Consider the following 71,465-nt stretch of genomic DNA (forward strand, 5'->3'; position numbering starts at 1 on the left):
AACTTCCTGCCAGTACATCACTGGGGCCAGGACCTCTATACCAGGCGGTGTCAAAGGAAGGCCCTAAAAATTGCCAAAGTCTCCAGCAACCCTAGTCATAGACTATTCCCTCTGCTACCGCATGACAAGCGGTACCGGAGCGCCAAATTTATGTCCAAAAGTCTTCTTAACAGCTGCTACCCCCAAGTCATAAGACTCCTGCACATTTTGGGGAATATTCAGAGGTGGAAACTTTCCATGGGAATTAACAAAAATATATGAAAATTAATACCATTTAATTTAAATGTTTTCTTTTGCATTGGCTATGTTTACCATATCAAATGGAGACAGAAACATAAACCTTTTACCTTATCATATGTAGACATAATTACAAATGATTAAATCCTTCAAATAGAAATAAAAAAATACAATTTAGTTATGAATTGAACTTTAATTAAATGAGTTGACTCTTCACATGGGATGATTTCACTGAACAACAAAAGAAAGGAAATATTGAATGATCCCCAATGATCCATCGCATCTCCCAAAAACATTTTCAACATACAGCTGTAAAATGATAGACTAGAAACTAAAGCTTTGGTTGTCTTCCTCTCAGGCTTCCATGTCTTCTCCCTGGACTTCCTCAATGTTCACCTCTTGAACATCAGACTGAGGCCTCATCTTCACTGTCACTTTTCAACCTTGTTGAGGATGGCTCGTTGTCAGGCTCAAAAAGCCAAAAATTTGCCCAGATGGCCAACAATTTTTCAACCCTTGTATTGGACAACCTGTTGCGTGCTTTGGTGTGTGTGTTCCCAAACAAGGACCAGTTGGGCTCTGAGGTGGCTGATGTTGATGGGATTTGGAGGATGATGGAGGTAACAGGGGAAAGAGCGTCAGATCCACAAAATTCCTTCCACCAGATGGCTGATGAGATATGTTGGCAGGACTGCCAAATTGCATCTCCATCCCAAAGCTCTTACTTGGAAGTGTACTTCGCCAGACTGCCAAGAACCTTGCCCTCATCTGGGCCATGGTGGTATCTGCACCAGACAGGATGTTCTTGCCAGCATACTTGGGGTCCAACATGTACGCTACAGCGTGTATGGGCTTCAGGCAGAAGTCTTCACGCTTTTTGATGTATTTCAGAACTGCAGTTTCCTCTGCTTGGAGCAACAGTGAAGTGGGCAGGGCAGTACGGATTTCTTCTCTTACATCTGCAAGCAGAGTCTGAACATCAGACAGGATGGCATTGTCTCCCTCAATCAGTGCAATGGCTACTGCTATAGGTTTCAGGAGTTTCAGGCTGCTTACCACTCTCTCCCAAAATACATCATCCAGGAGGATCCTCTTGATGGGGCTGTCCATATCGGCAGACTGTGATATGGCCATTTCTTGGAGAGACTCCTTCCCCTCCAGGAGACTGTAAACATGATGACAACACCACCCCAACAGGTGTTGCTGGGAAGCTTCAATGTGGTGCCCTTATTCTTCTCACTTTGTTTGGTGAGGTAGATTGCTGCTACCTAACCATTTCCTTGGCTCTCTTGTAGAGTGTATCCATTGTTTTCAATGCCATGATGTCCTTGAGAAGCAGATTCAATGCATGAGCAGCACAGCCAATGGGTATGATGTGAGGGTAGGACTCCTCCACTTTACACCAAGCAGCCTTCATGTTCGCAGCATTGTCTGTCACCAGTGCAAATACCTTCTGTGGTCCAAGGTCATTGATGACTGCCTTCAGCTCATCCGCAATGTAGACCGGTGTGTCTGTTGTCGCTTGTGTCTGTGCTCTTATAGAATACTGGTTGAGGGGTGGAGATGATGTAGTTGATTATTCCTTGCCCACGAACATTCGACCACCCATCAGAGATGATTGCAATACAGTCTGCTTTCTCTATGATTTGCTTGACCTTCACTTGAACTCTGTTGAACTCTGCATCCAGAAAACGAGTAGATAAAGCATTTCTGGTTGGAGGGGTGTATGCTGGGCAACGAACATTCAGAAATCTCTTCCAATACACATTGCCTGTGAGCATCAGAGGTGAACCAGTTGCATACACAGCTCGAGTGAGACATTCATCAGCATCTCTCCGACTACGTTTCTCCATTGAATCAAAAAAACTTCTGATTCCAGGAGGACCATGAGCTGTTGCTATCGATAAGGTGTCTGATTCATAATTTTCACCTTGAATAGAAGTAGAGGGACTTTTGTCAGAGGTTGCTTGTTGTGAGTGCTGAGGGAACTTTATGCACTTGGCCAGATGATTCTGCATCTTTGTTACATTCTTCACATATGATTTGGCACAGTATTTGCAAATGTACACAGCTTTTCCTTCTACATTAGTTGCAGTGAAATGTCTCTACACATCAGATAGTGCCCAAGGCATTTTCCTGGAAAGATTTAAAAAATATATATTTAAAAAAAATCCATGTGGAGATAAATAGTTAAGCAGTTAGATTAAACAACTCCTTTGTAAGATAAATGTTTTGAAATGAAAGATGTATAGAAAGAGGCGAATTAACACTCCTCAGTTAGCAGGCTCAAGCAACCCACATGGTAGCAAAAACTAACTAGCAGAAATTGTTAACAAGTTAGAAATGATTTAAACACACTTTGCTGTAGGCTACTATTTACTAGTTAACAAAAAATAATGTATGTCATATAAAATATATTCATCCCACCCAGTATTGTAATCAAAACGTACCAGAAAGCATGTAGTCCTTGGCTCAGACAGTGTAGTAGTGTGGCCTCAATAGCGTCTCATTAGTGTGCAAGATCTTGAGAATCAGCTGTACATGTGATGGAAGAGTGCACTGCACATGTGATTGAAGAATGCACTGGGCATGCAGAGGGTTGCAATTCCATTGAATTGGTGAAAGTTTAACCAAAATATGCCACAAGACCTAGAATTGCCTTATGTGTATCCCACAAAAAAAGGTTCACTGTTATAAGCTAACTCTTTTGATGAATTTAAGCAAAATTCCCCAAATTCCATGGAAAAATTCTGGAAAAGTTCTAGATATTTACCGACCCTTTGCAACCCTAGCCCCCACACATTGACTCTGTACCGGTCTCCCCTGTATATAGCCTCGCTATTATTCTTTTATTGTTGCTCTTCGGCATGGCCGATTAATTAGGGCCGATTTCAAGTTTTTATAACAAACCGGTAATCGGCATTTTTGGACGCCGATTACGGCCGATTACATTGCATTCCACGAGGAAACTGCGTGGCAGGCTGACCACCTGTTACGCGAGTGCAGCAAGGAGCCAAGGTAAGTTGCTAGCTAGCATTAAACGTATCTTCGAAAAAAACAATCAATCTTCACATAATCACTAGTTAATGACACATGGTTGATGATATTACTAGGTTAACTAGCTTGCCCTGCGTTGCATATAATCAATGTGGTGCCTGTTCATTTATCATCGAATCACAGCCTACTTCGCCAAACGGGGGATGATTTAACAAAAGCACAATCTTTGCACAAATGTACCCAACCATAAACATCAATGCCTTTCTTAAAATCATTACACAGAAGTATATTTTTTTAAACCTGCATATTTAGTTTAAAAAAATTCATGTTAGCAGGAAATATCAACTAGGGAAATTGTGTCACTTCTCTTGCGTTCATTGCACGCAGAGTCAGGGTATATGCAACAGTTTGGGCCGCCTGGCTCGTTGCGAACTAATTTGCCAGAATTTTACATAATTATGACATTAACATTGAAGGTTGTGCAATGTAACAGCAATATTTAGACTTAGGGTTGCCACCCGTTCGATAAAATACAGAACGGTTCCGTATTTCACTGAAAGAATAAACATTTTGTTTTCGAAATGATAGTTTCCGGATTTGACCATATTAATGACCAAAGGCTCGTATTTCTGTGTTTATTATATTATAATTAAGTCGATGATTTGATAGAGCAGTCTGACTGAGCGGTGGTAGGCAGCAGCAGGCTCATAAGCATTCATTCAAACTTTACTGCGTTTGCCAGCAGCTCTTAGCAATGCTTGATCACAGCGCTGTTTATGACTTCAAGCCTATCAACTCCTGAGATTAGGCTGGCAATACTAAAGTGCCTATTAGAACATCCAATAGTCAAAAGTATATGAAATACAAATGATATAGAGAGAAATAGTCGACACGTAATAATTCCTATAATAACTACAACCTAAAACTTCTTAACTGGGAATATTGAAGAACTGGGAATATTGAACCACAAGCTTTCATATGTTCTGAGGACTGAAGGTACCACGTTCATCTGTACAATCAATGGTACGCAAGTATAAACACCATGGGACCACACAGCCGTCATACCGCTCAGGAAGGAGACGCGTACTGTCTCCTAGAGATGAACGTACCTTGGTGCGAAAAGTGCAAATCAATCCCAGAACAATAGCAAAGGACCTTGTGAAGATGATGGAGGACACCGGTACAAAAGTATCTATATCCACAGTAAAACGAGTCCTATATCGACATAACCTAAAAGGCCGCTCAACAAGGAAGAAGCCACTGCTCCAAAACCGCCATAAAAAAGCCAGACTACGGTTTGCAACTGCACATGGGGACAAAGATCGTACTTTTTGGAGAAATGTACTCTGGTCTGATGAAACAAAAATAGAACTGTTTGGCCATAATACCCATCGTTATGTTTGGAGGAAAAGGGGGGAGGCTTGCAAGCCGAAGAACACCATCCCAACCGTGAAGCACGGGGGTGGCAGCATCATGTTTTGGGGGAGCTTTGCTGCAGGAGGGACTGGTGCACCTTGCAATATAGATGGCATCATGAGGCAAGAAAATTATGTGGATATATTGAAGCAACAGCTCAAGACATCAGTCCGGAAGTTAAAGCTTGGTCGCAAATGGGTCTTCCAAATGGACAATGACCCCAAGCATACTTCCAAAGTTGTGGCAAAATGGCTTAAGGACAAACAAAGTCAAGATATTGGAGAGGCCATCACAAAGCACCGACCTCAAGCCTATATAAAATTTGTGAGCATACCTCCTTGTGAGCAAGGAGGCCTACAAACCAGACTCAGTTACAACAGCTCTGTCAGGAGGAATAGGCCAAAATTCACCCAACTTATTGTGGGAAGCTTGTGGAAGGCTACACGAAACGTTTGACCCAAGTTAAACAAATACTAATTGAGTGTATGTAAACTTCTGACCCACTGGGAATGTGATGAAAGAAATAAAAGCTTAAATAAATTATTCTCTCTACTATTATTCTGACATTTCACATTCTTAAAATAAAGTGGTGATCCTAACTGACCTAAGACAAGGAATTTTTACTTGGATTAAATGTCAGGAATTGTGAAATACTGAGTTTAAATGTATTTGGCTAAGGTGTATGTAAACTTCCGACTTCAACTGTATATATTAAGTTAAAATAAAATTGTTCATTGTTCATTCAGTATTGTTGTAATTGTCATTATTACTAATAAATAAAAAATATTTATAAATGTTTTTTTTTTTTTTTTTGGGCAGATTAATCGGTATCGGCTTTTTTTGGTCCTCCAATAATCTGTATCGGCGTTGAAAAATCATAACCGGTCTACCTCTAATCAGTACCCGACCTCACTAATGCTCGTGGCTGAATGGAAGCAAGTCCCCGCAGGAATGTTTCAACATCTAGTAGAAAGCCTTCCCAGAAGAGTTGAGGCTGTTATTTATTTAACCCTTATTTTACCAGATAAGTTTACATTCTCATTTACAGCAACAACCTGGGGAATAATTACAGGGGAGAGGAGAGGGGATGAATGAGCCAATTGTAAGCTGAGGATGATTAGGTGGCCATGATGGTATGAAGGCCAGATTGGGAATTTAGCCAGGACACCGGGGTTAACACCCCTACTCTTACAATAAGTGCCATGGTATCTTTAGTGACCACAGAGTCAGGAAACCCGTTTAACGTCCCATCCGAAAGACGGCACCCAACAGAGGGCAATGTCTAAGGCATTGGAAAGGGTGCCTCCTACTAGAGGTCGACCAATTATGATTTTTCAACACCGATACCGATTATTGGAGGACCAAAAAGTCGGTGCCGATTAATCGGCCGATTTTTTACAAATATTTTTATTTGTAATAATGACAATTACAACAATACTGAATGAACACTTATTTTAACTTAATATAATACATCAATAAAATCAATTTAGCCTCAAATAAATAATGAAACATGTTCAATTTGGTTTAAATAATGCAAAAACAAAGTGTTGGAGAAGAAAGTAAAAGTGCAATATGTGCCATGTAAAAAAGCTAATGTTTAAGTTCCTTGCTCAGGACATGGGAACATATGAAAGCTGGTGGTTCCTTTTAACATGAGTCTTCAATATTCCCAGGTAAGATGTTTTAGGTTGTAGTTATTATTGGAATTATAGGACTATTTCTCTCTATACGATTTGTATTTCATATACCTTTGACTATTGGGTGTTCTTATAGGCACTTTAGTATTGCCAGTGTAACAGTATAGCTTCCGTCCCTCTCCTCGCTCCTACCTGGGCTCGAACCAGGAACACATCGACAACAGCCACCCTTGAAGCGGCGTTACCCATGTAGAGCAAGGGGAAACAACTACTCCAAGTCTCAGAGCGAGTGACGTTTGAAACACTATTAGCGCACACCCGCTAACTAGCTAGCCATTTCACATCAGTTACACCAGCCTCATCTTGGGAGTTGATAGGCTTGAAGTCATAAACAGCGCAATGCATTGCGAAGGGCTGCTGGCAAAACGCACGAAAGTGCTATTTTGAATGAATGCTTACGAGCCTGCTGCTGCCTATCATCGCTGTCAAGACTGCTCTATCAAATCATAGACTTAATTATAACATAATAACACACAGAAATACGAGCCTTTGGTCATTAATATGGTTGAATCCGGAAACTATCATCTCGAAAACAAAACGTTATTCCTGTTACATTGCACAACATTCAATGTTATGTCACAATTACGTAAAATTCTGGCAAATTAGTTCGCAACGAGCCAGGCGGCCCAAACTGTTGCATATACCCTGACTGCGTGCAATGAACGCAAAATGACACAATTTCACCTGGTTAATATTGCCTGCTAACCTGGATTTCTTTTAGCTAAATATGCAGGTTTAAAAATATATACTTCTGTGTATTGATTTTAAGAAAGGCATTGATGTTTATGGTTAGGTACAGTCGTGCAACGATTAGGCATTTTTCGCAAATGCGCTTTTGTTAAATCATATATCATCCCCCGTTTGGCGAAGTCGGTTGTCTTTGTTAGGAAGAAATAGTCTTCACAGTTCGCAACGAGCCAGGCGGCCCAAACTGCTGCATATACCCTGACTCTGTTTGCAGGAGAAGTGACACATTTTCCCTAGTTAAAAGAAATTCATGTTAGCAGGCAATACTAACTAAATATGCAGGTTTAAAAATATATACTTGTGTATTATTTTAAGAAAGGCATTGATGTTTATGGTTGGAGCAATGTGTACCTAAGCGATTATATGCAACGCAGGACAGGCTAGATAAACTAGTAATATCATCAACCATGTGTAGTTAACTAGTGATTATGATTGATTGATTGTTTTTTATAAGATAAGTTTAATGCTAGCTAGCAACTTACCTTGGCTTCTTACTGCATTCGCGTAACAGGCAGGCTCCTCGTGGAGTGCAACATAAAGCAGGTGGTTAGAGCGTTGGATACAAATTAAAGCTGACAGCCTGCACTTTAACCTCCAGCCTTCATTGAAGGGAAGATAGGTTATTATGCTTGGTTTTTAATCAATTTAAACCAAATGATAAAGAAACATGTTTATTTATACAAGAGTTACTGGCATAAAAAGCACGTATCTTCTCTTGTTCCATGAGTATAAACGCAATCTGCGTCACGGCTGGATAAATTGCACTTCCGCTCACAAAATCCATGCCAATACCAAGCGAGTTACAACTAAGACCTGCTTTTCATTGGTCTTAAATGTCTCGATATGCGCTGCATGAAAGTGTCACTTTTGCACATGTTTTCAAGGACACACCTTAAATATTGCCACTCCTCTCACCTCAGAGCTGAGATTAGTCAGGTCAATTGCTGAACCATGCGCATGTGGTGGAAAATGCCAGTGTCAGTTTTTACATACTGAAATTGCAAACTAACCTGTGCTTGCCCTGCCATAACGCCAGCCAGAAATAGAGCCCCACATCTCCTATGATCAGTATCTTTCAAGCTGAGAGCAGACTTGTTTAGAAAGAAAAGTGTGTTAGCAACATTAGAGTAGAAAATAATAGAATTACTTTATTCCATCTACATCACCTCAGTAAGGTAAATATTCAACTGTCCTTGTTCTAGCCTAGGTACTGTCTCTCTAAAAACAGGTATTTACACAATCCTATTTCAAATGACAAGTTAACAAAAGGTTAATGAGTGGTTAATTGTCCTCTTACCCAGTGGTGAAGTGGTGCCAAAAAATTCCCAAACAGGAAGAAAAGGTGGCCTGTGTAATTGTTTTATTGTGAAACAGTGACATACACTCTAAATGACCTAAAATAATAGAATCCATATTGGTCTTTCACAGTCAGGCCAAAACGTAGAGATGGAAAGAGGCCTCATCACTGTATCCGTGCCATTATGGGCAGCGCCACTGAGCCTATCTCCATTTTGAAGTAGCCAATTTTATTCCTCACGATTGGCTGATCCCTCCTGATGACCCGGTTGCACTAAGTGTTTCCCCACAAATCACATTTTGGATCATTTGCGCATAGGCCTACCACTGTGTGCACATTGCGAAAATGTGAAGCAATAATAGTTTATCAACATTTTAAGATAAACATTCTGATCTGTTCCATCAGCCTTATTGATGCAGCGTATACCCCCACTACACTACTTTGATATGCATCGTGGGGATTAAGAAGTGTGTATACTCATTGCCCACTGGCGTTATGCCCACCTCCAGAACTCCACTGCTCTTACTACAGGTCACTTCACATGATAGCTAAAGTATGGTCCCCTGTGTACATCTTCAAAAAATATATATTTAACTAGGCATGTCAGTTAAGAACAAATTCTTATTTACAATGACGGCCTACCCCGGCCAAATCCTAACCCGGACGACGCTGGGCCAATTGTGCGCCGCCGTATGGGCCTCCCAATCACGGCCGGTTGTGATACAGCCTGGAATCGAACCAGGGTCTGTAGTGATGCCTCTAGCACTGAGATGCAGTGCTTTAGACCGCTGCGCCACTCGGGAGCCTTCTCTAGCCACACTGTTCCGATTTCTCCACATTGTGGACACTCCTATGTCTGATAAGGCTACTCCGGAAGGAGAAGCTCTTGTAACATAGTTTGCACTTGAAGGGCCTCTCCTTGGTGTGAACGGTCTGGTGCTCCTTCACATAGTTTGCCTCAGCGAAGCGCTTCCCACATGTGGAGCAGGAGTAAAGCTTGTCAGCGTCCGTCCTAACGCTCAGCCTCTCACGTTGTGACCCAATGACACCAGAGGAGGTAGAAGCAGGTGCCACCACCCTCAGATGGTTAGTCTTTGAGCTCCCTCCTTGACCTCTAGTCATTGTTTGGGTGTTGTTGGGATTGTGTGCTGTGTTATAGGCTAGGTACCTCTTGTGGTGAACACCCATCCTGACCCTGTCTGTATTAGTGGGGTAACCATGAGGTAACTGAGGAAGGCTAGACCCAGGTCCAGGCTTTCTATGAACCCAGTCACCAGGCATTAGAGGAGACTCTGAAGGAGAAGACAGACTTCCTGTTAGACTACCCCCAAGGGGTTCACCCACCACCGTATGTGAAGGCTGAAGCCCAGGGTGACCTTCTCTGTTCATCATGGATACTGCGGTGTTTGTATCATAGGAACAGGAGGGTCTATCTCTATCAGCCCCAGGCCCTGCTTCATCCCTGCACTGAGACTGTGAAGAGAAAGGTCTGGGCTGCAGACTGGATCCCTGACTGGAGCCTCTGTCTCTCTGATGACCACCAGGACTGTTGTTCAGTCCACCTGTCCACTGGTTGTGTTCTATGTGGTGGAGTCTCTGTTCCTCGTGGTTCGGTCCTTGTTCCGACTCTGGAAGGAAGAGTGATGGCCCCTGATCTACAGTTCTGATCCGGGGCCATCGTTTGTGACCAGCCACCTCAGAGGTCCAGTATTTCCAGCCAGCAACACCGGATATCAGCAGGTCCTCATGGACTGCAGACTTTAAACACAAATTGAACAGAAAAGTATAAAGTTTTACATAAGAAACTTTGCTGTACACAAAATATGACATTATAAAATGTTTACCACAGTCAAGCCCATATTAAACACTGTGATTCAAGTACCTAACAATATGGAGCCATTGGAGTTTATTATAAATACATAAATATAAATAATGTCCATATGTGTTGATAAAAAACAATTGTAATGTTTTGTTCCACTGCGATAAGGGAAACCCAGTCGCTGCAATTATTTAAAAAATTGTCTGTCAATTTTGTAATTCAGTTCAACAAAATGGTCATACAGTTAAATCTGGAACCTTCACTTTCATAGAATATATTTTTTAATATTTTGAAGGAAAAATGTAATAAGACACTTGGTATTTCACTATAAACCACAGCATCAAAGAGGACAAGGTTCTCACTTTTCATCAGTGAATCATTTTTACAGACACCATCACACCAACCATCCCCATATCATCTACTCTGCCTCATCATACACAATATTTCCTCACTTCCCTACTACATCCAAAACCAACAGAATTAATTACAAACTAACTAATACTATATTACATGGGCCGTGTGCATTTCATGTTGGTGTATCCTGAGGTAGCTCCTCTCTGAGAACCTCTTCTCGCAGTGTGTACAGGCGAACAGCTTCTCTCCAGTGTGGACCTTCAGATGCATCGTCAGATGGTGCTGGTGGGAGAACCTCTTCTCGCACTGGGGGCAGCTGTAGGGTTTCTCCCCTGTGTGGACCCTCTGGTGCCTCTTCAGGTTGGATGTGTCTGGTAAACTGTCCCGGCACAGGTGGCACCCGAATGGTTTCTCCCCCTTGTCCATCCTCTGGTGGATCTCCACCTGCTTGGGGACAGTGAAGGCTTTCCCACAGAACGAACACAGGAAGCGCTTCTCCTTGCCACTATATCTGCTGATAGCACTACTACTGTAATTTGTCAATGGGCTTGTCTGAGGTCTGGTTTAACAGTAGGAGAGTGTGAGGAGGATGAAGGTCAGGGTCACAGGGTCCATGTTCCAGTTGATAGATCCTATAGAAGGCAGGCTGAAGGCAGCACCTGATAGGGGGTTAACCTGAGACGCCATCAGTCTCTCTGAATCACAACTATAGGAGCAGGACGGAGCATCGCTAGCCGAGTCTGTGTCTGTTCTCTTCCCCTGCATACGGACACCTCCCTGTCTCTGCAGACCAAATCTACACCTCGCCCTGGTCTCAGCTAGTCTGTTGTCATGGAGACTAAGTTTGGTTGTGGGTTTGTGTTCGTCAGTCTGTTTCTGGTTGTGGTTAACAGTGTTGTTCCCCAGCCCAGAGTTGAGGACGCTGTCCCATCCACTGACCTCCACTATGTCGCCTCTGGTCCTGGCCTGCTCAGTGATGTCGTCCCCTGGGCCCTTGGCTGCACCCGAATGGTAATCCAATATGGCCGCCCAGTCGCCTCTGTTATCCTCCAGCCAACCACCTTCAGGAAGAGTTTAGAAAATAGACTTTACAAACATGGCAGAGAAAACTCTACATATGGATTTTTTTGTCGTCAATAATAGCCAGGTGCATCACTATTCCCATTGAAGATCTATTACTGTATGTAGGCTATATGTATTTCTCCCTTACCTTGCTCCCCCATCTTTAGTCCACTCAGCAGGTCAATGCTCTCTGGTCTGTCTTCTATTGTCTCCTCTTTGACCAGCAGCAGATCAGGTTTCCCATCCTCCATGTCTACTGACTGTAAGAGATACAGAGTGAGAGGATGTTGGATCAAGACATCTGATATGAGCAACCTGCTATGGAGCATCTTCTGATTGGACAATGAGTTATTGATCAAGACCTGGCCCTTATCCATACCTCAGTGAGACTGTGTGTGGTCCTGTGCTGCTCAGCTGGTTCCTCTGTGGGTTCAGGAGGAGGTGTAGTCTGGTTGTCCTCCATGACCATGGTCCCCTCAGGGTTCCTCAGACCCTCCTCATACCCCTCCTCCTTCACCAGCATCACCTCTGGACCCTCCTCCTGGAAGAGACAGATGATACAGATTACACAGACATACACTCCCTCAGGTACGTACACACAGATAATAAACACACTTTCAACATGGAGTGTTTACCCATCCCCACTAAGTTTGAGTCCTATACTGTAGTTACAGAATGACTTCATTGTTGTTAAACCCATCATGATGGATATAAATATGATGTTGTGGGTAAATAGTCAGCTATGATAAGTCAAAGGTCATCAGACACACCTGACTAAACTATTTTGACGTGTACAGTAGGTGTTTGTTAGTGTGTGGGTATATTTAGTAAGTGTATATTGGTTATAAGCCGCTGTCTGGTGTATGCAGAATAGGATGACATCAGATGTGATGTATACTAAAGAGAGTCTCAATGAAAGTCTTACAATGAAAAGTCCCATTTTGTGTTTATTAAACAAACAAGTTTTAACTTACGCCATATGAAAACCACACATACGTCTCAAAAAGAATTCTGCATTAATTTTGTCATTAAACGTGTCTTGGGAAAAAAAGAGTAATTGAATGGAAACAGTGAAATAGGCATTTATGAACATCATATATCCTAGTACAAACACAATATGTAACAGACTTTTTAGGCTTAAATATGCCTTATATATATATATATATCACGCATTGTCTAGATGCAATATTCTACCCAGGAATATTCAACACTGAAATCTGTTACCCTTGTTATTCCAAATGAATCTGTGGATGAGAATCAACCTTTGTCTTTAAAGGAATACTCAGCGTTATGAGGTTTCTACGAGCAGCACTGCAGATATTGCGATGAGTGAGATGCAAGACTTTGTTCTCACCTAGTCACAAAGAGTATCTGCGCATGTGCACAGCTGTGGGACCAAAACCGCAGAGAAGTATAGCCTCTCGCTTCAACGCTCTTAGTTGTTGCGCAAATTGACCCACTACTGCTGTTTTTACTTTGTACTTCTACATCATTTGAGTCTAGAGATTTGCTGAGTCTACCTGCAGCCAGCTCCAGGAAGAGTCTTGGTGGTTCCAAACTTCTTCATTTAAGAATGATGGAGGCCACTGTGTTCTTGGAGACCTTCAATGCTACAGAAATGTTTTAGTACCCTTCCCCAGATCTGTGCCTCGACATAATCCTGTCTTGGAGCTCTACGGACAAATCCTTCGACCTCATGGCTTGGTTTTTGCTCTGACATGATCTGTCAACTGTGTGACCTTATACAGACAGGTGTGTGCCTTGCCAAATCATGTCCAATAAATGTACTTTACCATAGGTGGACTCCAATCAAATTGTAGAACTTTCCTCAGGGATGATCAATTGAAACAGGATGCACCTGAGCTCAATTTCTCATAGCAAAGGGTCTGAATACTTATGTAAATAAGGTATTCCTGTTTTTCGCATTATGGGGTATTGTGTGTAGATTGCTGATGATTTTTTATTTATTTAATCCATTATAGAATAAGCCTGTAATGAAACAAAATGTGGAAAATGTCAAGGGGTCTGAATACTTTCCAAAGGCATTGTATATGCCTTAAATATCACACCATTTCTGGATGTAATATTCTACTCAGGAATATTCAACACTGAAATCTGTAACTCTCGTTATTCCAAATGCATCTCTGGGTCTTTTCTGCTGACAACAATAAATTCATCTTTGTCTTTAATGCAGGGTTTAATCTAAACATCAGAAGCTATCGAGTGGAACGGTTACTTTCCATGTTATAGAGTGGAATGTTTTTTCTGCTGGTGTATCCTGAGGTAGCTCCTCTCGGAGAACCTCTTCCCGCAGTGCGTACAGGCAAACGGCCTTTCTCCCGTGTGGACCTTCAGGTGCGTCTTCAGCTGGTGCTGGCGAGAGAACCTCTTCTCACACTGGGGGCAGCTGTAGGGTTTCTCCCCTGTGTGGACCCTCTGGTGCCTCTTCAGGCTGCAGGCCTGGGCGAAGCACATGTGACACTGGGGACAGCTGAATGGTTTCTCCCCTGTGTGGACCCTCCGGTGGATCTCCACCTTCTGGGGGCAGCTGAAGCCTTTGTTACAGAACATGCAGAGGAACCGTTTCTCTTTAATATTGCCTGATGTGGCTCCCCCTCCCTGAGCCTGGGCTCTAGCCCTGTCGTTTGAGTTCAATACCTGATCGAAAAGGACGAGGCTGTGTGAATCTGAAGGCCCCATCGAAGTGGACTCTGGGTCGCGATCCTTGAACGTGTGTAAAAGGGAGTGGGTGGCAACATTTAGATTTGTCTCTAAGCTTCCACTGTAATCAAAGAAATCTCTGCCCTGTGAGTTTCCGTCCCCTAGGTGACTATCTGCATTCCATGTGGGAGGAACGTCACCCTCCACTTTCACAGTCACTTCATCTACAATCAGACCCTCCCCTTTCTTATCTAGGCACCCTTCAGAGTATACACTACTACTGTACCGGTTCCAGTCCCCTCTAGACAGATCAGTCTGTGTCTCTAAACCCAAGGATATGTTGCCAGGGTCCATCTCTGTAGTGTAAGAACAAGATGGATCATCACCGCCAGTGTCGAACGCATCACCATCAACATCTCCACAGGAATTAACTGTCCCCTGGTGAAATAGCGGTAAATACTCTGAGCCGGGAGCAGGAGGACAGCCCAGTCTCCCCGGGTTTGATCTGTGATCAGCTCCTGTGTGTACAGTTAAAGTCTTGGTGTCTGTCTCTGACTTGAGGATGGCGTTCGGCGTTCCACTGACCTCCGTGATGAGGCATCGTGTCCTGGACTGCACTGGGGTGGTGGTGGGGTCCTCCGTGGCTACAGGGGGCACTCCAGACTGGATGTCTCTGTTGTGCCGTGGGTCCTCCACTCCTTCAAACCTCTCCAGCTTGACCCCAGGACCTGCAGCCTCTGCATCTGCAGACTGACACAATAAGAAAGGTTATTACCAGTACTTCGTAGGGAAGTCTCACAAGTTCCCCTATGGCAGGTAAATTAGGATGTACTGTACAAGTGAATAACTAAGGGGAGCCCTACTGAAATAAACAGGCACATTTGATTTACAAAGTAACTCTCATTCTTTATGCACCACTAACCTCGATCACAATAAAGTGCTGGGTTGAGGTTCCACTCCCCTCATCAACAGTGATTGGTTGGTCATCTCTCCATGTATTGTGTCCCGCTGGCTTCACAAAGCTCCTGTGGCCTCCAGTGAGATGTCCTTCACCTGAGAGTGGGGGAAAAGTGGTGGTTAGGTTAGATACTGTAAATGCTCAAGGCTATATTGTACAGTCGTGGCCAAAAGTTGAGAATGACACAAATATTAATTTTTACAAAGTTTGCTGCTTCAGTGTCTTCAGATATTTCTGTCAGATGTTACTATGGAATACTGAAGTATATTTACAAGCATTTCATAAGTGTCAAAGGCTTTTATTGACAATTACATGAAGTTGATGCAAATAGTCGATATTTGCAGTGTTGACCCTTCTTTTTCAAGACCTCTGCAATTCGCCCTGGCATGCTGTCAATTAACTTCTGGGCCACATCCTGACTGATGGCAGCCCATTCTTGCATAATCAATGCTTGCAGTTTGTCAGAATTTGTGGGGTTTTGTTTGTCCACCTGCCTCTTGAGGATTGACCACAAATTCTCAATGGGATTAAGGTCTGGGGAGTTTCCTGGCCATGGACCCAAAATATCGATGTTTCGTTTCCTGAGCCACTTAGTTATCACTTTTGCCTTATGGCAAGGTGCTCCATCATGCTGGAAAAGGCATTGTTCATCACCAAACTGTTCCTGGATAGTTGGGAGAAGTTGCTCTCGGAGGATGTGTTGGTACCATTCTTTATTCATGGCTGTGTTCTTAGGCAAAATTGTGAGTGAGCCCACTCCCTTAACTGAGAAGCAACCCCACACATGAATGGTCTCAGGATGCTTTACTGTTGGCATGACACAGGACTGATGGTAGCACTCACCTTGTCTTCTCCGGACAAGATTTTTTCCGGACGCCCCAAACAATCGGAAACGGGATTCATCAGAGAACATGACTTTACCCCAGTTCTCAGCAGTCCAATCCCTGTACCTTTTGCAGAATATCAGTCTGTCCCTGATGTTTTTCCTGGAGAAAAGTGGCTTCTTTGCTGCCCTTCTTGATACCAGGTCATCCTCCAAAAGTCTTCGCCTCACTGTGTGTGCAGATGCACTCACACCTGCCTGCTGGCATTCCTGATCAAGCTCTGTACTGGTGGTGCCCCGATCCCGCAGCTGAATCAACTTTAGGAGACAGTCCTGGCGCTTGCTGGACTTTCTTGGGCGCCCTGAAGCCTTCTTCACAACAATTGAATCGCTCTCCTTGAAGTTCTTGATGATCTGATAAATGGTTGATTTAGGTGCAATCTTACTGGCAGCAATATCCTTGCCTGTGAAGCGCTTGTTGTGCAAAGCAATGATGACGGCACGTGTTTCCTTGCAGGTAACCATGGCTGACAGAGGAAGAACAATGATTCCAAGAACCACCCTCCTTTTGAAGCTTCCAGTCTGTTATTCGAACTCAATCAACATGACAGAGTGATCTCCAGCCTTGTCCTTGTCAACACTCACACCTGTGTTAACAAGAGGATCACTGACATGATGTCAGCTGGTCCTTTTGTGGCAGGGCTGAAATGCAGTGGAAATGTTTTTGGGGGATTCAGTTCATTTGCATGGCAAAGAGGGACTTTGCAATTAATTGCAATTCATCTGATCATTCTTCATGACATTCTGGAGTATATGCAAATTGCCATCATACAAACTGAGGCAGCAGACTGTGGAATTTAATATTTGTGTCATTCTCAAAACTTTTGGCCACGACTGTACACTATTGTCACTGTCAACAATTGGCAAGGATGTAAGGTAACATGTCTCATAACTTATTGATATACTATTCATTTATCAATATACTGTATTATGTTCCATGCATCACATTGTTTTCATTGAGTAAATAGGAAATGCAGTAAAACAAGAATCTGGTTATAATATTATTGTGTCTTTGCACATTATAGGTAAATAATTTTGGGAATTATTGCATACTATCCCCCAAAAAATCCTAGACCCAATTATGGGTGCAGAGGGGAAAGGGGGACGGGCCGCAAAGTCTCGGCCTGCTGCTAAATGTACTGTACCTCTTGCCATTGCTCTGTATCGGACACTACTGGGACGACTGGTGAGGAGGCGCTCTCGCATTGTCCTCTCTGCGCGCTCCCGTGCCACCTTCAGTTCCAGTAGTTTCCTCCGCAATGACCTGTTTTCTTTCTGGCTTTGAGTTATTTCCAAACGAAACACTGCATAGTCGTCGTCCACGAGTTTACAGATTTCTTCCACGGCTGCATTCGCTAGCACCTCCATGATGGAGGCTATTTGAGTGTGAAAAACCATACAGTTAGCCATTGTTAGCTAACGTTAGCAGCTAACTAGCGTTACCTAGATAACGTGTATCAACCTGTCTCCAACGCGAATTAAACACTACATGGGGTAAGTATGTGACGCTGTGCAGTTAAATTAGTCATATTTTGAGTTCCGGGGTGTCAAAAGGTGTCAGTAACAACAATAAAAACGCAAACTTGGAAATTCTTCTTGGTCACGTCTTTGTGTGATTTCCCGGCAGACTTGACGCTGTGTTGCGTATTGCTGCTTGTCACAGGTCGGAGTATGAATTACAGTTTTGTAACAAAAAGAGGAGTTAAAGGGAAGTGAAAATGTAAATCGCACCACCATCTAACCCAACACATATACACCACTGTACCCCAAAAACCAACCACCCCTATCCCCACTACTTTAGCCCTACCAGATCCTACTCCAGGAGAACAGTCTGGGTGGAACATATTCTCTTGAACCCCCCCTGTTGATCTTCTGCTAAACTCTTACACCCAACAATGTCTCTGCTGCCGTCACTACCACATCTATTTCCTGGGATTTATGCTCCACCAGTGCAGTACATTTACATTTTAGTCATTTAGCAGACGCTCTTATCCAGAGCGACTTACAGTAGTGAATGCATACATTTCATACATTTTCTTTTCTTCCATACTGGTCCCCCGTGGGAATCGAACCCACAACCCTGGCGTTGCAAACACCATGCTCTACCAACTGAGCCACATAACCATAGCAATAAACTCAAATCCTACCTTACTAAAAATCATCCTCTCTGGATCTCGCTCTTCAGACCTACTCACTAGGGGGCTCCCAGTCAAATCACTCACCCCTATCCTCTACTGCCTCAGCATAGGAAACTTTCTGCCCCACTCGAACTGTGGTAATCTCAACCTGTCTCTCTCTCACAGGGCACTTCGGATCCCCAGCTGCATGAGCACCCTCCCCCCCTCACTAAAGCTCTGTTGAGGGCCCTAACAGAATAGCAAATGTAACGTTATGACTATTGTTCCCTGGAGGAGGGAAACAAGGTATAACATACTATGATTGAAGGATCTAAAATCCAATGAAGGCCAAAGAAATCCACTCCTCGTTGGCAGTCCCGCCTTCCACAGGTGATAAGCATAAGGCTCGGATTCATTCCTTCAAATTAATACCGCTCTTCACCGAGCCCAGTAACGGGCTTGGTTACTTCAGGGAACAGTAGTTATAATCATAATGTTACCTTCCCTTTCAGTCAGTCAACTTTCAGTCCCCTGTCCCCGCAGTAAGCATGCTGTGGGCTAAACATGGAGCAGTGACATCCAAGCGATAAAACCTCACAAAAGTGTGTGGTGATGCCCAACTCGCCACAGCACAAATATCTCCTACAGTCAACCCTTTAAACAACGCCCAAGACGCTGCCAGACCCCTGGTGGAGTTGGCGCGTACAGTAGGTAACCCTTGCTGCTATATGCCAGGGAGATAGCCTCCACAATCCAGTGGGAGAGACTCTGCTTAGAGAGCGGGCTAGGTACCTCTTGTGGTGAACGCCCATCCTGACCCTGTCTGTATTGGTGGGGTAACCATACTGAGGAAGTCTAGACCCAGGCATAGACCCAGACCTTCTATGAACCCATTCACCAGGCATTAAACAAGATCCTGAAGGAGATGACAGACTTGGGATAGACTCTCTGTGGAGGCTGAAGCCCAGGGTGACCTGATTTTTTCATTATGGACACTGGTGTTTGTATCATAGGAACAGGAGGGTCTATCTATCAGCCCCAGGCCCTGCTTCATCCCTGCACTGAGACTGAAGGGTCTGGGCTGCAGACTGGATCCCTGACTGGAGCCTCCGTCTCTCTGATGACCACAGGACTGAGGTTGTTCAGTCAACCTGTCCACTGGTTGTGTTCTGTGTGGTGGAGTCTCTGTCCCTCGTGGTTCGGTCCTTGTTCTGAATCTGGAAGGAAGAGTGATGGCCCTTGATCTACGGTTCTGATCCGGGGCCAGGGTTTGTGATCAGCTGCTTCAGAGGTCCAGTTTCTCCTGCAAGCAACACTGGATATCACCAGGTCCTCATGAACTGCAGACTATGAATACAAATTGTACAGAAAAGCATAAAGGTTTATAAGAAACTCTGTGCAGTACACACAGAAACATGACATTATAAAATATTAACCACAGTCAAGCCCATCTCTAACACTGAACAATATGGAGCCATTGGAGGTTATTATACAAACGTTCCATATGTATTGATTCAATAATTAAGTATATTTTGGCTAGACTGATAAGGGAAACTCAGTCCCTGCAATGATACAAAAATAACCAAGTCAAACAGCACAGAGTCAATTTTGTATTTCATTTTAACAAAATGGTCTTACACTCAACTTTGAAGTACAGTAATTTTATTGCGATACATGTGAAAGTAGAATAACTGTTCTCACTATGGTAACAATTTTCTGTAAATCTGGTACCCTCGCTTTGATAACATTTATTTTAGAATACTTTTGAAAAGGTTCTAAAGTACACACAGCTTCACTAATTCATGTCAAGTAAACATGAATTAAGGCACTATCATTATCTGACTATAAAACACCAGTATCAACCTAAAGGGACAACGTTTGTCACTCATCATTAGTGAAGCATTTTTACAGTGTGTTTGCCTACAAGGCTGAAGAAAGAGGTATCTCCTTATTAAATTCATTCTTGATCTTAATTTTCAAACGGTTGGCTGTAGGCTACGTCCCTTCAACACACAAATGTAATTCTACATTTCAAAGGGTGGAAAAAAACATGATTCGAACAATCTGCAACAATTACATGGAGCTAGGCACTCTATATAAAGAGCAATTTGACCAGTCAGTGAAATACACTTGATGTAGTTGCTTTAATTATCAGTATGTGCTGTTGTACTTCTCTGAGGAAGCTTCTGTGAACAAATATTGGAACACGTCCAACTACCTCGAGGGTTTTAATTGGCTGATACAGAATTTGTTACAGGAAACAATCACGGCCACCTGGTGAGGTTATCATAGGGCTAAATGTGCAAGGTTATGCAATGGGAACCGCTAACATGTAGCTTTTGACCACGTGCCACTACATCAATGATTTTAATTGGCTGGTGCTTAAACTTAACCTTGAACTTCTACTTTTTCCTAATGTTCACAAGTATGGCCCCGAAGTGTTTACCCATCCCCACTATGTTTGAGTCCTATACTGTATTTACAAAATTACTTAATTGTTGTTAAACCCATCATGGTGGACAAATATGTGGGTAAATATGAGTCAGCTATAAGTCAAAAGTCAGACAAACCTGGCAAATATTTTGACGTGTGCAGTAGGTGTTTGTTAGCATGTGTAGGTATATTAAGGCATGGATTCAATACAATCCATCATTAACCAGCCATAGCCAATACCTGCATAGCTGTTTGTGGTGGAATTTTCAAATTGGTGACCAGCAGCTCGTGATCATTGTCACGAAGCAACACCCGTCCCACTCGCGTTAGTTCAGAATGAGAACGTGTATACTGTATAGAAATAGTGACGCTCAAATTGAAAATCATTCAAACAAAATGAGACCTATTCGAGGTATAGATTACATCTCAAATTCCAGTGTTCAAAATTGTAAAGGCGGCGGCATGGGATTTCTCTTAATGCGACTCCGTGCAGCCAATGGTAATGTGCGCTTTAGGTATAATGCCTGGAGCCGCTTGTGGATTTGACCGTGCTACCTCCAGTTCCACCGCCGACACATCAAAACGTCAGCTATGCGGATGGTGGCTAAAGTGGATTTGATTGAATCGGACCCTTTGTAGGTTGTATTGGAGTGTGCAGAATAGGGTGAGATCAGATGTGATGAATACTGAAGAGTCACAATGAGTCTTCGAATGAAAAGTCCCATTTTGTGTTTATTAAACAAAGTGTCAAATACACCATATGAAAACCACACGTCAATAACAAAATCGGCATGAACTTGATAAACTGCATTCATTTTCTCATTAAACATTTGTGAAAAAAACTGTTGTTCCATGGATGTAATCAAATAGGAATTTGTGAACCTCATATAGCCTACTCAGTACAAACAATATTTAACAGACTTTTGGGCTTATATATGCCCTATATATCACAATGTCAGGATGCAATATTCTACCCAGGAATATTCAACACTGAAATCTGTTAACCTCATTATTACAAATGCATCTGTGGATTTTTTCTGCTGACAACAATGAAAATTAATTGTCTTAAATGCAGTTTGATCTTAAAAATTAAGTGGAATTTTGTCTATTTTATAGAGTGGAATGGTTTTTCTGCCGGTGTATCCTGAGATAGCTCCTCTCTGAGAACCTCTTCCCGCAGTGCGTACAGGCAAACAGCCGTTCTCCCGTGTGGACCTTCAGGTGCCTCTTCAGGCTGCCAGCTTGGGTGAAGCGCATGTGACACTGGGGGCAGCTGTAGGGCTTCTCCCCTGTGTGGACCCTCTGGTGCCTCTTCAGGTTGGACAACTGGGAGAAACTCACCCGGCAAAGATGGCAGCCGAAAGGTTTCTCCCCCGTGTGCATCCTCTGGTGGATCTCCAATTGTTTGGGGAAACTGAAGGCTTTCCCACAGAAAGAACACGGGAAGTGCTTCTCTTTTCCACCGGATCTGCTGATAGCGTTACAACTACTGTCATTTGTCAAAGGGCTTGTGTAGCCATTTAGTGCACTGGCATTGTCTGAGGTCTGGTTTAACATTAGAAGAGTGTGAGGAGAATGAAGGCCAGGGAGTGTCTGTGTTGTTGCAGGGTCCATATTCCAGTTGATAGATCCTATAGAAGGCAGGCTGAAGGCAGCACCTGTTAGGGGGTTAACCTGAGGCACCATCAGTCTCTCTGAATCACAACTATAGGAGCAAGATTTCGCATCGCTAGCCGAGTCTGTGTCTGTTCTCTCCTGCCGCATACGGACACCTCGTCCCCGCAGACCAAATCTATGCTTCGTCCGGGTCGCAACCAATCTGTTGTCATGGAGACTAAATCCGGATGTTATTTTGTGTCCCAGTTTGGTGGTTGTTTTGTGTTCGACTGTCTGTTTCTGGTTGACAGTGTTGTTCCTCAGCCCAGAGTTGAAGACAATGTCCCATCCACTGACCTCCGCTATGTCGCCTCTGGTCCTGGCCTGCCTAGTGAGGTTGTCCCCTGGGCCTTTGGCTGCACCGGTCTGGATCTGGGAATCCAAGATGTCCACCCAGTCTCCTCTGTTTGCCTCCAGCCAATCACCTGCAGGAAGAGGTTAGAAAATAGACTTTATAAACATGACAAAAAAACTCTACATGTTTTTTGTTGTTGTCAAGTTTATACATTGTGTTTTTGTATTTAACATAAATTGTATTGATTTCCTTTCTTGAATAAAGAAAAAACTATAGCCAGACGCATCACTAGTCCCATTGACGATCTATTACTGTATGTAGGCTATATGTATTTCTCCCTTACCTTGCTCCCCCATCTTTAGTCCACTCAGCAGATCAATGCTCTCTGGTTTGTCTTCTATCGTCTCCTCTTTGACCAGCAGCAGATCAGTGTTCCCATCCTCCATCTCTACTGACTGTAAGAGATACAGAGTGAGAGGATGTTGGATCCAGAAATCTGATATGAGCACCCTGCTATGGAGCCATGAGGGATTGCTATGAGTACAATGCAAACATGTTAATTGATTTGATACAATGTATTCATGTTAGTTCATTTGATTACTTGACATTCTTTAATGGTTTGATAATTCAAAGGCATGGTCCATATATCTTTCCATATACATCTTATTCATTATGATCTAAAAGGCAAAACTGATCCTAGATCAGTACTCCTGCTCTGAGGTTGTGTGGATACGGGCCCTGACCTAATACCATTCAGACAGTAGTTCACAGGGGCTCACCTCAGTGAGACTGTGTGTGGTCCTGTGCTGCTCAGCTGGTTCCTCTGTGGGTTCAGGAGGTGTAGTCTGGTTGTCCTCCATGACCATGTTCCCCTCAGAGTTCCCCAGACCCTCCTCAGACCCCTCCTCCTTCACCAGCAACACCTCTGGACCCTCCTCCTCCTGGAAGAGACAGGTGATACAGATTACACAGACATACACTCCCTCAGGTACACACAACACAGAGATAAACACTTTCAACATGGCGGGTTTACCCATCCCCACTACATAAACTATTTTGACATGTACAGTAGGTGTTAGTATGTATAGGTATATTTAGTAAGTGTATATTGGATATAAAGCGCTGTTGTGTGCATGCAGAATAGGGTGAGATCAGATGTATGTATACTAAAGAGTCTCAATCAAGTCTAACACAAAATTGGACTTTATTCTATTGAACATACACATTTAAAATCTGCATGAACTTGAACTGCATACATTACCTCATTCAAAAAAAGTGTCAAAAAAAAAATAATAAATAAGTAGTTCAATGGAAGCAATGAAATAGGCATTTGTTGTCATATAGCCTACTCAGTACAAACACTATGTAACAGCCGTTTCAGGCTTATACAATGCCAATGGAAGTATTCATACCCCTTGACTTATTTCACATTTTGTTGCGTTACAGCCTGAATTCAACAGATTTTTTTCTCTCATCCATCTACACACACTATCCCATAATGATAAAGTGAAAACATGTTTAGACATTTTTGCAAATGTATTGAAAAGGAAATAAATGATTTACATAAGTATTCACACCCCTGAGTCAATACTTTGTAAAAGCACCTTTGGCAGCGATTACAGCTGAGTATTTCTGGGTAAGTCTAAGAGCTTTCCACACCTGGATTGTGCAATATTTGCCCATTTATACTTTAACATTTTCAAGCTCTGTCAAATTGGTTGTTGATCATTGCTAGAAAAGCATTTTCAGTTCTTGGCATAGATTAAGTCTATATACACACACAGTACCAGTCAAAAGTTTGGACACACCTACTCATTCAAGGGTTTTTCTTTATTTTTACTATTTTCTACATTGTAGAATAATAGTGAAGACATCAAAACTATGAAATAACACATATGGAATCATATAGTAAGCAAAAAAGTAGCCACTCTTTTCCTTGTTGATAGCTTTACACACTCTTGGCATTCTCTCAACCAGCTGTAATCTGTTACCAGCAAAAAGATTATAATCAGATTACAGATACTTTTGAAAAACTAGATTACTTCGGGGATTAGTTTTAAATTCAGAAATTATTTTCTCAAAGACATTCAAAATCAGCATTGAAAAGGTACAAGTTTAAGTTTGTTCTACCTGAGCGAGTCTGACCAGAAGTCAGAGACCACTAAGATGACACACCAAATGGGTTTGATGGATTGCGGGAAAAGAGCAGAAATAGGCTTTTTTAGGCTACAGTCCAAGCTATGTCGTCCAATGGTATGACTGCTGTCGGCATCCAAAGATTTTCCAACTTGAATAAATGCTTCGAGGTAAGGATGACCGCAGTGGTGTAGTCTACGGCGATACGGATATCACTTACTATTGACATCTACATAGCGCAATGATGTGAATCACACTGCTGCGCTTTCATTTAGCTATTTGCGCCTTACGGATTGTGGTTGTTGTGGATGGCTGTTCACAAATCAAAAAATGTGTATTTGAACCCAATAATGGTCGAATTTAGGAAGTTTAAGCTGCCTATCAAATCATTGTTTTTGAAACCAGTGGATAGCCAGTGAAAAAAATGCGCTTTTGCAACAGGAGCGCAGTGCGGATCCCAGCCTATGGAATAAAAGTGGGGCTTTTAATTCATGCTGATAAAAAAAAAAAACGTACATCCATAGGCCTAATGGACACGTCCAAACTCACACTTTTGATCGACTTAAAAAAAAAAAAAGGGACAATCTGTAGTTGCTACATCCATTTTTGGACTTACAATTTATATACTGCTCAAAAAAATAAAGGGAACACTTAAACAACACATCCTAGATCTGAATGAAATAAATCATCTTATTAAATACTTTTTTTCTTTACATAGTTGAATGTGCTGACAACAAAATCACACAAAAATAATCAATGGAAATCCAATTTATCAACCCATTGAGGTCTGGATTTGGAGTCGCACTCAAAATTAAAGTGGAAAACCACACTACAGGCTGATCCAACTTTGATGTAATGTTCTTAAAACAAGTCAAAATGAGGCTCAGTAGTGTGTGTGGCCTTCACGTGCCTGTATGACCTCCCTACAACACCTGGGCATGCTCCTGATGAGGTGACGGCTGGTCTCCTGAGGGATCTCCTCCCAGACCTGGACTAAAGCATCCGCCAACTCCTGGACAGTCTGTGGTGCAACGTGGCGTTGGTGGATGGAGCGAGACATGATGTCCCAGATGTGCTCAATTGGATTCAGGTCTGGGGAACAGGCGGGCCAGTCCATAGCATCAATGCCTTCCTCTTGCAGGAACTGCACATAAGGTCTAGCATTGTCTTGCATTAGGAGGAACCCAGGGCCAACCGCACCAGCATATGGTCTCACAAGGGGTCTGAGGATCTCATCTCGGTACCTAATGGCAGCCAGGCTACCTCTGGCGAGCACATGGAGGGCTGTGCGGCCCCCCAAAGAAATGCCACCCCACACCATGACTGACCCACCGCCAAACCGGTCATGCTGGAGGATGTTGCAGGCAGCAGAACGTTCTCCACGGCGTCTCCAGACTCTGTCACGTCTGTCACACGTGTTCAGTGTGAACCTGCTTTCATCTGTGAAGAGCACGGGGTGCCAGTGGCGAATTTGCCAATCTTGGTGTTCTCTGGCAAATGCCAAACGTCCTGCACGGTGTTGGGCTGTAAGCACAACTCCCACCTGTGGACGTCGGGCCCACATACCACCCACATGGAGTCTGTTTCTGACCGTTTGAGCAGACACATGCACATTTGTGGCCTGCTGGAGGTCATTTTGCAGGGCTCTGGCAGTGCTCCTCCTGCTCCTCCTTGCACAAAGACGGAGGTAGCGGTCCTGCTGCTGAGTTGTTTCCCTCCTACGGCCTCCTCCACGTCTCCTGATGTACTGGCCTGTCTCCTGGTAGCGCCTCCATGCTCTGGACACTACGCTGACAGACACAGCAAACCTTCTTGCCACAACTCGCATTGATGTGCCATCCTGGATGAGCTGCACTACCTGAGCCACTTGTGTGGGTTGTAGACTCCGTCTCATGCTACCACTAGAGTGAAAGCACCGCCAGCATTCAAAAGTGACCAAAACATCAGCCAGGAAGTATAGGAACTGAGAAGTGGTCTGTGGTCACCACCTGCAGAACCACTCCTTTATTGGGGGTGTCTTGCTAATTGCCTATAATTTCCACCTGTTGTCTATTCCATTTGCACAACAGCATGTGAAATTGATTGTCAATCAGTGTTGCTTCCTAAGTGGACAGATTGATTTCACAGAAGTGTGATTGACTTGGAGTTCCATTGTGTTGTTTAAGTGTTCCCTTTATTTTTTTGAGCAGTATACATTAACTCAGTTATTCAATTTCTGATATTTAATCCTAGTAAAAATTAATTTCTTAGGTCAGTTAGGATCACCACTTTAAGTGAAATGTCAGAATAGTAGAGAGAGATTTATATAAGCTTTTATTTCTTTCGTCACATTCCCAGTGGGTCAGAAGTTTTCATACACTCAGTATTTGGGTGCATTCCCTTTAAATTGTTTAACTTGGGTCAAACGTTTTGGGTAGCCTTCCACAAGCTTCGCACAATAAGTTGGGTGAATTTTGGCCCATTCCTCCTGACAGAGGTGGTGTAACCGAGTCAGGTTTGTAGGCCTCCTTGCTCGCACACGCTTTTCAGTTCTGCCCACACATTTTCTACAGGTTTGAGGTCGGGGCTTTGTGATGGCCACCCCAATACCTTGACTTTGTTTTCCTTAAGCCATTTTGCCACAACTTTGGAATTATGCTTGGGGTGATTGTCCATTTGGAAGACCCATTTGCGTCCAAGCTTTACCTTCCTGACTGATGTCTTGAGATGTTGCTTCAATATATCCACGTAATTTTCCTCCCTCATGATGCCATCTATTTTGTGAAGTGCACCAGTCCCTCCTGAAGCAAAGTGCACCCACAACATGATGCTGCCACCCCCGTGCTTCACAGTTGGGATGGTGTTATTTGGCTTGCAAGCCTCCCCCTATTTTCTCCAAACATAACGATGGTCATTACGGCCAAACAGTTCTATTTTTGTTTCATCAGACCAGAGGACATTTCTCCAAAAAGTACAATCTTTGTCCCCATGTGCAGTTGCAAACCATAGTCTGGCTTTCTTTAATGGTGGTTTTGGAGCAGTGGCTTCTTCCTTGCCGAGTGGCCTTTCAGGTTATGTTGATATAGGACTCGTTTTACTGTAGATATAGATACTTTTGTACCTGTTTCCTCAAGCATCTTCACAAGGTCCTTTGCTGTTCTGGGATAAACACCATGTGCACTTCACAAAATAGATGGCATCATGAGGCAGGAAAATGATGTGGATATATTAAAGCAACATCAAGACATCAGTCAGGAAGTTAAAGCTTGGTCGCAAATGGGTCTTCCAAATGGACAATGACCAAGCATACTTCCAAAGTTGTGGCAAAATGGCTTAAGGACAACAAAGTCAAGGTATTGGAGTGGCCATCAGTTACACGAGCTCTGTCAGGAGAAATAGAACAAAATTCACCCAATTTATTGTGTGAACCTTGTGGAAGGCAACCCAAAGCGTTTGTCCCAAGTTAAACAATTTAAAGGCAATGCTACCAAATACTAATTGAGTGCATGTACACTTCTGACCCACTGGGAATGTGATGAAAGAAATAAAAGCTGAAAGATATCATTCTCTATTATTATTCTGACATTTCACATGATTAAAATAACGTGGTAATCCTAACTAACCTAAGACAGGGAAATTTTACATGTCAGGAATTGTGGAAAAACTGAGTTTAAATGTATTTGGCTAAGGTGTATATAAACCTCCGACTTCAACTGTATATCACAGTGTTCGGATGCAATACTTTTACTCGGGAATCTTCAACACTGAAATCTTTTACTCTCGTAATTCCCAATCAAATGTTATTTGTCACATGCGCCGAATACAACAGGTGTAGAACTTACAGTGAAATGCTTACTTACTTAACCAACAATGACGTTTTAAGAAAATCCCTAAAAAAAGTAAGAGATAAGAATAATAAATAAAGAGCAGTTGTAAATAACAATAGCAGGGCTATATACAGGGGGTACCGGAACAGAGTCAATGTGCGGGGGGCAACGGTGTTGAGGTAATTATGTACATATAGGTAGAATTAAAGTGACCATGCATAGATAACAGAGTAGCAGCAGCGTAGAAGAGGTTGGGGGCAATGCAAATAGTCTGGGTGGCCATTTGATTAGCTGTTCAGGAGTCTTATGGCTTGGGGGTAGAAGCTGTTTAGAAGCCTCTTGGACCTAGACTTGGCGCTCCGGTACCGCTTGCCGTGCGGTAGCAGAGAGAACAGTCTGACTTGTGTGGCTGGAGTATTTTTTGGGGCCTTCCTCTGACACCGCCTGGTATAGAGGTCCTGGATGGCAGGTAGCTTGGCCTCTGATGTGCTGGGCCATACGCACTACCCTCTATAGTGCCTTGCGGTCAGAGGCCGAGCAGTTGCCATACCAGGCAGTGATGCAACCCGACAGGATGCTCTCAATGGTGCAGCTGTAGAATTTTGAGGCTCTGAGGACCCATGCCAAATCTTTTCAGTCTCCTGAGGGGGAATAGGTTTTGTAGTACCCGCTTCACAACTGTTTTGGTGTGTTTGGACCATGTTAATTTGTTGGTGATGTGGACGCCAAGGAACTTGAAGCTCTCAACCTGCTCCACTACAGCCCCGTCGATGAGAATGGGGGTGTGCTCGGTCCTCCTTTTCCTGTAGTCCACAATCATCTCCTTTGTCTTGATCACATTGAGGGAGAGGTTGTTGTCCTTGCACCACACAGTCAGGTCTCTGACCACCTCCCTATAGGCTGTATCATCGTTGTCAGTGATCAGGCTGTTGTGTCATCAGCAAACTTAATGGTGTTGGAGTCGTGCTGGCCGTGCAGTCATGAGTGAACAGGGAGTGCAGGAGGAGACTGAGCACACACCCCTGAGGGGCCCCCGTGTTGAGGATCAGCGTGGCAGATTTGTTACCTACCTTTACCACCTGGGGGTGGCCTGTCAGGAAGTCCAGGATCCAGTTGCAGAGGGAGGTGTTTAGTCCCAGGGTCCTTAGCTTAGTGATGAGCTTTGAGGGCACAATGGTGTTGAACACTGAGCTGTAGTCAATGAATAGCATTCTCACATAGGTGTTCCTTATGTCCAGGTGGGAAAGGGCAGTGTGGCGTGCAATAGAGATTGCATCTGTGGATCTGTTGGTGCGGTATGCAAATTGGAGTGGGTCTTGGGTTTCTGGGATAATGGTGTTGATGTAAGCCATGACCAGCCTTTCAAAGCATTTCATGACTGCAGACGTGAGTGCTACAGGTCAGTAGTCATTTAGACAGGTTACCTTAGTGTTCTTGGGCACAGGGACTATGGTGGTCTGCTTAAAATATGTTGGTACAGGGAGAGGTTGAAAATGTCAGTGAAGACACTTGCCAATTGGTCAGCGCATGCTCGGAGTACAAGTCCTGGTAATCCGTCTGGCCCAGCGGCCTTATGAATGTCAACCTGTTTAAAGGTCTTACTCACATCGGCTGCACAGAGTGTGATCACAGTCTTCCGGAACAGCTGATGCTCTCAAGCATGTTTCAGTGTTACTTGCCTCGAAGTAAGCATAGAAGTTATTTAGCTCGTCTGGTAGGCTCGTATCACTGGGCAGCTCGTGGCTGTGCTTCCCTTTGTAGTCTAATAGTTTGCAGGCCCTGCCACATCCGACGAGCATCGGAGCCGGTGTAGCACGATTCGATCTTAGTCCTGTATTGATGCTTTGTCGGAGGGAATAGCAGGATTTCTTTTAAGCTTCCCGGGTTAGAGTCCTGCTCCTTGAAAGCGGCAGCTCTACCCTTTAGCTCAGTGCGAATGTTGCCTGTAATCCATGGCTTCTGGTTGGGTATGTACGTACAGTTAATGTGGGGACGACGTTATTGATAAAACCAGTGAATGTGGTGTACACCTCAATGCCATCGGAAGAATCCCGGAACATATTTCAGTCTGTGCTAGCAAAACATTCCTGTAGTTTAGCATCTGCTTCATCTGACCACTTTTTTTATAGACCGAGTCACTGGTGCGTCTTGCTTTAATTTTTGCTTGTAAGCAGGATCAGGAGGATAGAGTTATGGTCAGATTTGCCAAATGGAGGGCGAGGGAGAGCTTTGTACACGTTTCTGTGTGTGGAGTAAAGGTGATCTAGAATGTATTTCCTTCTGGTTCCACATTTAACATGCTGATAGAAATTAGGTCAACCTGATTTAAGTTTCTCTGCATTAAAGTCCCCGGCCACTAGGAGCACCGCCTCTGGATGAGCGTTTTCCTGTTTGCTTATGGCGGAATACAGCTCACTGAGTGCTCTTTTAATGCCAGCGTCGGTCTGCGGTGGTATGTAGACAGCTACGAAAAATAGATGAACTCTTGGTAGATAGAGTATCTCATGATAAGCTGTAGACCACACTATCTCAGGCAAGCAAAATCCTGAGACTTCCTTAGATATCGTGCACCAGCTATTGTTACAAATATGCATAGGCCCCGCCCCGTGTCTTACCAGAGGCTGCTGTTCTGTTGATAGCATATAACCCGCCAGCTGAATATTCTTAATGTCGTCGTTCAGCCACGACTTGGTGAAACATAAGATGTTACAGTTTTTAATGTCCCGTTGGTGGGATATACGTGCTTTCAGTTCGTCCCATTTATTTTCCAGCGATTGAACATTAGCTAGCAGAATAGAAGGCAAGGGCAGATTAGCCACTCGTCGCCTGATCCTCACAAGCCAGCCTGATCTCTTTCTGCGAAACCTACGTTTACTTTTCCAGTGAATCACGGGGATCTGGACATGGTCGGGTGTTCGTTGTATATCCCTCACGTCCGACTCATTGAAGAAGAAGTCCTCGTCCAATTTGAGGTGAGTAATCCCAGTTCAAATGTCCAGAAGCTCTTTTCGGTCATAAAAGATGGTAGCAGCAGCATAATGTACAAAACAAGTTGCGAACAACGTGAAAAAACAAGCAAAATAGCATGGTGGGTTAAGAGCCGATAAGACGGCAGCCCTACCCGCCCGCGCCATCTTCAGTGTGCATCAAATGCAACTGAGGATGTTTTCAGCTCACAACAATCACAAATCATCTTTGTCTTTAATGCAGGGTGTGATCTAAACGTCAGAAGCTATCATGTGGAATGGTTACTTTCTATGTTCTAGAATGGGATTGTTTTCTGCTGGTGTGTCCTTAGGTAGCTCCTCTCTGAGAACCTCTTCCTGCAGTGTGTACAGGTGAATGGCTTCTCTCCCCTGTGGACCTTGAGATGCATGTTCAGCTGAAGCTGGCGGAAGAATCCACCCTCTGGTGGATCTCCATCCTCTGGGGGTAGTTGAAGCCTTTGTTAAAGAACATGCAGAGGAACGTTTGTCTTTAATATTGACTGATGTTGCTCCCCCTCCCTACGACTTGGCCCTTTGAGTTCAATACCTGATCGAAAAGAACGTTTGAATCAGAAGGCCCCATCGATGAGGAAACTGGGTCACAATCCCTGAACGTGTGTAAAGGGGAGTGGGTCGTGACATTTGGATTTGTCTCTAAGCTTTCCCTGTAAACTAAGAAATCTCTGCTCTGTGAGAGTCCGTCTCCTAAGTGAGCACCTGCATTCCATGTGGGAGGAATGTCGCCCTCCGCTTTCACAGTCATTTCATCTACAACCAGACCCTGCCCTTTCCCATCTAGGCACCCTTCAGAGTATACACTACTACTGTACAGGTTCTAGTCCCCTCTAAACAGATCAGTTTGTGTCTAAAACAAATGGCATGTTGCCAGGGTCCATCTCTGTAGCATAAGAACAAGACGGATAATGGCAGCCAACGTCTAACACACCACTATCCCCAATTAACCGTAAATACTCTGAGCCAGGAGCAAGAGTTCAGCGCAGTAGCCCCCCCCCCCCCCCATCTCTCTGGGTCTGATTTCTGGTCAGATCCTGTGTGTAAGAGCCTGTGTGTTACAGTTAAAGTCTCGGTGTGCATCTGACTTGAGGACAGTGTTCGCCGTTCCACTGACCTCCCTGATGTTGCGTCGGGACCTGGCCTGGGGCATGGTGACGGTGGGGAAGTCCTCCATGGCTACAAGGGGTGTCACTCCAGCCTCTGCGCCAGTCTGGATGGCTCTGTTGTGTCTTGGGTCCTCTCCTTCAGAACTCTCCTGCTTTACCCCAGGACCTGCAGCCTCTGCAGACTGACACAAGAGAGGTTATTATCTGTACATGATTTGAATTGGATAACAATGTTGTAGGGAAGTCTCACAGCACCCCTATGGCAGATAAGGATGTACATGTAAGCAAATTAATAGCCTAGGGGAGCCTTTCTGAAATAAACAGGCCACATTTGATGTACTCTAATTTTGATGTAATACTATTACACTAACCTCTATCACAATAACATGCTGGGTTGAGGTTCCACTCCCCTCAACAGCTATGGGTTGGTCATCTCTCCACGTGCTGTGTCCCGCTGGGTTCACAAAGCTCATGTGGCCTCCAGTGGGATGTGCTTCACCTAATAGGGTTATTGGGGGGGAAAGGGGTGGTTAAATTAGGTATTGTCCGTGTAGTGTAGATTTTGACTAGGTGGGATGCAGCTAATGTCAGAAGTCACTTTTCGTATCAGGTTAGCAGACTTTACCCAGCAATATAGGATACTTAACCTAATTATAATAACCTGCTACATTACGTTAAGGTTAAGAAAAGTACAAGCTAAAATCCCCAAATTCTCACCGACGCAACTTTTGACATTAGCGGGATGACATCCCTTCTAGACATGACCCACACCATTCTGCAAAATGTACCTCTTGCCATTCCTCTGTATCGGTCGAGGGTCTTGACACTACTGGGAGGACTGGCGAGGACGCGCTCCCGTGCCACCTTCAGTTCCAGTAGCTGTAGTTTCCTCCGCAATCCCCTGTTTTCTTTCTGGCTTTGATTTATTTCCAAACGAAACACTGCATAGTCGTCGTCTACGAGTTTACAGATCTCGGTCACGGCTGAATTCGCTAGCAACTCCATGATGGAGGCTATTTGAGTGTGAAAACCCATACATTTAGCCATTGTTAGCTAACGTTAACAGCTAGCTAGCGTTACCTAGATAACATCTATCAAGTAAGTCCTGTCTCCAACGCGATTTAAATTCTACCTGGAGTGATGTTGTGCAGTTTTGAGTTCCAGGGTGTTAATAAAAGTCTAAATTCCAACAAAAATGCTAACGTGGAAATGGTTCTTGATCATTGTTTACTTGCGTTTAAACAGATGTTATTAGTTGAAGTCAGCTCAAATGGTGCGGCTAAATAAAAAGTCAATGCGCGAAGTTCATTGAAATACGGTATTGCTTATTACGTTACACATCAAGCCTCCTATTCATGGACCTTTCCGCATTTGAGAAAAAAGTATGTCCTCCGTGAACCGGAAACCGACAAGTGGTCTTCTTTGAGGTTTAACGGCGGTCGGCATGTTGCATTACCGCCACCTACTAGAATGGAGTACACCTCCCGTATACTTTGCTTGGTATAAATAAAAACAAATACCCTACCATCTAATACTACACTCACAAAAAAAGAACACCACCCTTGTCCACTATTTCAATCTATGTAGTCCTACCTCAGGCCAACAACCTGACACCACCACTTAACACACCCATTAACTCTTCTGATGTCAGCTACCTCTCTGCAGCTGCCACCACAACCTCAATTTTCTGCGACTTACGTTACATCCCTGCAGTACAATTGATAATCCTTGCTATAAATGCTAAAAATCAAATCTTACTGAAACATATGTCACTTGTTGTCCTATCCCTCAACTGGTACAGATCTACTACTCATACCACTCCTCTCAGGATCCCTCCTTGACCCATCTTCCTCTACTTTCTTCAAATCAAATCAAATGTATTTATATATAGCCCTTCTTACATCAGCTGATATCTCAAAGTGCTGTACAGAAACCCAGCCTAAAACCCCAAACAGCAAGCAATGCAGGTGTAGAAGCACGGTGGCTAGGAAAAACTCCCTAGAAAGGCCAAAACCTAGGAAGAAACCTAGAGAGGAACCAGGCTATGAGGGGTGGCCAGTCCTCTTCTGGCTGTGCCGGGTGGAGATTATAACAGCACATGGCCTAGATGTTCAAATGTTCATAAATGACCAGCATGGTCAAATAATAATAATCATAGTAGTTGTCGAGGGTGCAACAAGTCAGTAACACAAGAGTAAGTATCAGTTGGCTTTTTCATAGCCGATCTTTGAGAGTATCTCTACCGCTCCTGCTGTCTCTAGAGAGTTGAAAACAGCAGGTCTGGGACAGGTAGCACGTCCGGTGAATAGGTCAGGGTTCCAGCAGGTCTGGGACAGCAGGTCTGGGACAGGTAGCACATCCGGTGAACAGGTCAGGGTTCCATAGCTGCAGGCAGAACAGTTGGAACTGGAGCAGCAGCACGGCCAGGTGAACTGGGGACAGCAAGGAGTCATCAAGCCAGGTAGTCCTGAGGCATGGTCCTAGGGCTCAGGTCCTCCGAGAGAGAAAGAAAGAAAGAAAGAAAGAAAGAAAGAAAGAAAGAAAGAAAGAAAGAAAGAAAGAAAGAAAGAAAGAAAGAAAGAAAGAATTAGAGAGCATATTTAAATTCACACAGGACACCGGAAAAGACAAGAGAAATACTCCAGATGTAACAGACTGACCCTAGCCCCCCGACACATAAACTACTGCAGCATAAATACTGGAGGCTGAGACAGGAGGGGTCAGGAGACACTGTGGCCCCATCCGATGAAACCCCCGGACAGGGCCAAACAGGTAGGATATAACCCCACCCACTTTGCCAAAGCACAGCCTCCACACCACTGGAGGGATATCTCCAACCACCAACATACCATCCCGGGACAAGGCCGAGTATAGCCCACAAAGATCTCCGCCACGGCACAGCCCAAGGGGGGGCGCCAACCCAGACAGGAAGACCACGTCAGTGACTCAACCCACTCAAGTGACGCACCCCTCCCAGGGACGGCATGGAAGAACACCAGTAAGCCAGTGACTCAGCCCCCGTAATAGGGGTAGAGGCAGAGAATCCCAGTGGAAAGAGGGGAAACCGGCCAGGCAGAGACAGCAAGGGCGGTTCGTTGCTCCAGCCTTTCCGTTCACCTTCACACCCCTGGGCCAGACTACACTTAATCATAGGACCTACTGAAGAGATGTGTCTTCAGTAAAGACTTAAAGGTTGAGACTGAGTCTGCGTCTCTCACATGGGTAGGCAGACTATTCCATAAAAATGGAGCTCTATAGGAGAAAGCCCTGCCTCCAGCTGTTTGCTTAGAAATTCTAGGAACAATTAGGAGGCCCGCGTCTTGTGACCGTAGCGTACGTGTAGGTATGTACGGCAGGACCACTGCCTCAGCATATGACAACTTCTGCACTACTCTAACCCTGGAAACCTCAACCTGCCCCGCACATGGGACATTTCTGATCTCAAGCCCCATGGGCATCCCTACAGGTAACACATACCACTACTTTCCTGACCAGCAGAAACACCGATTCACCGATTCCACAGCACCCAACTCTATTTTCACCCACCTGAAACCACAAATGGATCAGACAAAAGGGTCCACTTTTTCCAAAAACCTCACTCCTACGGTCACAGATTCATCAATATCCTGACCCTCAGTGCAAGCCTCGGGCTCCGAGAACTTCCCCACACCGACCACCTCCGATACTTCACCCTCATTCACTTCCATTTCTCCTCCTGTCTTCAGCTCATTCTGCTTACCATTCTACCATTCTTCTTTAACAAACATCTCCCATTTTCCCGCCATTTTTAACCAACTCAAGCTCACTATCTTCCTCCCTCTCTCAGACCTCCTCTGCCTCTCCCCTCCATTCCTCCTCCGTATTTCAAGTATACGTCTCCTTATGATAATATTGCACTTCTACTGACATACATATTGTTCTTACCTTGTCAGGGGACGCAATTTTAACCGGCTGTCACAATCTCCGTACAATCAGTACGAACCCCTCGGGATGTATTTCTCAACAGTGTTTCCAACTTATAAAGCATCTGTTTCGTCTTGATGTTCTTTTTTAATCAAAAGCTATCGCGCCGCTTTTCCTTTTCAAACAAGCGCGCTCTTCCAACCACCCTCCACATGGGTGTGCCTTCCGACCTCTGATAAGTGGTCGAGGAGATATAAATGTGTTTATAGTCCAAAGGAAGTGTCCTCCCCTACTTGATAGTCTTTTTGGAATCTACCATGCCACCTTTGAATCAGCTTTTGTTTTGTTGGTGGAGAAAAGCATGCAGATGTTTAAAAACAAATACAGTGCCTTGCAAAAGTATTCATCACCCTTTGCGTTTGCCCTATTTTGCTGCATTACAACCTGTAACTTAAAAAAGCCATTGCTTAAAGAAAAGAATAAGCAAATACGTTTGGTTTTCGCCAAAAGGCATGTGGGAGACACCCCAAACATATGGCAGAAGGTACTCTGGTCAGATGAGACTAAAATGTAGCTTTTTGGCCATCAAGGAAAACGCTATGTCTGGCGCAAACCCAACACCTCTCATCACCCAGAACACCATCCCCACAGTGAAGCATGGTGGTGGCAGCATCATGCTGTGGGGATGTTTTTCATCGGCGGGGACTGGGAAACTGGTCAGAATTGAAGGAATGATGCTAAATACAGGGAATGATGCTAAATACAGGGAAATTCTTGAGGGAAACCTGTTTCAGTCTTTCAGAGATTTGAGACTGGGATGGAGGTTCACCTTCCAGCAGGACAATGACCCTAAGCATACTGCTAAAGCAACACTCGAGTGGTTTAAGGGGAAACATTTAAATGTCTTGGAATGGCCTAGTCAAAGCCGAGACCTCAATCCAATTGAGAAACTGCGGTATAACTTAAAGATTGCTGTACACCAGCCGAACCCATCCAACTTGAAGGAGCTAGAGCAGTTTTGCCTTGAAGTATGGGCAAAAATACCAGTGGCTAGATGTGCCAAGCTTATAGAGACATACCCCAAGAGACTTGCAGCTGTAATTGCTGTATTAACTTTGGGGCGGGGTAAATAGTTATGCACACTCAAGTTCTGCTTTTTGTCTTATTTCTTGTTTGTTTTACAAAAAAATATTTGGCATCTTCAAAGGGGTTGGCATGTTGTTTAAATTAAATGATACAAACACCTAAACAAAATCAATTTTAAATCCAGGTTGTAAGGCAACACAATGGAAAAAATGCCAAGGGGGATGAATACTTTAGCAAGCCACTGTATGCTACTTATGTTTTATCTATAAAATGTCTTGCACAACTAACTTAATTATCACTTTCACACTTATTTTGGGATCCAGCCCTAAACATAATTTGCCTCATGACCTGCGAATATGGAGAAGTAGTCTCATTTCATTCAAGTGGATTTTCATCCACATTCCCTCTCCTCGATTACCTTTGACCTTTTTTCAAAAGGAGGCCGGAGGAGAGAGGACGCCGGAGTTGCTCAAAACCAATTGAGAAAAGGCCATGATCAGTATCTTTCAAGCTCAGAGCAGGCTTGTTTAGAAAAATTACCGTAAATGACCTAAAAAGAATGGTTGGCTAGATCCAATCGTTGGCAAGGACAGACACCTATAGGTTCGAAGGAAGCCAAGGAGACTAAGGCCAATTTGAATTCAAAATGATAAACAAGGAAATACAAAATCAACACATCAAAAGGACAACATGATTTCTCATTTATTAACAGATTTGCTCACCTATTTTTTTTGTACAAAACTAACTACTGTTCAGTCCTGGTAGTTAATTGCACTCACCTGGTGTCCTAGGTCTGAATTAGTCCCTTATTAGGAGAAGATGAAAACCAGAAGGGTTTTGGCCCTCCAGGACTGACATTGAACAGCGCTGAGGGACTTAGTAATCCAAAAAATCCTCTTACCCCAAGACACTTCACATGATAACTATAATATGTCAGCTAAAGAATGGTTCCCAGATATCCCCTGTGTACAACTTAAGCCACACTGCTATGACTTCTCCTCATTGTGGACACTCCTATGTTTGATAAGGTTACTCTGAAAGGAGAAGCTCTTGTAACACAGCTTGCACATGAAGGGCCTCTCCTTGGTGTGAACAGTCTGGTGCTGCTTCACATAGTTCGCATGAGCGAAGCGCTTTCCACACGTGGGGCAGGCATACGGCTTGTCGGCGTCCGTCTTAATGCTCGGCCTACCACGTTGTGACCCAATGACAGCAGATGAGGTAGAGGGAGAAGTAGGAGCCAACTTCGAGCTACCTCCTTGACCTCTAGCCATTGTTTGGGTGTTGTTGGGATTGTGTGCTGTGTTATAGGTTAGGTACCTCTCATGGTGAACACCCATCCTGACCCTGTCTGCATTTGTGGGGTTACCATGAGGCAGCTGAGGAAGGCTAGGTCCAGGTCCGGGCCTTCTATGAACCCAGTCACCAGGCATTAGACGAGACCCTGAAGGAGAAGACAGACTTCCTGAAAGACTACCGCCAGGGCGGTCTCCCACCACTCTCTGTGAAGGCTGAAGCCCAGGGTGACCTGCTCTGTTCATCATGGATACTATGGTGTTTGCATCATAGGAAAAGGAGGATCTCTCTCTATCAGCCCCAGGCCCTGCTCCATCCCTGCACTGAGACTGTGAAGAGAAGGGTCTGGGCTGCAGACTGGATCCCTGACTGGAGCCTCTGTCTCTCTGATGACCACCAGGACTGAGGTTGTTCAGTCCACCTGTCCACTGGTTGTGTTCTGTGTGGTGGTGGAGTCTCTCAAACTCGCGTTTGGGTCCTGGTTCTGACTCAGAAAGGAAGAGTGAAGGCTCCTGGTCCAGGATCCTGATCCGGGGCCAGGGTTTGTGATCAACCGCTTCAGAGGTCCACTCTCCCCCACCAGTAACACTGGATATCAGCAGGTCTTCTTCGACTGCAGACTGCAAAAAAAGATTGTACAGAAAAGCGTAAAGGTTTATATAAAAAACTCTTTGCGGTACACCCAGAAACATGACATGATATTATAAAATGTTAACCACAGTCAAGCCCATCTCTAATATTGTGATAGAAGTACCTTAACAATATGGAGCCATTGGAGTGTATTATTAAAACAATTCCATGTGTTTTGATTTAAGAATGAAGTATGTTTTGGTTTGACCGAGATAAGGGAAACTCAGTCCCTAAAAATACAAATAAAAAATCAAGTTAGCAGAGTCAATTTTGTATTTAATTTCAACAAAATAGCCATAAGCTAACATAACTTTGAAGTACCTTTATCGCACAAAACGATACGTGACAAGTAAAATATATATTTTCTCACTGTTAATGTAACCAGGTAGAAGTTTGGGGTCAGACCCCGACCCTACTTAGTACCGGAAGGTTAAAGGGAAACAGTATGGCAGTCTGCAGTCTCTCTTACTTGGTCTACACTGTCCGCGCTTTGCTAACAGCGGGTTATTCAAGCAGTGTTGCGCGCAGTTAGACAATGGGCATCGGTCCGGTATGCTTGCTTCACGGTGAGCTACAACCGGCAGACGGGGATACAGTGTGTGTGTGTGAGAACATGCGTTGCGTCGCTGTTTTGAAGAACTGTTTTAGACATTACATTGACTATTGTAATGCAAATGAGTTACTGTCGCTATTTATACATGAAGTACATGACATGCTCCATTTCTCTCAAAAGGAAGACTGGTAATGTATGTGTAACCAGCCTGTTTGAGTCATTCCGTGTGGGTTACAGATAAGAAACGGTATGTTACTTTGCTGATTGTATTGATTTTTGTAAAAGCTCAGACACACCGGTAGGATTGTCAAACGTTTGCCTGCCGACAGTACCTCTGAACAGTGTCGACAGCCAGTACCACCAGCCCATGGCCAAATGTTTAGCTATCGTTAGCATATTCGCTAGCTAAGGACACTGCACTAACACAAGCAGCTGTTTCATTGAAACGAATCCATTGTGCTTTAATTACTAACTACAGTGGTTAGGTTGCTGGGAGGAAGTATTTACTGTTGTGTGCATTGCGTCTGTGCACTTAGCTAGCTACCATCCAATAGCTTACACTGCATATGAAGTGTGACTGGCTCATGACATTTAACCGTGGATGTACAGAGAGAACGCCCTATTTTCCCCCCTTTTGTTGTCACTCCTTTTAGCTCCCCAAGTTCGTGCTCTCGGATTGGCTCAAAGTCAAGTTGTTGGCCAATGACGAGCATTACGATTCTGCAAGTAGAAACGGCAGGTTCGTCGCTACCGGGTCGGCACGCAGCAGGTAACGCTTTTGTTCTTGCAAGAGAAGGAACGGCCTCCCACTGTGATAAGTACCTATCTGCAGTGAGATTCTCAGTGCATTTCATGCTTAACCAATTGCATTTTCATCTTTAAACCATGCATTGTAGCCATGCTGTATTTCTTACATTATGTTCCGTTTTTGGTTTCAGATTTGGCCTTTGTTAGACCTGAATAGCTATATGAGCTTCTGATAGGCTACTAGAACTCTATGCATTAGGCATTTTACCTAAATAATGTGAACCCGATCTGCTCCTATACAGACCCATTTATACACTATCTTCCACTTTGCTCTTTTGTCTTAAGCTATTTCTATAAAAAGGGAAACTGGGTTGTGCCTCTAAATGAGGGAGAACCTGAGTACATTCTCGATATTAGACTTTTCTGTACCTTCGCTTTAATAAAATACAATTTAGAATACTTTGGAAAAGGTTCATCACACACGTCTTCACTACTTTGTCAAGTAAACATTTTTACAGACATTGCACCAACCATCACCATATCTACTCGGCCTCATCATACTCATTCCTTCCTCAGTTCACCTCTACCAGTTCCCAGCTACATCCACAATCAACAGAATTAACTAGTACTACTACATGTCACTATACTCTATACATGGGTCGCGTGCATTTTCTGTTGGTGTATCCTGAGGTAGCATCTCTCTGAGAACCTCTTCCCTCCCGCAGTGCGATCAGCTTCTGTCCCGTGTGGACCTTCGGGTGATTCTTCAGCTGGTGCTGGCAGGAGAACCTCTTCTCACACTGGGGTGCAGCTGTAGGACTTCTCCGCTGCCACATCAGGACAAGTGTGAAACATTGGCCTGGCACAGATGGCAGCCTAACGGTTTGTCCCCTGTGTGCAGGTATTCCCAAACTGGGGTACGCCACATAAAAATGTGATTCACAATAAAACATTTCTTCACATTTTCAAACCGTACATTTATATTTTCCAATGGGGCTATACATTTGGGTAAAGTTTATTTCCTGCCTGAGTAGCCTCGTTTTCACTGCCAAAAATAAAATTAAACCATCTAGTGTTCAGCGAAATAACAACACAATGTCAACTACAGGTAGCCTAGTCAAATAATTAACATCCAATCACATTAACCGTTACTCTCTCGCGGGAAGCCTTCACTCTTGCGCAGACATTTAGAAATGAAACATGACAATTTGAAAAATAAGCCACGGGAGTTTTTTGATTGAGAATAAAGACGACTTTCGAGTTGTAAGATATGTATAAAAGGAACAGATGCATTAATAAGAAGGTGCTAGAAGCGTCTTATATCGTGAGCTACCGAGTGGCTAGGACAGGAAAGCCCCATACTATTGTGGAGGACTTAATTCTTCCAGCTCCGCAGATATGGCTAGGACAATGCTAGGGGAAAAGGCCCAAAAAACTATACAGACAATGCATTCATCAAACGACTGTTTCACGACGCATCAGTGACATGGCAGGAGATGTTTTGAAACAATTACTGCTTCGCATACAAGTCAATGAATTATATGCGTTACAGCTGGATGAGTCAACAGACGTGGCGGGCCTGTCACAGCTCCTTGTATATGTCTGTTACGTTTATGGGGGGGGGGGTCAATTAAGGAATACATTCTCTTCTGGAAACCAGGACAACATGAGAATATTTTTTTAAGTACTGGACAGTTTTATGACATCAAATGGGCTTTGGTGGTCAAGATGTGTTGGTATCTGTATTGATGCGGCAAAAGCCATGACAGGGAGACACAGTAGAGTGGTAACGTGCGTGCAAGCAGTTGCTCCTGATGCCACTTGGTTACACTGCAACATCCACCGAGAGGCTCTTGCTGCCAAGGGAATGCCTGACAGCTTGAAAGACATTTGACACTACAGTGAAAATGGTTAACTTTGTTAAAGCAAGGCCCCTGAACTCTCGTGTATCTTCTGCATTATGCAATGATATGGGCAGCGACCATGTAACGCTTATTCAACGTACAGAAGTGCGCTGGTTATCAAGGGGCAAAGTATTGACACTTTTTTAAATTGAGAGACGAGCTTAAAGTTCTTTACTGACCATAATTTTCACTTGTCTGACCGCTTGCATGATGACGAGTTTCTCACACGACTGGCCTATCTGATGTTTTTTCTCACCTGAATGATCTGAATCTAGGATTACAGGGACTCTCCGCCACTATATTCAATGTGCAGGACAAAATTGAGACTATGATTAAGAAGTTGGAGCTCTTTTCTGTCTCCATTAACAAGGACAACGTACAGGTCTTTCCATCATTGTATGATTTTTGTTGTGTGCAAATTAACTCAAGCTTACACACTATGTCAAATGTGATATAGCGAAGGACCTGAGTGAGCTGGGTGCGCAATTACGCAGGTACTTTCCCGAAGCGGATGACAAACAACTGGAATCGTTATCCCTTTCATGCCTTGCCTCCAGTCAACTTACCGATATCTGAACAAGAGAGCCTCATTGAAATTGGAACAAGCGGTTCTGTGAAAATCAAATTTAATCAGAAGCCACTGCCAGATTTCTGAATAAGGCTGCGCTCAGAGTTTCTTGCCTTGGTAAATCGTGCTGTTAAGACACTGATGCCCTTTGCAACCACGTACCTATGTGAGAGTGGATTCTCGGCCCTCACTAGCGTGAACTAAATACAAGCACAGACTGTGTGTGGAAAATGATTTAAGACTGAGACTCTCTCCAATACACCCAACATTGCAGAGCTATGTGCATCCACTCAAGCACACCCTTCTCAATTAACCTGTGGTGAGTTGTTCACAATTTCTGATGAACAAATAAGGTTTTATATGTAAGATGGCTAAATAAAGAGCAAAATGATTTATTATTATTTGTGCCCTGGCCCTATAAGAGCTCTTTGTCACTTCCCACAAGCCGGGTTGTGACAAACTCACAATCATTCTTATGTTTAATAAAAGTATCATATAGTGTGTTTGTCTGTGTGGCAGGTTTACAATGATGGCAAAAAACATTTGAGAGTGCACTGACCCTGGTGCTAATGGGGGTACGCAGCTGGAATGTTTGAAGGAGTACGGGACTATAACAAGTTTGGGAACCACTGCTCTGGTGGATCTCCACCTGTTTGGGGAAACTGAAGGCTTTCCCACAGAATGAACACGGGAAGCGCTTCTCTTTGCCACTGGATCTACTGATAGCGTCACTACTACTGTCATTTGTCATCGGGCTTGTGTATCCATTTAGTGTTGAGGCACTGGCATTGTCTGAGGTCTGGTTTAATATAAGGAGAGTGTGAGAACGAAGGCAAGGTAGTGTCTGTGATGTCACAGGGTCCATGTTCCAGTTGATAGATCCTATAGAAGGCAGGCTGAAGGCAGCACCTGTTAGGGGGTTAACCTGAGACACCATCAGTCTCTCTGAATCACAACTATAGGAGCAGGATGGAGCATCGCTAGCCGAGTCTGTTCTCTCCTGCTGCATACTGACACCTCCCCGTCCCCGCAGACCAAATCTATGTCCCCTCGTCCCCGCAGTATGTTGTCAAGTTCAGATGTTTTGTTTTTCGACTGTCTGTTTCTGGTTGTGGTTAATATGTTATTCCCTAGCCTGAGTTGAGGACGCTGTCCCATCCACTGACCTCCACTATGTCACCTCTGGTCCTGGCCTGCTCAGTGATGTCATCCCCTGGGCTCTTGGCTGCACCGGTCAGGGTCTGGGAATCCAAGATGGCTGTCCAGTCTCCTCTGTTAGCCTCCAACCAACCACCTGCAGGAAGAGGTTAGAAAATAGACTTTCCAAACATGACAGGGAAAACTCACTTCATTTTGGTAAATTAACTGGTCAAGTTCATCCATTATGTGTGTTTTTGTATGTAAACATACATTCTATTGATTTCATTTTATGAATGAGAAAAAAAAATAGCCTGGCGCATCAATTTTCCTTTTGAAGATCTGTTACTGTATGTAGACTATAGGCATTGTCTTACGTCAGATAGTCAAACGATTCCTCCAGCACTGATGAGGGATGAGCCTTGCATAGAAGCGATGCCACCTGTCAGAAGACAATGGGTTATATGTATTTCTCCCTTACCTTGCTCCCCCATCTTTAGTCCACTCTGCAGGTCAATGCTCTCTGGTCCATCTTCTATCGTCTCCTCTTTGACCAGCAGCAGGTCAGGCTTCCCATCCTCCATGTCTACTGACTGTAAGAGATACAGAGTGAGAGGATGTTGGATCAAGAAATATGATATGAGCACCCTGCTATGGAGCATCTTCTGGTTGGGGTATGAGTACTATGCAACATTTAGTTAATTTGTTACTATGCAAATGTATTAGTTGATTATTAATCTAGACCTGGCCCCGTATCCACAAAGAGTGCTGATCTAGGATCTTTCTATATAATCTCATTCATTATGATCTAAAAGGCAAAACTGATCCTAGATCAGCACTCCTACTCTGAGAGTCTTTGTGGATTTGGGCCTTGACCTAATATCATTCAGACAGTAGTTTACAGTGGGCTCACCTCAGGGAGACTGTGTGTGGTGCTGTGGTGCTCAGCTGGTTCCTCTGTGGGTTCAGGAGGAGGTGTAGTCTGGTTGTCCTCCATGACCTTGTTCCCCTCAGGGTTCCCCAGACTCTCCTCATACCCCTCCTCCTTGACCAGCAGCACCTCTGAACCCTCCTCCTCCTGGAAAAGACAGGTGATACAGATTACAGACATATACACACACAGACACTTTCAACATGGAGTATTAACCCTTCCCCAGTTTGAGTCCTATACTGTAGTTACAGAATGACGTCGTTGTTGTTAAACCCATCATGGTGGATATAAATATGATGTGGGTAAATAGTCAGCTATGATAAATCAAAAGTCAGACAAACCTGACTAAACTATTTTGACGTGTACAGTAGGTGTTTGTTAGTATGTGGGTATATGCTGGTATATTGGTTATAAAGCGCTGTCAGGTGTATACAAAATAGGGTGAGATTAGATTTGATGTATACTAAAGAGTCTCAATGAAAGTCTTGGAATGAAAAGTCACATTTTGTGTTTATTAACCATAAACAAGCTTTAAATACACCATATGAAAACCACACACACGTCTCAATTAGAAATCAACATGAACTTGATGAACTGCATTATTTTTCTCATTAAAACTGTCTCAGGATAAAAAGTAGTTGGAAGTAATGAAATAGGCATTTGAACATCATATAGCCTACTCAGTACAAACACAATATGTAACAGACTTTTTATGCTATACTGTTTGTCATTTTACCTTTACATGTTTAAGTCATTTAGCACACACTCATTCAGAGCGACTTACAGGAGAAATTAGGGTTAAGTGCCTTGCACACAGATCTTTCACCTAGTCTGCTCAGGGATTCGAACCAGCCAACTTTCGGTTACTGGCCCAAAGCTCTTAACCGCTAGGCTACCTACTGTCCTTTAAATGTGACTTATATATTTCACAATGTCTGGGCCTTGCATTTCAACATGCTTGGTTGTTGTGGAAATTGACCCATTACTGCGGGTTACTTTGTGCATCTACAGTGCCTTCAGAAAGTATTCAGACCGCTTGACCTTTTCCACATTTTGTTACGTTACAGCCTTATTCTATAATTGATTAAATAAAAATCATCAGCAATGTACACACAATACCCCCTAATGACAAAGTGAAAAGTAAAATTAAATAAAAAAACTTATTTACATTAGTATTCAGACTATTTGCTATGAAACTCGAAATTGAGCTCAGGTGCATCCTGTTTTCATTGATCATCCTTGACGTTTCTACAACTTGATTGAAGTCCACCTGTGGTAAATTCAATTGATTGGAGATGATTTGGAAAGGCATATACCTGTCTATATAAGGTCCCACAGTTGACAGTGCATGTCAGCAAAAACCAAGCCATGAGGTCGAAGGAATTGTCCGTAGAGCTCTGAGACAGGATTGTGTCAAGGCACAGATCTGGGAAAGGGTACCAAAACATTTCTGCAGCATTGAAAGTCCAAGAACACAGTGGCCTCCATCATTCTTAAATGGAAGAAGTTTGGAACCACCAAGACTCTTCCTAGAGCTGGCCACCTGGCCAAACTGAGCAATCGGGGGAGGTGGGCCTTGGTCAGGGAGGTGACCAAGAACCCAATGGTCACTCTGACAGAGCTCCAGAGTTCCTCTGTGGAGATCCTTCCAGATGGACAACCATCTCTGCAGCACTCCACCAATCAGGCCTTTATGGTAGAGTGGCCAGACGGAAGCCACTCCTCAGTAAAAGGCACGACAGCGAGCTTAGTTTGCCAAAAGGTACCTAAAGACTCTCAGACCATGAGAAAACAAGATTCTCTGCTCTGATGAAACCAAGATTCAACTCTTTGGCCTGAATGCCAAGCATCACGTCTGGAGGAAACCTGGCACCATCATGCTGTTTTTTGTTGTTGTTTTCTTTTCAGCGGCAGGGACTGGGAGACTAGTCAGCATCGAGGCAAAGATGAACGGAGTGAAGTACAGAGAGATTCTTGATGAAAACCTGCTCCAGCGCACTCAAGACCTCAGAATGGGGCAAAGGTTCACCTTCCAGCAGTACAACGACTCTAAGCACACAGCCAAGACAACACAGGAGTGGCTTCGGGACAAGTCTCTGAATGTCCTTGAGTGGACTTGAACCCGATCGAACATCTCTGGAGACCTGAAAATAGCTGTGCAGCAATGCTCCCCATCCAACCTGAGAGCTTGAAAGGATCTGCAGAGAAGAATGGGAGAAACTCCCAAAATACACGTGTGCCAAGCTTGTAGAGTCGTACCCAAGAAGACTCGATGCTGTAATTGATGCCAAAGGTGCTGAGTAAAGGGTCTGAATAGTTATGTAAATGTCATATTTTTATTTTTAATAAATTAGCAACAATTTCTAAACCTGTTTTTGCTTTGTCATTATGGGGTATGGTGTGTCCATTTGATGGGGGGGGGACGGGGGGGGGACGGGACTATTTAATCAATTTCAGAATAAGGCTGTAACCTAAAGAGAGATGGAAAAAGTCAAGGGGGGTCTGAATACTTTCCGAAGGCACTGTACGTCATCTTGCTGAGTCTACCTTCAATACAGGGTTTAATCTAAATATCAGAAGCTATCGAGTGGAATGATTACTTTCTATGTTATGGAGTGGAATGGTTTTTTTGCAGGTGTATCTTGAGGTAGCTCCTCTCTGAGAACCTCTTCCCGCAGTGCGTACAGGCAAACGGCCTCTCTCCCGTGTGGATCTTCAGGTGCATCTTTAGATGGTCCTGGCGGGAGAACCTCTTCTCACACTGGGGGCAGCTGTAGGGTTTCTCCCCTGTGTGGACCCTCTTGTGCCTTTTCAGGGTGCCAGCCTCGGTGAAGCGCATGTGACACTGGGTACAACTGAACCGTTTCTCTTTACTATTGCCTGATGTGGCTCCCCCTCCCTGAGCCTGGGCTCTAGCCCTGTCATTTGGGTTCAAACCCTGATCGAAAAGGACGTGGCTGTCTGAATCGGAAGGTCCCATCGATGTGGACTCTGGGTTGTGATCCCTGAACAAGGGTAAAGGAGAGTGGGTCGCAACATTTGGATTTGTCTCTAAGTTCTCTCTGTAATCTAAGAAATCTCTGCCCTGTGAGTGTCCATCTCCGAGGTTACTATCTGCATTCCATGTGGGAGCAACGTCACCCTCCAATTTCACAGTCACTTCATCTACGACTAGACCCTCCCCTTTCTTATCTAGGCACCCTTCAGAGTATACACTACTACTGTACCGGTTCCAGTCCCCTCTAGACAGATCAGTCTGTGTCTCTAAACCCAAGGATATGTTGCCAGGATCCATCTCTGTAGTGTAAGAACAAGACGGATCATCACTGCCAGAGTCTAACGATTCACCATGATCACTTGAATGAACCGTCCTCTGGCTTTGGTGAAATACTGGTAAATACTCTGAGCCGGGGGCAGGAGGACAGCCCAGTGTCCCCAACCCCAGTCTCTCTGGTTCTGATATGTGGTCAGAACCTGTGTGTAAGAGCCTGTGTGTTACAGTTAACGTCTTGCTGTCTGTCGCTGACTTGAGAACGGCGTTCTGCGTTCCACTGACCTCCGTAATGCTGTGTCGGGTCCTGGACTGTGCTGAGGTGGTGGTGGGATTCTCCGTGGCTACAGGGGGCGCTCCAGACCCTCCAGTCTGGATGTCTCTGCTGTGCCGTGTGTCCTTCTGTCCTTCAGTCCTCTCCTGCTTGACTCCAGGACCTGCAGCCTCTGCATCTGCAGACTGACAAGAAAAGAAGAGGTTATTAATCGGTACAATGGTTGAATTGGATAACAATGTCGAAGAGAAGTCTCACAAGCTCCCCTGTTGCAGATAAATGAGGATGTACATGTAAGCAAGTGAATAGCTAGGGACACATTTGATTTACAATGCAACTGTAACATTTAATGCAACACTATTACACTAACCTCTATCACGATAACGTGCTGGGTGGAGGTTCCACTCCCCTCATCAACAGTGATTGGTTGGTCATCTCTCCATGTGCTGTGTCCTGCTGGCTTCACAAAGCTTCCTTCACCTGAGAGAGTGATTGGGGGAAAATAGGTTGTTAGATTAGCTACTGTCTGCTCAACTGTATAGACCCCTTTCTGTGTTTACAAACATTGCCGCACGAGGGCGACGCGTACAACTTGGTTGCAGAACTCGGGAGTTAAACGAGTCCATACCTTTTTTAAATGTTTAGGAGCTATTGAAGATGGCATTAATATAAAGTGTGCCAAGCCTGCCCCAAAAAGTGGATTTTTATCCATCCTCCCCTGATTCAGAACATATTTTCATATTCATGACACACTTTGTTCAGGAGCTAGTTTGGGTACTAGTCTTCTTAGCTAACATTCCACTCCTGTTGTTTGCCAAAGCCCAGTCTCTTTGGAAATCTCAACATTCATTATGCAGCCAGATTTACCGCACAGTTGCTGATTTGTTAGTTGGAAGCATTCATATTTTCCATGACAACGTTATGGAACATGGCGTGCGCACAAATTTGGTCAAATAGAATTTGGATTTTAACAACAACCATAACAAACCTGCTATGCATTGTCTCACGTCAGATGGCGGAATCCAACGCGGTCTGACATAAGACAATGCCTGCTGCGGTAATTCCCTTGAGCAGGCAGTGTCAATGCAAGATCATGTTGTTCAAAGATGACTCCGTAATGAGAGAGAGAAATAATGATACAAAAAATATTAGCCTACAAGATTCAATCGAGCTACATTTGATTTAATAAGAGGAAAGTTGTGCAGAACTGGCACCTGTCTTCATTCCTTGCACTGGCTGGTCATCATGACTTGCTTACATTTTTACAATCTTATGCTCATTTCAGTTCTATTTGTTCTTCCTCACTTATACTTTCTGAATGGACATTAAGAAAAACAGCTCAATGCAGACCAGCAGATCCAGCAAAGTCTTGAAACTGGAGTAGCCTCTCCAAGCCACAGCAGCTGGGCTTCGCCGATTTAGTTATGGTACGCAAAAAGGACCAGCCATACTTTGTGTGAACTACAGGGCTCTAAATTAGCATACGCTTAACGATGCATATCCACTTCCTCGTATCCAAGACACTCTAGATACCCTGTCAATGGCCAAATCGTTTAGCACTTTGGACTTAGCGTCAGGCTACTGGCCGGTTGAACTTATTCCCAGCGACGGTAAGGCGGCCGCTTTCTGCAGCAGGAAGGGACTCTGAGTGGAATGTGATACCTTTAGGGCTCTGCAACGCACCAGCGACGTTTCAATGTTTAATGGACCGTGTCCTGGCCGGAATGCAAAGGGAGACCGGCGGCAGGTAGCCTAGTGGTTAGAGCGTTGGGCCAGTAACCGAAAGGTTGCTGGATCGAATCCCCGAGCTGACAAGGTAAAAATCTGTCGTTCTGCCCCTGAACAAGGCAGTTGGCCTACCGGGGAACAGTGGGTTGTCATTGTAAATAAGAATTTGTTCTTAAGAATTTGTTCTTAACTGACTTGCCTAGTTATACTGTTAAATGTTTTATTTATCTCGATGACATCATCCTGGGAAGGGATGTCATGGAGACGCTCTAATGCCTGGCACAAGTGTTCGATCGGCTAAGCCAAACCAACCTGAAATTGTAACCCTCCAAGTGCTGTCTCTTCTGCCGACAGGTTACCTACCTTGGACACATCGTTTCTGAACACGGCATCGCCATAGATCCCCAAAAAATTCTGAAAGTCCAAGAATGGCCCCAGCCTACCTGCGTTTCAGAAGTACGTCAGTTCGTCGGCCTGGCCTCGTACTACCGCCGTTTTGTCAAAGATTTTGCTGCTGCAGCCAAGCCCCTGCATGAGCTTACAAAGAAGCATGCTCGTTTCCAGTGGACACCAGAGCGCCAGGAGGCGTTCAAAAAAATGAAAGCTACTCAACAGCGGCGACCTCATCCTCGATACAGACACCAGCAACTTCGGCATTGGAGGCGTCTTGTCCCAGTGAGGAATGCATTCTAGAGTACGGGAGCCAGCGGCTGTCCTCCACCGAGCAAAACTATTGTACCATACGGAGGGAGCTACTGGTAGTAGTGGAGTTTACTTCACACTTCCGTCAATAGCTGCTTGGAAGACCCTTCATCATGCGCACCGACCACAGCAGTGGTGGCTTCGGTGGCTCATAAGGATGAAGGAACCAGAAGGTCAACTGGCGAGGTGGCTCGAGAAGCTTGGGGAGTATAACTTCAAGGTCATACATCATCCAGTACGCCACCACAAATGCTGACATCCTGACCTCGGCCCCAGCATAGCTGTTAACGCTGTGGAAGCTACTTTTATGGAGCTCTGCTCAGTGGGGATAGAAGACCCCAGCCTACAGCCTGCACTCCCTGAAGCTTCTGGAGGTGCCTTCAACGTGGAGTCGGGTCATCGGGACAGTGAAGATGACACGTCGGACGTGGAAAAGATTAGCCTCACTGTTCTGTTCCATGGATGGACTACTGAGGGATTACGTCAAGCTCCGATGGCTGACTGACATGGGCCCCGTGAAGAGATGGCTCGAGGAAGGACAGGAACGCCCATCGTGGGGGGCTGTGTCGCTTTTCGGACCAGCGACTTAGTCTCTTCCACTGGCTCCTATAGGCCTATGTCAAGAACAGCATTCTCTTATGGTGCGTCTACTGTACCGAAGGCGCAGTGTTTTACCCACAAATACTCCTACCTCGTGTGTTTGGGACAGACATCATGAAGCAGATGCATGACGGCCCAGTAGGTGGTCACATTGGCGTGGAACGCACAAATGCCCGGCTGCAGACAAGACACTACTGGTACCGAAATAGAGAGGATGTCACACTATGGTCGTACATGTACCAGCTGTGCCGCTAAAGCCAGACCTTCGAGGAAGCCCCAAGCACCTATGAGCACTGTCCGCATGGGAGTACCTAAGGAGAGGATCACCATTGATCTCATGGGCCCCATGAGCGAGACAGAATGCTACAATCGCTAATTATTGGTTGTTCAAGACTAGGGTTGCACATTTTGGGGAATATTCAGAGGTGAAAACTTTCCATGGGAATTAACGGAAATATTTGCAAATGAACATTAATACCATTTAAATGTAGATGTTTTTTACATTGATATATTTACCACATATGGCGACAGAAACAAACCTTTTACCTTATAAGTAGACATAATTGCAAATGATTAAATCCTTCCAATAGAAATAAAAAAAAGAACAATTTAGTTACGAATTGAACTTTAAATAAGTTGACTCTTCACATGGGATGATTTCACTGAACAACAAAAGAAAGGAAATATTGAATGATCCCCAATGATCCATCGTATCTCCCAAAAACATTTTCAACATACATCTGTAAAATGATAGACTAGAAACTAAAGCTTTGGTTGTCTTCCTCTCAGGCTTCCATGTCTTCTCCCTGAACTTCCTCAATGTTCACCTCTTGAACATCAGACTCTGAGGCCTCATCTTCACTGTCCCTTTCCAACCTTGTTGAGGATGGCTTGTTGTCAGGCTCAAAAAGCCTAAAATTTGCCCGGATTGCCACCAATTTTTCAACCTTTGTATTGGTAGGCCTGTTGCGGGCTTGTTTTTGTGAGTGGTCAGGCAGGGAACACTGGAACGCGCGTGCACAAGAGGACTCCATGTTTTTCTTTCTCTCTTTGAACGAATACAACGTCGCCTGGTTGGAATATTATCGCTATTTTACGAGAAATCGCATAAAAATTGATTTTAAACAGCGTTTGACATGCTTCGAAGTACGGTAATGGAATATTTTGCATTTTTTTTGTCACGAAATGCGCCCGCGCGTCACCCTTCGGATACTGACCTCAACGCACGAACAAAACGGAGCTATTTCAATATTACTATGGATTATTTCAAACCAAAACAACATTTGTTGTAGAAGTTCTGGGAGTGCATTCTGACGAAGAACAGCAAAGGTAATCCAATTTTTCTTATAGTAAATCTGAGTTCGTTGAGAGCCAAACTTGGTGGGTGTCAAATTAGCTAGCCATGATGGCCGGGCTATCTACTCAGAATATTGCAAAATGTGCTTTCGCCGAAAAGCTATTTTAAAATCTGACACCGCGATTGCATAAAGGAGTTCTGTATCTATAATTCTTAAAATAATGTATGTATTTTGTGAACGTTAATCGTGAGTAATTAAGTAAATTCACCGGAAGTTTGCGGTGGGTATGCTAGTTCTGAACATCACATGCTAATGTAAAAAGCTGGTTTTTGATATAAATATGAACTTGATTGAACAAAACATGCATGTATTGTACAACATAATGTCTTAGGAGTGTCATCTGATGAAGATCAAAGGTTAGTGCTGCATTTAGCTGTGGTTTTGGTTTTTGTGACATATATGCATGCTTTGAAAATGGCTATGTGATTATTTTTGGCAGGGTACTCTCCTGACATAATCTAATGTTTTGCTTTCGCTGTAAAGCCTTTTTGAAATCGGACAGTGTGGTTAGATTAACGAGAGTCTTGTCTTTTAAAATGGTGTAAAATAGTCATATGTTTGAGAAATTGAAGTTATAGCATTTGAGGTATTTGTATTTCTCGCCACACGATTCCACTGGCTGTTGACTAGGTGGGACGCAAACGTCCCACCTTGCCCAGGGAGGTTAAATAAAGGTTAGCCTATAGAGCAATAAAGCACAGTTCAACAGGGTTCACTCCGAACATGATGGTCCTTGGAAGAGAAGTTACAGAACCCATCAACCTGGTGGCTGGCTTGCAACCCGATCATGAGCACGCCAAGACCCTCCACAGTATGTTGTACAGCTACGAGACAGATTGGAACTTGCTCACCAGATTGAAAGGGAAATGCAGGGTCAGTCTGAAGCGTGCCAAAAAGCAGTGACAAGAATGTCGCAAGGACACACTACAACGTTGGTGACACAGTATGGTACTTAAAGGAACAAAGCGGGTGCCAGACAAAGTACGATGTTCCTACCATCCTATAAGGGTCCTTACTTCATACAGTGACCTGGCCTCTCGCTCTTCCATCCTCTCTATTCCTCTTATAGCTCTTGAACTAGTTGCCTAGCCCAATGCGTGTCCCAGAAGTACAGTCGTGGCCAAAAGTTTTGAGAATGATACAAATATTAATTTTCAAAGTCTGCTGCCTCACTATGTATGATGGCAATTTGCATATACTCCAGAATGTTATGACAAGTGATCAGATGAATTGAAAAGTCCCTCTTTGCCATGCAAATGAACTGAACCCCCCCCAAAAAATGTCCACTGCATTTCAGTCCTGCCACAAAAGGACCAGCTGACATCATGTCAGTGATTCTCTCGTTAACACAGGTGTGAGTGTTGACGAGGACAAGGCTGGAGATCACTCTGTCATGCTGATTGAGTTCGAATAACAGACTGGAAGCTTCAAAAGGAGGGTGGTTCTTGGAATCATTGTTCTTCCTGTCAACCGTGGTTACCTGCAAGGAAACACGTGCCGTCATCATTGCTTTGCACAAAAAGGGCTTCACAGGCAAGGATATTGCTGCCAGTAAGATTGCACCTAAATCAACCATTTATCGGATCATCAAGAACTTCAAGGAAGAGCGGTTAAATTGTTGTGAAGAAGGCTTCAGGGCACCCAAGAAAGTCCAGCAAGCGCCAGGACCGTCTCCTAAAGTTGATTCAGCTACGGGATCGGGGCACCACCAGTAGAGCTTGCTCAGGAATGCCAGCAGGCAGGTGTGAGTGCATCTGCACACACAGTGAGGCAAAGACTTTTGGAGGATGACCTGGTGTCAAGAAGGGCAGCATAGAAGCCACTTTTCTCCAGGAAAAACATCAGGGACAGACTGATATTCTGCAAAAGGTACAGGGATTGGACTGCTGAGGACTGGGGTAAAGTCATTTTCTCTGATGAATGATATTTTGGGTCCATGGCCAGGAAACTCCCCAGACCTTAATCCCATTGAGAACTTGTGGTCAATCCTCAAGAGGCGGGTGGACAAACAAAAACCCACAAATTCTGACGAACTCCAAGCATTGATTATGCAAGAATGGGCTGCCATCAGTCAGGATGTGGCCCAGAAGTGAATTGACAGCATGCCAGGGCGGATTGCAGAGGTCTTGAAAACGAAGGGTCAACACTGCAAATATTGACTCTTTGCATCAACTTCATGTAATTGCCTTTGACACTTATGAAATGCTTGCAATTATACTTCAGTATTCCATAGTAACATCTGACAAAAATATCTAAAGACACTGAAGCAGCAAACTTTGTCAAAATTCATATTTGTGTCATTCTCAACTTTTGGCCACGACTGTAGATATATAGTTTGGTCACTTATTGAGCAATTCAAAAAATCTCTATATATCTATATCCACAGTACCAGTCAAAAGTTTGGACACACCTACTCATTCCAGAGTTTTTCTTTATTTGTACTATTTTCTACATTGTAGAATAATAGTGAAGACAAACTATGAAATAACATATGGAATAATGTAGTAACCAAGAAAGTGTTAAACAAATCAAGATGTATTTTATATGTGAGATTCTTCAAAGTAGCCATCCTTTGCCTTGACAGCTTTGCACACTCTTGGCATTCTCCCAACCAGCTTCATGATGTAGTCACCTGGAATGCATTCCAATTAACAGGTGTGCCTTGTTAAGATAATTTGTGTAATTTTCCTTCTTAATGCATTTGAGCCAATCATTTGTGTTGTGACAAGGGGGGGGGTACACAGAAGATAGCCCTATTTGGTAAAAAGACTAAGTCCATATTATGGCAAGAACCGCTCAAATAAGCAAAGAGAAACAGTCCATCATTACTTTAAGACATGAAGGTCAGTCAATAAGGAACATTTCCAGAACTTTGAAAGTTTCTTTAAGAGCCGTCACAAAAAGCATCAAGCGCTATGATGAAACTGGCTCTCATGAGGACCGCCACAGGAACGGAAGACCCAGAGTTACCTCTGCTGCAGAGGATAAGTTCATTAGTTACCAGCCTCAGAAATTGCAGCTCAAATAAATACTTAAGAGTTCAAGAGGAGACGGCGTGAATCAGGCCTGCATGGTCGAATTGCTGTAAAGAAACCACTACTAAAGGAAACCAATAATAAGAAGAGACTTGCTTGGGCCAAGAAACACGAGCAACGGACATTAGACCGCTGGAAATCTGTCCTTTTGGTCTGATGAGTCCAAATGTTCGATTTTTGGTTCCAACCGCCGTATCTTTGTGAGACGCATGGTAGGTGAACGGATGATCTCACCATGTGTGGTTCCCACCGTGAAGCATAGAGAAGGAGATTTGATGGTGTGGGGGTGCTTTGCTGGTGACACTGTCAGTGATTTATTTAGAATTCAAGGCACACTTAACCAGCATGGCTACCACAGCATCCTGCAGTGATACGCCATCCCATCTGGTTTGTGCTTAGTGGGACTATCATTTGTTTTTCAATAGGACAATGACCTAAAACACACCTCCAGGCTGTGTAAGGGCTATTTGACCAAGAAGGAGAGTGATGGGGTGCTGCATCAGATGACCTGGCCTCCACAATCATCCGACCTCAACCCAATTGAGATGGTTTGGGATGAGTTAGACCGCAGAGTGGAGGAAAAGCAGCCAACAAGTGCTCAGCATATGTGGTAACTCCTTTTTGATGGTTGGAAAAGCATTCCAGGAGAAGCTGGTTGAGAGAATGCCAAGAGTGTGCAAAGCTGTCAAGGCAAAGGATGAATCTCAAATATATATATATATATATATATATATATTTTTTTTTATTTTTTTTTATTTAATACTTTTTGGTTACTATATAATTCCATATGTGTTATTTCATAGTTTGTCTAGACTATTATTCTACAATGTAGATAATAGTAAAAATAAATAAACCCTGGAATGAGTAGCTGTGTCCTAACTTTTGACTGGTACAGTATATTTGACGAAAGAAGCACCTGGCTCTTGCTTGCTGGATAAAAAAATAGGCTACAGCGTTCACACAGTGAACTGGCGGGGAGATTTGAATGGCGAGAGCTTGTGATCACATTGGCTGGTGGTAAAAATGCAATAATGGGGAATCTTCTCTTCTCCAGGCACCCAATGTTTATGTTTAAAATAACATGTATTATGTCAGAATGTCCAAATTTAGAATGTTTCTCATGAAATCTATTAAATTAAATGCAGAAATAAACTAAAAAAAAAAAGAAATGTCCTCACTGTCAAATGTTTATTTTCAGCAAACTTAACGTGTAAATATTTGTATGAGCATAACAAGATTCAACAACAGACACAAACTGAACAAGTTCCACAGACATTTGTCTAACAGAAATGGAATAATGTGTCCCTGAACAAAGGGGGGGTCAAAATCAAAAGTAACAGTCAGTATCTGGTGTGGCCACCAGCTGCATTAAGTACTGCAGTGCATCTCCTCCTCATGGACTGCACCAGATTAGCCAGTTCTTGCTGTGAGATGTTACCCCACTCTTCCACCAAGGCACCTGCAAGTTCCCGGACATTTCTGGGGGGAATGACCCTAGCCCTCACCCACCGATCCAACAGGTCCCAGACGTTCTCAATGGGATTGAGATCCGGGCTCTTAGCTGGCCATGGCAGAACACTGACATTCCTGTCTTGCAGGAAATCATGCAAAGAACGAGCAGTATGGCTGGTGGCATTGTCATGCTGGAGGGTCATGTCAGGATGAGCCTGCAGGAAGGGTACCACATGAGGGAAGAGGATGTCTTCCCTGTAACGCACAGCGTTGAGTTTGCCTGCAATGACAACAAGCTCAGTCCGATGATGCTGTGACACACCACCCCAGACCACGACAGACCCTCCACCTCCAAATCGATCCCGCTCCAGAGTACAGGCCTCGGTGTAACGCTCATTCCTTCGACGATAAACGCGAATCCGACCATCCCCCCCTGTGAGACAACTGTGGCTCATCAGTAAAGAGCACTTTTTTCCAGTCCTGTCTGGTCCAGTGACGGTGGGTTTGTGCCCATAGGTTACGTTGTTGCCGGTGATGTCTGGTGAGGACCTGCCTTACAACAGGCCTAAGTCCAGCCTCTCTCAGCCTATTGCGGACAGTCTGAGCACTGGAGGAGGGATTGTGCGTTCCTGGTGTAACTCGGGCAGTTGTTGTTGCCATCCTGTACCTGTCCCGCAGGTGTGATGTTTGGATGTACCGATCCTGTGCAGGTGTTGTTACACGTGGTCTGCCACTGCAAGGATGATCAGCTGTCCGCCTGTCTCCCTGGACAGCTTTCTTTTGGTGTTTTTCAGAGTCAGTAGAAAGGCCTCTTTAGTGTCCTAAGTTTTCATAACTGTGACCTTAATTGCCTACAGGGTGTAAGCTGTTAGTGTCTTAACGACCGTTCCACAGGTGCATGTTCATTAATTGTTTATGGTCCATTGAACAAGCATGGGAAACAGTGTTTAAACCCTTTACAATGAAGATCTGAAGTTATTTGGATTTTTACAAATTATCTTTGAAAGACAGGGTCCTGAAAAAGGGATGTTTCTTTTTTTGCTGAGTTTATGCTGAAAACGTTTTTGGGAGATGTGTTGGATCATTCAATATTCCCTTTATTTTGTTGTTCAGTGAAATCATCCCATGTGAAGTCAAACTCAGCAAAAAAATTTAACGAGTTATCTAATTTACATAAGTATTCACACCCATGAGTCAATACATATTATCACCTTTGGCAGTGATTACAGCTGTAAGTCTTTCTGGGTAAGTCTAGGAGCTTTGCACAAGAGGATTGTACAATATTTACACTTTATTTTTGCATTATTCACGCTCTGTCAAGGTGCCCTTCATTGTGAGGCATTGGAAAACCTCACTGGTCTTTGCGGTTGAATCTGTGTTTGAAATTCACTGCTCAACTGAGGGTCCTTTAGAGAATTATTTATGGGGTACAGAGATGAGGTAGTCATCCAAAAAGCATGTTTAACACTTATTGCACAGAGTGAGTCCATGCAACTTATTAAGCAAATGTGGAAACTGTCAAGGGGTGTGAATACTTTCTGAAGGCACTGTAATAGCTGGACAGGGACCTCAACTATGCAACAGTGAATGCTATTTAAGAACTATTGAAGACTGAAATCCGAAAATAATAAGTAATAATAATTCAACAACGAAAAAAGTGGTGGATTTTGCCTCCATCTTCTGATTCAAAATATATTATTTTCTTAGTCATGGCACGCTTTGTTTAATCCGAAATCGTATTATCTCATGCTTGGTAGCTATTGACGAGAGAAAATATACACCGAATTCCCAATATAAAACAAATGTGACCTCGGTCAGTTTTGACATTGGCAAGGATGTAAACTAACACTTAACTTTCTGCAAGACATCCAAGTAATCACATCAGATGAATTATTGCATACTATCCAAACACATGCGCAGAGGGGAACGGGGCTAAATGTACCTCTTGCAATTCCTCTGTATCGGTCGAGGATCTTGACACTTCTGGGACGACTGCCGAGGACGCGCTCTCGCATTGTCCTCTCTGCGCGCTCCCGTGACACCTTCAGTTCCAGTAGCTGTAGTTTCCTCCGCAATGTCCTGTTTTCTTTCTGGCTTTGAGTTATTTCTAAACGACACACTGCATAGTCGTCGTCTACGAGTTTACAGATCTCTGCCACGGCTGCGTTTGCTAGCACCTCCATGATGGAGGCTATTTCAGTGTGAAAAACCATAACGTTACCATTACGGTTAGCCATTGTTAGTTAACCTTAGCAGCTAGCTAGCGTTAACTAAATAACACATCAATTAACCAAGTCCTGTCCCTAACGCGAATTAAAGACTCCCTGTGCTAAGTAGGTGTTGCTATGAAATTAAATTTGTCTTATTTTGAGTTAATAAATGTCGAAATAACTAAAAACGCTAAGGTAGTCTTGGTCACTGTTCACTTCCGTTTACTTATTTTTCTTCGTGTAGTTTTCCGGCAGACTAGACGTTTTGTTGTGTATTGCTGCCTGACACAGGTCGGAGCATGAATTGCACATTTCGTTTACAAAAAAGGGAAATAAGAAATTGCACAACCACCCAACAAATACAGTTCCTTCAGAAAGTATTCACACCCCTTGACTTTTTCCACAATTTGTTTTTAGTCTTCATTTTTAAATTAATAACTTTATTTTTTTTTATCACTGGCCTACACACAATAGCCCATAACGTCAAAGTGGAATTATGTTTTTATATTTTTTTTTACAAATTAATTCAATGAAAAGCTGAAATGCCTAAAGTCAATAAGTATTCAACCCCTTTGTTATGGCAAGCCTAAATAAGTTCAGGAGTAAAAATGTGCATAACAAGTCACATAAGTTGCATGCAGTCATTGTGTGCAATCATGTTCAACATGATTTTTGAATAACTACCTCATCTCTGTACTCCACACATACAATTATCTGTAAGGTCCCTCAGTCGAGCAGTGACTTTCAATCACAAAGACCAGGGAGGTAATCCAATGGCTTGCAAAGGAAGGCACTTATTGGTAGCTGGGTGAAAAAAAAAAACTTGAATATCCCTTTGAGCATGGGGAAGTTATTAATTACACTCAGTCGCTACAAAAATACATGCGTCCTTCCTAACTCAGTTGCCGGAGAGGAAGAAAACCGCCCAGGGATTTCAACATGAGGCCAATGGTGACTTTAAAACAGTTAGAGTTTAATGGCTGCAAGAGGAATAACTGAGGATGAATCCACAACATTGTAGTTACTCTACAATACTAACCTAAATGACAGAGTGAAAAGAAGGAAGCCTGTACAGAATACAAATATGTTTGGAATAAGGCACCAAAGTAAAACTGCAAAAAATGTTGCAAACAAATTAACTTTTTGTCCTGAATACAAAGCGTTATGTTTGGGGCATATCTAACCCAGCACATCACTGAGTACCACTCTTCATATTTTCAAGCATGGTGGTGGCTGCATCATGCTATGGGTATGCTTGTCATCGGCAAGGACTAGGGATAAAAAAATAAATGGAATATAGCAATACAGGTATGCAATGCTCTGAGACTTACCCATAAAGACTCACAGCTGTAAGGCGAAAACCTGGTTCAGTCTGCTTTCCAACAGACACTGGGAGAATAATTCACCTTTCAGCAGGACAATAACCTAAAACACAAGGCCAAATATACACACATTTACTATGGAGTTGCTTACCAAGATGACATTGAATATTCCTGAGGGGCCTAGATAGAGTTTTGACTTAAATAGGCTTGAAAATCTATGGCAAGACTTGAAAACAGCTGTCTAGCAATGATCAACAACCAACTTGACAGAGCTTGAAGAATTGAAAAAAGGAATGTGCAAATAGTGTACAATACAGGTATGCAATGCTCTGAGACTTACCCATAAAGACTCACAGCTGTAATTGTTGTTTAAGGTGATTCTAACATGTATTGACTCAGGGGTGTGAATACTTATGGAAATTACATATCTGTATTTCCTAAACAGTTATACAAATATATTTTCACTATCATTACAGGGTATTGTGTGTGTAGATGGGTGAGATAAAACATATATTTAATCTATTTTGAATTCAGGCAGTAACACAACAAAATGTGTGATAAATCAAGGGGTATTAATACTGTCTGAAGACACTTTAAATTAGCACATTTCCCATTACATACATTTACACATTTAGTCCTATGCTAATCTCACCAGGTGGCCTTGATTATTTCCTGTAACAAATTCCGTATCAGCCAATGAAAATTGTTGAAGTAGTTGACGTGTTCCAACACTTGTTCATGGAAGCGTCCTTAAATTTTTTAAACGGAAGTACTTCAGCACGCCACGTACTGATAATCAAAGCAACTACACGTATTTGACTGACTGGTCAAATTGCTCTCTGTGTGCTTAGCTCCACGTAATTGTCTCATTGTGAGAAGGGTTCGAATCTCACGTTAGTTTTTTCCCCCTTTGAAATGTACAATTACATTTATTGGGTTAGTTTGTTGAGAAGGGAAGTAGCCTACTGCAAACACTTTGAAAATGAAGAATGTTTGAAGGCAGAAGAAAATTACATCTGAGGTGAGCACAAGTTTCTTATTTTTTTTCCCCTTCAAAAGTAAAAAATTGGCACTTTACATTTTATGCAATAAAACTTTGTTAGGTATAAATTTTGCACTGAGTAGAGACAATAACGTGTTTTTTGATACTTTAGCTGCAGTCCTATGTTGAGCTAACCTTGAGATTTAGCCAACATGTCAGTTTGGGGCAAGTTGTCTCAATGACCTTGGGGCAAGTCTTCACATGTGACAACTTGCCCCAGTATACATAGACACATAGAACATGCTCAAAAAACATTGTGATATTGTGTAATCAGTTCTGATAATAGTATTAAATGTTACTGTAAATTGATTATTATATATACGTATAGTTTAGAGCAGTAGACATATCCCTGGCAGGCTCTGGAGTGTGTGTGTGTGTGTGTGTGTGTGTGTGTGTGTGTGTGTGTGTGTGTGTGTCTACTAACACACTACATGCCTACTGTATGAGACAGTATATCCACAGTCACACACACTACTTCATACAGTGTCATGAATTTAGTGTGGTGTTATGAATTTCATTGTGGCAACAAGGATAGTAGACAGGGAGGTGGGCGTAATAAGCTGTAATGAATATGTAATTGCAATGAGGAAATGTGTTTTTGAAGGAAAGAAGGGAAGGAAGGAAAGACAAAGGGGAAGGGAAGAAAGATGGTTAGAAATGATAAAATAAAGACAATGGCAGCACACCACCTGGCATAATGTTAAAGGCAGTGAGGCAGGTGACGTTGCAGAACAAATCAATCAGGAGTACAGCGAAGGATTTTGACATAAATTACCGTACTCCGACTCTCTATTGTCAAAAGGTTACCAGAGAAGAAGTTGAAAATCAGACAGCCAGACAACCCAACGCTGTCGCTGAGAAAGCCAGGGGCCACTAACCTTACCAGGGCAAGTAGCTTCAACAGAAAAGGCCAGCTCGGAGTGAAAGAGGAGAAGGAAACATTTTTTAATGCTTTCTTTGACAATGTAGCAGAAGTGCTACAGAGATCAGTTTGGACCAGGAGACATATGGAATGTCGATGAAACTGGGGTGACCACTGTACATAAATCTGACAAAGTGGTGGGCAGACGTGGATTCAAACAAGTAGGGTCACTGACCGCCGCTGAAAGGGGAACCCTCGTCACACTTGTCTATGCTGTCTCAGCCACCGGGAATAGTATACCTCCATATTTTATATTCCCCCGTGTCAACTTCTGCAATAATTTCCTGATCAACCGGCCACCTGGCAGCAAAGGCGGAGCAAATCCCTCTGGGTGGATGAAAGATGTGCACATTGTTGATCTCATGAAACATTTCATTGAGCATACGAAGTACTCAAACCACGAGTCTCATCTGTCCATTGATGGACTCAATTATGTCAAAGCAAATGGCATAATTATGCTGTCATTCCCACCCCATTGCTCTCATCAGCTTTAACGCTTAGACAGGTCTACAGGCCGCTAAAGAGGCACATCAAAACCACGTGTGATGCCTGAATGAGGAACAATACCGGGAAGACAATCGCCTATCTTCTGGCTGCAACCACATTGAACATTCAGGCTGGCTTTAGGGTGGCTGGGGTACAACCTTACAACAGGGATGTATTTCTGGAAACCGAGTTTGCGCCATCCTACGTTACATATCGCCTCATTCAGAACCCAACCCAACCCTACCAAGCCCCAGCACCAACCCTGCCCTGCCAGGCCCCAGCAACATTCCATCCCTGCCAGGCCCCAGCACCAACCTGCCAGGCCCCAGCAACATTTCAGCCCTGCCGATGTGTTCCTGGTTCGAGCCCAGGTAGGAGCGAGGAGAGGGACGGAAGCTATACTTTTACACTGGCAATACTAAAGTGCCTATAAGAACATTGAATAGTCAAAGGTATATGAAATACAAATCGTATAGAGAGAAATAGTCCTATAATAACTACAACCTAAAACTTCTTACCTGGGAATATTGAAGACTCATGTTAAAAGGAACCACCAGCTTTCATATGTTCTCGTGTTCTGAGCAAGGAATTGAAACGTTAGCTTTCTTACATGGCACATATTGCACTTTTACTTTCTTCTCCAACACTTTGTTTTTGCATTATTTAAACCAAATTGAACATGTTTCATTATTTATTTGAGGCTAAATTGATTTTATTGATGTATTATATTAAGTTAAAATAAGTGTTCATTCAGTATTGTTGTAATTGTCATTATTACAAATAAATATCTAAAAAAAAATGGTCCGATTAATCGGTAGCGGCTTTTTTGGGCCTCCAATAATCGGTATTGGCGTTGAAAAATCATAATCGGTCGACCTCTACTCTCTAGGCATGATTGTTTTTATCTAGAGTTCTTTAATGAAGTTGAATTTTGTTTTGAATTTGAAATTTAAAATCAATATTCACAATTAATTAGTTGTGTTCTTATTTGTTGATAATCCAATGTGACAATTTACCCGAAGTAGTGTGACAATTTAACAGCTGATGGGGCAAATTGTCACAAGTGCACACTCTCTATTTAACGGTCTACAACTCCGTACTAAAATAAGATATTAAGATGTAATGAATACAAAATATGTGCCCAAGACTTCCGTCTTTCATTTCGTAGGAGATTTATACCATTGTGATGTATTGTGCCCAGTAAATGTTAGACAGCATGAAAAGTGTGACGACATACCTCGCTCTCCCCTATAGGCTATATTACATAGACGTGTAGGCCTACACCTACATGTACAACATTTTAAATGCGTTATTCTAATCATCCACTTCTTCACATGTGCGTGGACCAGCAGTGAACTGTGTTTTCCTTAACAAAAATGCTTGAAGCGAGCGGTACTTGAACCCGCGGTTAATGAACACTGTCGTTTACGAGTCAGCCGCTTTAGCGGTGTTTGTCACTTGAAACGCAATGGTCGTTACTGTACATGACAGCTATTTGACAAGTCCATGAGGCCCTTCTACTTTTTTGTAACGATGTACGATCAACTTAAATGTTGTATAGGCCTTTATCGTTTCTCCGTAAAAGCACTTGATGTATGTGAAACGGATAAACAAAAAGTAAAAGTAAGGATACTTTAATAGAAAATTATTCAAGTTAAAGTTACCCAGTAAAATACTTTTAGACTTTTACTCTTGTATTTAGTTTTAAATGTACTTAAGTACAGGGGTGGAAAAAGTATTCAACTGTCATACTTGAGTAAAAGTAGATGCTATAGATCAAATTCCTTATATTATGCAAAGCAGACAGCACCATTTTTTTTGTTTTAAAATTTACGAACAGCCAGGGGCACACTCCAACACTCTGACATCATTTACAAACTCAGTATTTGCGTTAAGTGAGTCCACCAGATCAGAGGCAGTAGGGATGACAACATATTATATCGATAGGTGCGTGAATTGGACCATATTGCTTTCCTGTTTAAGCAATCAAAATGTAACCAGTACTTTTGGGTGTCAGGGAAAATGTATCGGAATAAAAACGACATTATTTTCATGAGGAATGTAGTGGAGTAAAAGTTGTCAAAAATATAAATGGTAAAGTACAGATACTCCCAAAAAGTACTTAAGTAGTACTTCAAAGTATTTTTCCAGTGGTATAAAGTAACTATGGCATTCTATTTTTAGCTGATATGGGGGAGTGAATACATTCAAGGAGCATATTACACTGGGATAATGTTGTAGGTTACGCTGGCAAGTAAATAATATTTGCCAGGGGATATTATTTAATTATAAATTTGATTATTTCCCATGAGGGAGATGTTGGAAGCTAAAAGGCTAGCTTGCTTGCTGTTTTTAGTCCCGCTACAGTAGCAGCAAGCTGCTAGCGGAGTAGCCAACTGGCAGCTACAAAATGGGGTAATGTAAAGCAAACCTAAACTTTCATTACATGTAGCTGTGTCATCTAAAATATAGATCCCAGACAATATTAAAGAATGGGACGAGTAGACAAAGTGAATAGAAGTCAGTGCTTGCGTCTGAAGAAGTTTGTAGGATTTTACATACAATATATGTTGACAGAATGAGACTGTTGCTGTACTTCCAGGTAATGCCCTTGCTTCCGGTACCACTGAAGGCCCCAGTATTCAGTCAGGCAGCTTGAAGAAGATGTGACACCAGCCAGGCCCATGTCACAGCATGCAGTGGCCTGATGGGGAGATAAATAAATGCATAATGTACCTTTCATCACCAAAGCCATGTTAGCATTCACTGCACATGTTGCTGAACAATTCAACCCTTTTGTTAGTGAGTAAATGTTTTTTGGGGGGTATTGCCATCTACAATATTCTATTTTTATTGGAACATTTTACCAAATATAACTTGTGTTAAACACTACATGGGGGAGGGTATGTCATGCAGTGGAGTTGAATTAGTCATATTTTGAGTTTCATGGTGTTAAAACGTCTAAATAACAACAATAACGGTAAACATGGAAATTGTTCTTGGTCACTGTTTACTACTTCTTCTTATGTGGTGTTTTAGGGAGGACTACACTGGAAACAGTGTATTGCCGCCCACTTCCTGGATTCAGGAAATAAAAAAGGTGACATCCAAAACGTAAAAAGGGAAATAAACTAAAACTTTTAATCCACTCACAGTCAGTACTCATGCAGCTCTTCACCCATTACATCTTTCATTCCCAAGACGTGTCCAGCTGCAGATACGAGGATATCATAGAGATAGATAAAAGGACTCATCATGGATATAACCCGTTTTAGCACAGACATTTTCATTGAGGGCTTCCACCAATTTAAAGTAGTCAACAGGGTGGAGATTACTATGGGTTGTAGCCTCATTGGAACTGCCCATACTGTCTTAGACGCTGTAATGGCACAGATATAAAGATGAGTCCTCTATCTCTATGGATAATATCACTCTTTCTTGAGTTCTTATCCACTCCTGCAGTGCAGTTCATCACCATAGCAATAAATGCCCAAATAATATAATTTCTTTAAGACAAGGGTATCTGGATCCTGCACTTTGCAAACTGCACCCAAATCACTGGACTGTGGTGTCTCCATGGTAACCGAACCACTAGAAATTGTTGAACTTTTCTTGCTGCTTCAGCATAGGAGACACGCTGAACAGCTCTTATCCTAGTAATCTAGGCCTCCTTCACCCTTACAGGACATTCAGGGAACTCCTGTGCATGCTTCCCACCACAATTGCGACATTCAACGTCATCTTCCACAGTAAAATAATTACTCAAGTCATACTCAATGCAAACACAGGCTAACTCACATATCCCATCTTGACATGTGTAGGGAGCGACTCCTCATCAAAAAACAGTAACAGACGTACTATATCCTCTCTCCATTGAACATACGAGGCAATCGTCAAGCCCCAACTACACTACATGACCAAAAGTATGTGGACCCCTTGAGGTCAGGGCTCTGTGCAGGCCAGTCAAGTTCTTCCACAAATCAGTTCGTCAAATTTCTGCCCTGCTAGAGCTGCCCCGGTCAAACTGTAAGTGCTGTTGTGAAGTGGAAATGTCTAGGAGCAACAACGGCTCAGCCGCGAAGTGGTAGGCCACACAAGGTCACAGAACGGTGGTACGCTAAAAACCTCCCGCCATTCTCTCCCACTGTTTACTTCCGTTTACACTGAGGAGAAGGATGTTATTGGTTGGCATCATAGCTCAAAGGGTGTTGTGAAATGAAAAATGTATGCGCGCTGTTCTTTGAAATACGTTACTGCTTACTACATTACACATCAAATCTCCTATGATCAGTATCTTTCAAGTTGAGAGCATATTTGTTTAGAAAGAACAGTGTGTCAGCAAGAATAGAGTAGAAAATAATAGAATGACTTTATTCCATCTACATCACCCCAGTAAGGTAAATATTAAAACTGTCCTTGTTTTAGCCTAGGTTTACTGTCTCTCTAAAAACATGTATTTACTCAAGCCTGTTTCAAATGACAGGTTAACAAAGGGTTAATGACCTTCTTACCCCAAGACACTTCACATGATAACTAAACTCAGCAAAAAAAGAAACGTCCTCTCACTGTCAACTGCGTTTATTTTTAGCAAACTTACAAATATTTACACGTTATGAACATAACAGGATTCAACAACTGAGACAAACTGAGCAAGTTCCACAGACATGTGACTAACAGAAATGGAATAATGTGTCCCTGAACAAAGGGGTGGGTGGGTGGGGGGGGGGGGGGGGGGGGGTCAAAATCAAAAGTAACAGTCAGTATCTGGTGTGGCCACCAGCTGCATTAAGTACTGCAGTGCATCTCCTCCTCATGGACTGCACCAGATTTTCCAGTTCTTGCTGTGAGATGTTACCCCACTCTTCCACGAAGGCACCTGCAAGTTCCCGGACATTTCTGGGGGGAATGGCCCTAGCCCTCACCCTCCGATCTAACAGGTCCCAGACGTGCTCAATGGGATTGAGATCCGGGCTCTTAGCTGGCCATGGCAGAACACTGACATTCATGTCTTTCAGGAAATCACGCACAGAACGAGTAGTATGGCTGGTGGCATTGTCATGCTGGAGGGTCATGTCAGGATGAGACTGCAGGAAGGGTACCACATGAGGGAGGAGGATGTCTTCCCTGTAACGCACAGCATTGAGATTGCCTGCAATGACAACAAGCTCAGTCCGATGATGCGTGTGACCCTCCACCTCCAAATCGATCCCGCTCCAGAGTACAGGCCTCGGTGTAATGCTCATTCCTTCGACGATAAACGCGAATCCGACCATCATCCCCGGTGAGACAAAACCGAGACTCGTCAGAGAAGAGCACTTTTTGCTAGTCCTGTCTGGTCCACCGACAGTGGGTTTGTGCCCATAGGCGACGTTGTTGCCAGTGATGTCTGGTGAGGACCTGCCTTACAACAGGTCTACAAGTCCTCAGTCCAGCCTCTCTCAGCCTATTGCGGACAGCACTGATGGGGGGATTGTGCGTTCCTGGTGTAACTTGGGCAGTTGTTGTTGCCATCCTGTACCTGTCCCGCAGGTGTGATGTTTGGATGTACCAATCCTGTGCAGGTGTTGTTACACGTGGTCTGCCACTGCGAGGACGATCAGCTGTCCGTCCTGTCTCCCTGAAGCGCTGTCTTAGGCGTCTCACAGTACAGACATTGCAATTTATTGCCCTGGCCACATCTGCAGTCCTCATGCCTCCTTGCAGCATGCCTAAGGCACGTTCACACAGATGAGCAGGGACACTGGGCATCTTTCTTTTGGTGTTTTTCCAGAGTCAGTAGAAAGGCCTCTTTAGTGTCCCAAGTTTCATAACTGTGACCTTAATCGCCTACCGTTTGTAAGCTGTTAGTGTCTTAACGACCGTTCCACAGGTGCATGTTCATTAATTGTTTATGGTTCATTGAACAAGCATTGGAAACAGTGTTTAAACCCTTTACAATGATCTGTGAAGTTATTTGTACGTTTCTTTTTTTGCTGAGTTTATAATATGTCAGCTAAAGAATAGTTTCCAGATATCCCCTGTGTACATCTCAAGCTACACTGCTACCATTTCTCCCCGTTGTGGACACTCCTATGTCAGGTAAGGTTACTCTGGAAAGAGAAGATCTTGTAAGTGCCACTCCTTAGTGTGTATGGTCTGGTGCTCCTTCAAATTGTTTGCCCTAGCAAAGCGCTTCCTACACGTGGGGCAGGCGCACCGCTTGATGCTCGGCCTTCCACGTTGATAAACTGCATTTATTTTCTCATTAAAAGTCTCTTGGGATTTTTTTTTATTTGATTGGAAGTAATGAAACAGGCATTTGTAAACATCATATAACCTATACAGTACAAACACAAAATGCAACATACTTTTTGTTACAGCCTGAATTTAAAATAGTTACATTCAGATTTTGTCACCAGCATACACACAATAACCCATAATGTCAAAGTGGAATTATGTTTTTCGACATGTTTACAAATTAATAAGAAATGAAAATCAAATGTCTTGAGTCTGTATTCAACCCATTTGCTATGGCAATCCTAAATAAGTTCAGGAGTGAAAATGTGCTTAACAAGCTGCATGGACACACTCTGTGCGCAATAATAGTGTTTAACATGATTTTTGAATGACTACCTCATCTCTGTACCCCAAAAATATCTAATTATCTGTAAGCACCCTCAGTCGAGCAGTGAATTTCAAACACATATTCAACCACAAAGACCAGGGAGGTTTTCCAATGACTCGCAAAGAAGGGCACCTATTGGTAGATGGGGGCAGGAAAAAAAGCAGACATTAAATACCCCTTTGAACATGAAGTTAATTATTACACTTTGGCGGTGTATCAATACACCCAGTCACTACAAAGATACAGACATCTTTTCTGACTCAGTTGCCGGAGAGGAAGGAAACCGCTCATGGAGTTTAATGGCTCTGATAAGATGAATCAACAACATTATAGTTACTCCACAATACTAACCTAATTGACAGAGTGAAAAGAAGGAAGCCTGTATGGAATAAAAACATTTCAAAACATGCATCCTGTTTGCAATAAGGTACCAAAGTAAAACTACAAAAAATGTGGTGAGGAAATTAACTTTTTGTCCTGAATACAAAGCGTTATATTTGGGGCAAATCCAACAACACGTCACTGAGTACCACTCTTTATATTTTCAAGCATGGTGGTGGCTGCATCATGTTATGAGTATTCTTGTCGTCAGCAAGGACTAAGGAGTATTTTAGGATAAACAGAAACGGAATAGAGCAACGCACAGGCAAAATCTTAGAGGAAAACCTGGTTCAGTCTGCTTTCCATCAGACACTGGGAGACAACTTCACCTTTCAGCAGGACAATAACCTAAAACACAAGGCAAAAATTATAATGGAGTTGCTTACCAAGACGAAATTGAATGTTCCTGAGTGGCCTAGATACAGTTTGACTTAAATAGGCTTGAAAATGTCTGTCTAGCAATGATCACCAACCAACTTGACAGAGCTTGAAGAATTTGTAAAATAATGTGCAAATATTGTACAATCCAGGTGTGTCATGCTCTTAGAGACATACTCAGAAAGACTCACAGCTGTAATCACTGCCAAAGGTGATTCTAACATGTATTGAGTCAGGGGTGTGAATACTTAAGTAAATTTGATAGT

At 43.4% G+C, this 71,465-nt stretch overlaps 5 protein-coding genes across 6 annotated transcripts in view; all 5 read right to left on the reverse strand.

Annotated features, from left to right (window-relative positions):
* Positions 1–8,437: 8,437 nt before the first annotated feature.
* Positions 8,438–12,566, reverse strand: LOC145878512 (uncharacterized). Its single transcript, XM_082973785.1, has 4 exons — positions 12,552–12,566; positions 12,006–12,167; positions 11,775–11,886; positions 8,438–11,625 (listed from the first exon to the last, which is right to left on the reverse strand). Exons 1-4 carry the CDS (start codon positions 12,564–12,566, stop codon positions 11,129–11,131), a joined length of 786 nt encoding a protein of 261 aa, XP_082829911.1. The 3' UTR covers positions 8,438–11,128.
* On the reverse strand, positions 12,181–17,538 carry LOC106602497 (uncharacterized). Its single transcript, XM_014195169.3, has 3 exons — positions 17,274–17,538; positions 15,210–15,340; positions 12,181–15,037 (listed from the first exon to the last, which is right to left on the reverse strand). The coding sequence occupies exons 1-3, from the start codon at positions 17,536–17,538 to the stop codon at positions 13,871–13,873; spliced, it is 1,563 nt and encodes a 520-aa protein (XP_014050644.3). The 3' UTR covers positions 12,181–13,870.
* Positions 17,539–21,390: 3,852 nt separating this feature from the next.
* Positions 21,391–35,535, reverse strand: LOC106602501 (uncharacterized). The gene is made up of 6 exons (XM_014195176.3): positions 33,468–35,535; positions 33,051–33,178; positions 32,688–32,861; positions 23,409–23,570; positions 22,973–23,084; positions 21,391–22,759 (listed from the first exon to the last, which is right to left on the reverse strand). Exons 1-6 carry the CDS (start codon positions 33,724–33,726, stop codon positions 21,789–21,791), a joined length of 1,806 nt encoding a protein of 601 aa, XP_014050651.3. The 5' UTR covers positions 33,727–35,535; the 3' UTR covers positions 21,391–21,788.
* Positions 35,536–38,347: 2,812 nt separating this feature from the next.
* On the reverse strand, positions 38,348–60,318 carry LOC106602492 (uncharacterized). Its single transcript, XM_014195160.3, has 7 exons — positions 59,797–60,318; positions 49,350–49,459; positions 48,991–49,164; positions 45,417–45,581; positions 44,985–45,096; positions 44,533–44,660; positions 38,348–39,584 (listed from the first exon to the last, which is right to left on the reverse strand). The coding sequence occupies exons 1-7, from the start codon at positions 60,089–60,091 to the stop codon at positions 38,655–38,657; spliced, it is 1,914 nt and encodes a 637-aa protein (XP_014050635.1). The 5' UTR covers positions 60,092–60,318; the 3' UTR covers positions 38,348–38,654.
* Positions 60,319–70,089: 9,771 nt separating this feature from the next.
* LOC106602491 (uncharacterized) overlaps positions 70,090–71,465 on the reverse strand; it is a 17,758-nt gene continuing 16,382 nt past the window's right edge. Inside the window, exon 7 of one of the 2 annotated variants that reach the window (XM_082973878.1) lies at positions 70,090–71,465. This exon is cut by the window's right edge and continues 1,387 nt beyond it. Coding sequence is in view for 1 of the 2 variants with exons in the window: in XM_045717525.2 (XP_045573481.2) it covers positions 71,154–71,169 (16 nt within the window). In the remaining variant the exon portion in view is untranslated. The other variant, XM_045717525.2, reaches the window with a different exon arrangement.

Source organism: Salmo salar, chromosome 04, assembly GCF_965601325.2.
Source record: "Salmo salar chromosome 04, fSalSal1, whole genome shotgun sequence".
NCBI lineage: Eukaryota > Metazoa > Chordata > Actinopteri > Salmoniformes > Salmonidae > Salmo > Salmo salar.

Excerpts from the sequence above, each read along its gene's own strand:
- LOC145878512 (XM_082973785.1), bottom strand. Across the intron at positions 11,887-12,005 it reads CCACACACAGTCTCACTGAG|TCAGTAGACATGGAGGATGG; the intron begins GTATGGATAAGG and ends TATCTCTTACAG. Across the intron at positions 11,626-11,774 it reads ACTAAAGATGGGGGAGCAAG|GTGGTTGGCTGGAGGATAAC; the intron begins GTAAGGGAGAAA and ends CTCTTCCTGAAG.
- LOC106602497 (XM_014195169.3), bottom strand. The coding sequence starts at position 17,538 with ATGGCTAACTGTATGGTTTTTCACACTCAAATAGCCTCCATCATGGAG. Across the intron at positions 15,341-17,273 it reads ATACAGAGCAATGGCAAGAG|GTGAAGGACATCTCACTGGA; the intron begins GTACAGTACATT and ends CCCCACTCTCAG. Across the intron at positions 15,038-15,209 it reads AGCACTTTATTGTGATCGAG|TCTGCAGATGCAGAGGCTGC; the intron begins GTTAGTGGTGCA and ends TTATTGTGTCAG.
- LOC106602501 (XM_014195176.3), bottom strand. The coding sequence starts at position 33,726 with ATGGCTAAATGTATGGGTTTTCACACTCAAATAGCCTCCATCATGGAG. Across the intron at positions 33,179-33,467 it reads ATACAGAGGAATGGCAAGAG|GTGAAGCACATCCCACTGGA; the intron begins GTACATTTTGCA and ends TAACCCTATTAG. Across the intron at positions 23,085-23,408 it reads CCACACACAGTCTCACTGAG|TCAGTAGAGATGGAGGATGG; the intron begins GTGAGCCCCTGT and ends TATCTCTTACAG.
- LOC106602492 (XM_014195160.3), bottom strand. The coding sequence starts at position 60,091 with ATGGCTAACCGTAATGGTAACGTTATGGTTTTTCACACTGAAATAGCC. Across the intron at positions 49,165-49,349 it reads AGCACGTTATCGTGATAGAG|TCTGCAGATGCAGAGGCTGC; the intron begins GTTAGTGTAATA and ends TTTTCTTGTCAG. Across the intron at positions 45,097-45,416 it reads CCACACACAGTCTCCCTGAG|TCAGTAGACATGGAGGATGG; the intron begins GTGAGCCCACTG and ends TATCTCTTACAG.